A 72,089-nucleotide genomic window follows, 5' to 3' on the forward strand; every position below is an offset into this window, starting at 1 on the left:
CAACTTAGTAGGGCATTTACCTTATATTCAGTGAACCCAGGTTTGTCCCCTATACTCTATATCATTTGTTTTCAGCAACCCTGTAGTCCCTCAAGCATACAAGGAGTTATTTCTTTTTTTTATGTTTTTTAAATTTTTATTGTGACCAAAGTGAATTACAAATCTTTCACAGTAATATTTAAGGTACATGGTGACAATGAATGAGGGGTATTCCCACCACCAGGAGTGATTTCTGAATGCAAAGCCAAAAGTAAGCTCTGAATACTGCTGGGTGTGCCCCCTTAAAAAATAAAAGTGCTAAGTGCTTACTGGCTCCTTCCTCCCTTAGGCAGGCCTTGTTTTGTCTTAAACCAAATAAACAGAGGGGCATTCCTTCATTTGCTTCCTTACTTCTGGCTTCTACCTCATCATTCTTTTCCTGGCAGAGAAGAGCCTCACAAAATAATTGGCCCTCTCTGTCTCCATTCCTCATTTTCCAATCACTTCTAGAGCCATCACTCTGGCTCCAATCATGAGCATTGCATGGAAAGCACTCTCCCACATCCATCATCAGCATTCCTTTTGCCAACTCCAAGAAGCCCTTTCCATTACTTATTTTAGCACCCAGCTGGGCTGAGAATGTTGAGCACTCCCAGTGTTTTAGAATTTACTAACTCTGGTTTGCAGAGTGCAGGTCCCTCCTGACTTTCGAGCTTCTCTGGGTGTTAGTGATTGCTGAATGCTTGTCCTCCTGCACTCACCCTAATTGCTCAGATTGTCTAGAATAAAGTATATTTTCTCTTTGTTTTTACCCTTTTATCATAAATTCATTCACTCCCATGATTATGACTAACTCCTCTTTCTTATAGTTTTCAAATTCTTATTTCCAACTACTCTGCAGATATGTAAAACCCACAAAGGAGAAAAGTAAGTTATAAAACTGCATATGCTCTACCTGTACATTCACTTCTCTTAAACTCCCATCCATAAAACTATCCCCACTACTCTCAGTTTGCTTTTCCTCCTGTGATCCTTGATTTGATGGATTACCTCTACCAACCACATCATCCTCCAGGCCCAGAAGTGTGCATCATTCACAGCCCTTCATCCACCTATTCAGTGGTCTCCAAGCTTGCTGATTTTGCTTCAGAAATATCTCATTTGTCAGTCCTTTCCTTAATCCATACCCACTGTCACTGTTTTGGTTCAAGCAAATCTCTCACCTGGATATGTCAATAGTCTCCTAACTGGCCTTACTGTCTCTTTATTCCTCCAATTCATCTGCCTCACTGCCACAAATGTGATTGATCTGTATATCTAATCATATCTTTTCCTAGTATGGAAGTCCTTCATTGAATTCCCTTGCTGTAAGATAAATGCCAGTGGCCTGTACTGACATATTAGACATTTCATTATCTGGACCCTCTCCCCCGCCTTTTGCTCTGGCCCCTTCACAGTTCTGCTGAATGACTTTAAATTCTTCAAACACCAGGCAATTTTGTGTCCCCAAGAAGTCTTTTAGAACATTTTGTTCTTGACAGCTGGGAGGCTAGGTGAAGGCCTATTTCACTCTTTTTAACTCTTTTTAAATATATTTTTTAATTTAAAGAGTTGTGATTTACCAAGTTATTGATACTCTTAGGCATACAAGTTCTAAGACCAACCCCACCATCAGTGTCAATTTCTACTCACCTGTTCTCCTTCACACTCCTACCTTCTGCTTTCCATCTTGACAGGCACATTTCAAAGTTCTGTTATTGTAGTTTAATTCTCATTTTTTCAGTCTTTTTGAATTTTGCTTTTGATATTTAACTATACCACTCTCCCAAAACATTAGTATAGTAGATCCCCCTGACCCCTTTTTCCCATTACTTCCTTTTTCATCTTTTTCCTTCCACCATCAATGATTTCCTTTTCTGTCCCTCTCCTATCTATACTGTGGGACCATAGATAATCTAAGCATACCTCCTTTGCTACATTACATTTCTACAGTCTTTTCAAATTAATAGTGTTTTTTCATTAGTGTTCTTATCTAGCTCAAGTCCTTTCTTGACTCTACTCTCCTATTCTGACTCTACTCTCCACGTCTAATATTTGTTGACATCCTACTGAAACATTATTTTTCTGAAAGTGTCAAGTCATATTCAGAAGAGTCCAGAGGGTAGGGCATGTGCCTTGCACCCTGCCAACTTGGATTTTATCTTTTATTATATCCTATCTGATCCAACTGAGCACTATTAGAAAGATCCCTGAGTACCCCTAAGAGTGATCCCAGAGTTAAGAGCCAGGAGTGAGTCCTGAGTACCTTCTGTGTGGCCCAAACCAAAGCAAACATAACCAAAAACAAGTCATTCAGAAGAAATAAATTAAAAATTAGTGTATTGTAGACATTATATAAAAGTGTTCTTCTCACCAAGACTATTGTGTGATGCCTATCTTTATTGCTGTAGTGCTCACTGATTATTTAATTCGATAATTTTTTTTCTGTATTGTTGTGGTATTTCAATTACCTTTTTTCACATCCTCTCTTAAACTGAGGTTGGAAGCCTCTAGAGAGACTCAGCCCATTTGACTTTTGACTTTTTTTCCCCCTCTTATTTTGTACCCCATTCTATTGCATTTCTTGCCTTCAAACAAAACAACATACCTTGATTTTTCTAGCTCTGCCTCTTAAATAGAAGGGGAAACGAGGGTTCCAGGACCAAACAGATATGAGATCACTAGTAGTAAGCCAGACAAAGAGGGGTTCACCTACTCTAGCAGCCCGGGGGTGGTGGTGATGGTGGGTTATATGGGTTGTAGAAAGGAAACTGAAATGGGGGGAGGACATAGTTGGTTATGGGTATTCCCCTGATTCAATGTTAATATGTACCTAAAACACTACTGTGAAAGATATGTAAGCCATTATGGAAAAAAATATGTTTTTAATCAGAAACTTTCTTTGACTTACATGTATTATTATTATATCAATTATATTATATGTTATGTTATGTCACTATTCTATGTTATGTTAGCTTACCTCATTATGTTAATCAATTTTGTCTCTTGAATAAATTCTTATAATAAAAAAGTGTTGTTCTCTTCTTAAATTATATTTATTATGGAAACCTTACCCATAATGAATCCTACATTAGAAGCACCAACTTTTATCTTTTATTTTTATTATATAAACAATATAAACTTTTACTTTTATTGTAGAAACAACTTTTACTTTTATTGTATAAACAATATCAATAGCATAGTATATTTTCCACTTGTACTTTAATAGATGAGAGACAAAGACTATGTCCTGGAGACAGCTCCCAGAATTGGACACAGAGAAGAGTTTTGAATTTAAATACAAAGAGAAAATGTGTGCTTGGCAGTTAATAGGTAACTTTGAGCACACTGAGGCCTTTTTGTAAGTCCAAAGATTTAAAAAAAGCGCTCCCATATAGAATATAATTTTATATTCTTCTGTTTTTCTGTTTAAAAGGTAAATACTTAAAGTTATACAACAATTCATGTTTTCTAATAGAAGACAATAAACCTCTAAGTACTGTGTTAGCAGAAACTCATATATTTTTATATGTCATATATTGTTTTCATCTGTTCAATTGTTTTCTGTTTTCACCTGTGGATTCTTCTTTGACCCCAAAGTTATTATGAAGAAGATGGTAGGTGTGATGCTGGCATTTCATATGCCTGTAACTTTATTATTAGCAATTTAGTAGATCATAGTACCAACATAAAAATTGGAAAAAATCAAAAATTAATTTAAGAAAAACAGAAAATGGAAATTACTTTCTTTAATTTCAAAACATTTGCTCAGCAAACAACTCTTCACATTTTATTTGTACACTGAGAACTATCATAACAATGTGAATGAATGAGGGGAGTAGAAAGCCTGTCTAGAATACAGGCGGAGTTGGGGTGGGGAGGAGAAAGATTTGGGACATTGGTGATGGGAATGTTGCACTGGTTGAAAGGGTATTCTTTACATGACTAAAACCCAATTGCAATCATATATGCAATCAAGATGTTTAAATAAAGATATTAATAAAAAAATGAATTAGGAGTCATCTCTGAGCATGGGCTGGTGTGGTTCTTGAGCACAGAATTGAAGTCAGCCCTGAGCTTGACATGGTGGGGTTCCTGAGCACAGAACTAGGAGTCATCCCTGTGAAATAAAATTTTACTTTTAATTAAACTCTTCTGTAAAAAGTTATACTCTAAATGATTTCTATATTTTTATATTAGTTGATTCTTATTCTGTGGCCTTAGAATTTGGCTTTCTTAAAAAATGTTTCAGGAATCCTTGAATATAATGACTATTGTTGACTGTAGTATAATGTTTTCTATAAATATTACATCTGGGCAGGGGGAGGGGGTTGTGACCTGCTGTGCTTAGGGGTTACTCCTGGCTCTGCACTCACAAATCACTCCTGGCAGGCTTGGTGTACCATAAGGATGCCAGGGATCAAACCCAGGTCTGCCACATTCAAAGAAAGTGCCCTACCTATGCTATGCTATGGTACTGACCCTCATTAATTTATTAACAATTTTTTCAAGTATTTATATACTGGCTAATTTTTTCTAGCTGTTTTTATTTTTTCAAACATTTTTAGGTATGATATTGAAATCTACAATAATAATTAGAGATAACTGAATTAAATGATTTTGATTATTTTAAGTATATAAAATAATTATACAAATATTAATATATATAAATATATAAATATACTTATATTTATATGTTATATATAAATATATAAAATATATTTTATATAAATAAAAAATAAATACTTTTGGTAGGTTTATGTACCTTATATCTATTACCTTATAGTATTAAGAAATTTCCCTCTGGCTAATCATATTTAAAATGTCTTTTGGGTAATATTAATATAGTCATTCCACTCTCATATTTCTATTTTAATACTTTCTTTTCCATCATTTTACATTTAAACTTGTATTTTTAATTGGTACTATGTCTATAATCAATAGCTTAAATTTACATTTTAAATCCAATTGACAGTGTTCAGCTTTGCATATACTATTTTTAAAAATATATATATAGAGATCTTTTTCCCTTAAAATATATTTTGTATTTTTATTACTCTGGGGCAAATACTGAGTTCTGAAGGAAGATAGAGTGATATGTATTTCACAATAGTAAAAAAAACTGTGTGAAAGGGAAATAAAGAGACTGAGACAGAAAGAGAGGGAGAGAGAGAGAGAGAAGCAAAGTACCTGCCCCAGAGACAGGCAGGAGATAGATGCAAGGGAATACAGTGAGACTTGTGATAGGAAACAAGGGTCCTGATGAAGGGTAGTGTACACTCTATGACTAAAAGTTATGAACAATTTTGTAACCATGGTGCTTGAAGTAAGTATAAAAAATATTCAGTGCACATCACATTAAAATAAAAAATGTACAGATCTTTAATTCATTTATTTCTAATTTTCTATGTATTTTATGTATTTGCTTAAATTCCTGTTGATTGTAATGATATTCTTTTAATATTTTTATTAGTTCTTTTATAAATTAATATGCACTTCATTAATATAACTCACTACAGATTACTCTGACTTAATTATACTAAAAAAAGCTTTATTTACTCCACCACAGTGGTATTATTTTTATATGTTATATCTGTTTACAAATAAAACTATTACAAATATAACTTTGTGGGCTTCCTGATCCCTGTGGGAGTTTGCTGAAAAAGACCCCAGAAAACTTAATCCTATCAAGGTTCGCAGGCCAGGTAGGCGGTTCCAGGCCACAAGGCAGAACAGACTCCTGTGTGATGGCTTTAAAAAGCCTCTGCATTCCCTCATTCTTGCCTTTCAGATACCTGTGGGAGGCTGCTGAGGAAGACCCCAAAGAATTTAATCCCACCAAGGTTCCCCAGCCAGAAAACAGAGCATCAGGGAGGAGTGCAGCAGCTCCACTTCCCTTCGTGGCTGCATGCATCTCATCTCCTAGCCCATGAACCCCACCACCACACACAATTAATGCTATGCTACAAGTGTGTCAATGGGGAAACAACTCAAGACACAGCATGCGTAGAGAATGAAGATGGCAGCTCTGATGACCCAGAAAGTACCCATCACGTAGTTAGCCTCCCAGACAAAAAGTTTAGAGGATGCTCATAGAACTCAAAGAAAGAATAGATCAAACTGAACAGAACACAAAGATAGAAATCAGACAACTCCAACCGAAATAACAGGACTGAAAAACTGAGTAGATGAAATGAAAACCTCAATTGAAAGCCTCTCCAACAGAGTAATAGCAGCTGAGAACAGAATCAGCGAGCTGGAAGATGAGATGCAGAACAACTCCATACAGCAAAAGAGACTGGAAAAGAACCTTAAAACAAACGATCAAACAATGGAAAAAATAGTCCATAAATTTGAACAGATGAAAATAGAAGTCCTTAACAAGTTCATCAGGAACAACGTAAGAATGATTGGAGACCCAGAGACACAGGAAGAAAATCCCCAGGTAGAAATAACAGTCAAGAACATCATTACAAAGAAACTCCCAGAGCTAAAAATGGCATGCAACCAAACCCTGAATGGCCGAAGAGGACCATCTACAAGAGACCTGAAGAAAAGCATCCAAGACACATCCTAGTCGCAATGACAAATGCCACAAATAGGGATAGAATACTGAAAACAACAAAATTAAAGAGGGAAATTACATTCAAAAGAGCATCCTTAATATTTACCGTAGACCTTCACAAGAAGCACTCAAGGCCAGAAGACAATGGTGGAATATAGTGACAAAACTCAACTAAATGAATGCATTGCCTAGAATGCACCCAACCAGACTCACTTTAAGGTTTGAAGAAAGTATATATAGCTTTATGGATAAACAGCAGCTCAGAAATTTTACAGACACAATACCAGCCTTAAAAGAAAAACTGAAAGGTCTTTAAGACAAGACAGACCAACAGACACAACACAAACTACAAAGATGACATTCAATCACAAGACAATAATCTCTCTCAACATCAATAGACTAAATGCACCAGTTAAGAGACATAGAGTGGCAAAATGGGACAAAATGCTGAATATAACATTCTGCTGCCTACAAGAAACACATCTAATAGGCCAAACAAACAGAGACTCAAAGTAAAAGGCTGGAGAAAAATCATCCAAGCAACATCTTCTTTATAAAAGCTAGAGTGGCCATATTAATATCAGATGACACAAACTTTAGACTCAGAAAATTTATAAGGGACAAAGATGGTCATTTTGTACTAATCAAAGTATATGTACAGCCAGAAAAAAATCACTCTCCTAAACATATACAAACCCAATGAAAGACCAGCAAAATATTTAATACAATTGTTGACAAATCTGAAAGAAGATATCAATATTAATACAATAATAATAGGAGACCTCAACACTTCCCTGTTACTCCTTCATAGGTCAACCAGGCTGAAACCCTACAAGAATATACTAGTTCTGAAAAGCCACATGAAATAAAGTGGACTAGTAAATATATATATATATATATATATTTACATACATTATTATATATATTTACTGTATATTTACTACATTTACTATATATGTATATATATATATATATATATATATATGACACTCTATCCCCAAAAACCTGAATATACATTCTTATCCAATGGACATGGGTCATTATCCAGGATAGACCATATGCGGCCTATAATACATATTTCCATAAAGTCAAGAGGATAGAAATTGTACAGACTACCTTATCAGATCACAAGGCAATAAAATTAGAAGTGAACTACAAGGGTCACAGAAGAAAATCTTTAACACCTGAAAATTAAGCAGCACACTGCTGAACAACAAGTGGTTCAGAGATGAAATCAAAGAGGAAAACAAAACATTTCTTGAAGCTAATGGAAACTAATGAAAATGAAGACACAAAATATCAGAATTTATGGGACACAACAAAAGCAGTACTAAGAAAAATTCATAGCTTTACAAGCACACATCAGAAAGGAAGAAGAGGCCTACACAAATAACTTAATGACACAGCTTTTAAAGTTAGAAAATGACCAACGAAAGGAGCCAAAAATTGGTAGACAGTAGGAAATAATGATGCTTAGAGCAGAAACCAATGAAATGAAAATCAACAAAACAATTTGAAATATCAACAAAAGCAAAAGTTGGTTCTTTGAAAGAAATAAACAAGATTAATAAACCACTAGAAAAACTCACAAAGAAACAGAGAGACAGAAACTTAAAAAATCAGATTAGAATTGAAAAGGGTGAGATCACTACAGATACTGCAGAGATTCAAAAGGTAATCAGAGACTAATTTTAGAAACTATGTCATGAAACATGAGAACCCGGGAGAAATGGATAAATTCTTGGACTCCTACAACCTTTCATAGTTAAACCTGGATGATCTATCATATATAAATAGACCTGTCACTAATGAGAAAATTAAAAGAGTAATCAAAAGTCTCTGAAAAAACAAAAGCCCAGGCCCAGATGGATTCACTAATGAATTCTGTCAAATCTTCCTAGAATATTTACTACCAACCCATTTCAGGCTCTTTCGTAAAATTGAAAAATCAGGAACACACCCAAATAGTTTTTATGAAGCTAACGTCATCCTGTTGCCAAAACCAGACAGAGATGTTGCAATAAAAGAAAACTACAGACCAATATCCCTGATGAACACAGATGCAAAGATCCTCAACAAAATTCTGGCAAATAGAATCTAATGCCTCATCAAGAAGGTCATGCACCATGACCAAGTAAGAGTCATTCCAGGAATGCAAGGATGATTTATCATACATAAATAAACTAACATAATACATCTATCAACAAAAATAAATATAAAAGGTATATTTTTATATCAATATATTCATAAAAAGCATTTGATAAAGTGCAACAGCCATTCTTGGTAAAAAAAAAAAACTTTCATCAAGATGGGAATGGAAGAAACTTTTCTCATTATAGTCAAGACCATGTACCACAATTAATGGCAAATATTATTCTTTTTTATTCTTTTTTTGGTTTTTGGGCCACACCCGGCAGTGCTCAGGGGTTACTCCTGGCTGTCTGCTCAGAAATAGCTCCTGGCAGGCACGGGGACCAGATGGGACACCGGGATTCGAACCAACCACCTTTGGTCCTGGATTGGTTGCTTGCAAGGCAAACGCCGCTGTGCTATCTCTCTGGGCCCCAAATATTATTCTTAATGGAGATAAACTAAAAGCCTTTCCTCAAAAATCTGGTAGAAAACAAGGCTTCCCTTTCTCACCACTTCTATTCAACATACTGCTTGCTATAGCCATTAGACAAGAAAAAAGATATCAAGGGCATCCACATAGGAAAGGAAGAAGTCAAGATCTCACTGTTTTCAGATGACATGACAATATATCTAGAAAACCCTAAAGACTACCAAAAAGCTTCTAGAAACAAGAGATTCATATAGCAAAGTGGCAGGCTACAAAATTAATGCACAAAAATCAATTGCCATCTAATACACCTATAATGATAGAGAAGAAATGGTCATTTAAAAACAACCCATTCACATTAGTATCACAAAAACTCAAATATCTTGGAGTCAACTTTACTAAAGGCTTGAAGGATCTATACAAATAAAACTACAAAAAACTGCTTCAAGAAATAAAAGAGGACACAAGGAAATGGAGACACATACCATGCTCATGGATTGGTAGGATTAACATCATTAAAATGTCAATACTCCCTAAATATTTGTACAGATTTAATGCAATCTATTTATACCCATGGCATTCTTCAAAGAAGTGGATCAAATACTCCTGAAATTCATTTGGAACAATAAACACCCACGAATAGCTAGAGCAATTCTTGAGAAAAGGATTATGGGAGCCATCACCTTCTCCAACTTTAAATTGTATTACAAAGCCATAGCCATTAAAACAACATAGTATTGGAATAAAGACAGACCCTCATATCAGGGGAAGACTTGAGTATTCAGAAAATGTTCAACTCAGACCTCCATCTAACACCATTCATAAAGGTCAAATCCAAATGGTTAAGGACCTGGATCAGACCTGAAACCATAGAGTATACTGAACAACATGTAGGTAAAAAAAAAAAAAAAAAACAAAAAAAAAACAACTCCAGGACATCGACAATAAAGGCATCTTCAAGGCAGAAACAGCACTCTTCATACAAGTGGAAACAGAGATAAACAGATGGGACTATATTAAGCTGCAAAGCTTCTGCACCTCAAAGGAAGCCTAGGATGCAAAAGCCCACAGAATGAAGAAACTATTACCCAAAATCAGTCAGACAAGGGGCTAATATCTAAGATATACAAGTTACTGACATAACTTAACAAGAAAAATATCTAACTGCATCAAAAAATGGGGAGAAGAAATAAGACAATTTTCCAAAGAAGAAATACAAATGGACAAAAGGCACATGATTAAATGTTTCACATCACTAATTATCAGGGAGATGCAAATGAAAACAACAATGAGGTAACATGTCATGCCATAGAGACTGGAACACATCACAAATAACAAGAACAATAATTGCTGGCAGAGAGATGGGTAGAAAAGAACTCTCATTCACTGCTGGTGGGAATGCCATCTCGTTCAGCCCTGATGGAAAACAATATGGAGATTCCTCAGAACACTGGAATTTGAGCTTCATTATGATCCAGCTATATACCAATCCTAGGGATATCCCCTAGAAACACAAAAATCCAATACAAAAATCCCTTCCTCAAACCTATATTCATTGTAGCACTATTTACAATAGCCAGACTCTGGAAACTACCAAGATGCCCTTCAACAGAAGAATGGCTAAAAACACTGGTACATATACACAATGAAATATTATGCAGCCATAAGGAGAGAAGTCATAAAATTTTTCTACATATGAATGGACATGTAATCTATTAAGCTGAATGAAATAAGTCAAAGACAAAATAGTCTCACTTATCTATGGGTTTTAAGAAAAACTAAAGACATTATTATGAATTATATCATTCTGTGTTTATCCTTCCTCTGCTTACTTCATTTAACATGACTTCCAGTTTCATTTATATTGCAACAAATCACATAAGTTTACTATCCTTATTTCTTTGTAGTATTCTATTATATTATATGTCTCATTTTCATGATACACTGATCTATTTTAGTTATCTAGGTTGATTACAAATTTTAGCTATTGTACTGAGCACTGCAATGAATAGTAGTGTGCATATGTTTTTTTCCAAATCTATTTTTATGTAAAGCACTGTGTTTTACCGTTATTCATAGTTGAGTTTTTGACATAAAATATTTCAGTACCAATCTGTAGAGTATTCTTGGAATTATTCTATGTTCTTAGTTCTGTGCCTGTCATCGTACCTGGATCTTCCAGTTGAGGGTGATTGAGTGTGAAATAAAAGAGGTTGTGGGGGAGGCCAGAGAGGCTTTTGGCAGAGCTGATGGCTGGGTGGAATGGCTGATTGAACTGGCATCAGACTGTCAAAGAACTCTCTTTGCCAAACCTGTGGTCCCCTAACTTCATTGTCTGAAGTGAATTATTTGTGGCGGATAGTTGTTGCCCAGGAGGGGGATGGAAGAATGAGGTTTAATATTTCTCTCTGGGAGTTATTTTTGGACTTGCAGACCTCCAGCAAGGGGTTCAGCCTCCCCCCACACCAATCCTACCACCACAGTCAACCTTCCTCCACCAATGTTCCCTGAGTCCATGCGATGCCACCCATCACCATCCTGCCACAGCCTGACATCAAAAGACACCTTTTTGAGTTTTGTTGTTAAAGTTTGAGTCCCATGAATTCATTGTTGTTGACCCCATGGCTTTCATAGATAGTTCCATTCTTTCTTAACACCACCAGTGCATCTGAGTCCCCTTGACCCCTGCCCCTATGTTTCATATTTGTCTTTCTCCTCTTTCACTCACTTTTTTCCTTTTCTCACTATATTCTAGGAGCCAATAGTGTTCTAGACAACCCCACTTAAGTCATTGCATTCCTTCATGCAGTTATTCTAAATACCACATATAAGTGATATGTTGTATTTCTTCTTTTTGGCTTAATGCATTTAACATAATATAGTTTCATCCATATTACAGAAAGTTGCATTATTGTATCATTTTTAAGATGATATATATTTTATCATATATGTGATTATAGCTTTTTGATCCACTCATATGTTGTTTGACATCTGGGTTGATTCCCATTCCTATTTATTGTATTGTGTGCTACAATGAATAAATGTTTTTGTCCTGCGAATAGATAACCCAAAAATGTTATTGACAGGTCATATCATATTGCAGCTCAATTCCGAGTTTATTGAGAATCCTGCATACTTTTTTTCATAGGAGTTAAACTAGACGGCATTTCTATCCGTACTGAATGAGGGTTCCCCAACACAGATTTTTCCCAGAATTTTTGATATGTGTCATCATTATTGGTATAAGATCATATCTCATTGTCATCTTGCTTTGTATTTCTTTAAAGAACATAAGAAACACACCATATTTCTCATATGAAATGGTTCAAGTAAGAAAAGAATGACATGTTCTTTTTTAAATTAATATCTTTATTGAAACACCTTGATTACAAATATGATGGCAGGACAGTTATTTTGTCAATAGCTTCTTTGAAAAAAATAGTTTCTTTGAATGTCAGTGGACTAAACTCTGCTATCAAAAGGCACAGAGTTGAGGGTTTTATCAGGAAACAAAAGCCATCCATTTGCTATTTACAGGAAGCACATATAAAATCTCAGGATACACACAGGCTCAGTGTCAAAGGTTGGAAAATAATTATACAAGCCACTGAAATACAAACAAATAAAGCTGAGATAGAGATACTTTTATCAGACCAAATAAAATTCAATCATTCTTTCCCCATCCCCATCCTATCTCCACCCATCAGTTGTAGGCTTTACTGATCATGTCTTGGAATCTGCTTTAAGTGGGAATTATCTAAGCCCATTCTTAGTTTCTTTATACTCCACATATGAGTGAGATTATCAGGCATTTCAGTCTTTCATTTTTTGACTCACTTAACAGCATGATACACTCCACTAACCAACTGGATTCAGTTAACTGCTAGATTTCATCTTTCTCATGATTATTCAATTGAATACTATTCATTATGCACATATATCACAATTTCTTTGCTGTTCATCTATTCTTAGACACTGAATTGTTTTCAGATCTTAACTATTAGAAATACCACTTTAAGGAACAAAGGTACACATCTATTTTCAGATTAAAGATTTCATTTTATATACATTCCAATATGCAAATTATCCCTATGAAAATTCCAACAGCATTATTTAAAAACATAAAACAAAAAGTTATATAAGAACTTTATATGTGTGTATATATACATATATGTATATATATGGAACTATAAGACTCTCTGACTGGTATGAGGAAAAAAGATAATGGTAGATATTGGATTTCCCGACTTTAATATTTACTACAAGCCTATAATCAAACCATATGGTAATAGAACAAAGTTAGACTCTCAGCCAATGAGTTAGAGCTGAGAGCCCAGAGATAACTCTCAAATCTATAATTTACATAAAATGTTCTAAATGAAGAAATGTATGTATGACATGTATATATGAAAAGGAAAAAACAGGAGTCAGTGAGGTAGTGCTAGAGGTAAGTTGTCTGCCTTGCAAGCGCTTACCAAGGAAGGACTGCTGTTCAAACCCCGGCATCCCATGTGGTCCCCCCAAGAAGGGGCAATTTCTGAACGCTTAGCCAGGAGTAACCCCTGAACATCAAACAAGTGTGGCCTCAAAAACCAAAAAAAAAAAGAAAAGAAAAAAACAGATGACCAAAAGGTATAGAAAAATATGAACCAAATCATTAAACATCATCAAAATCAAAACAACAATGAGATATCTCACATCACAGAGACTGGCACACATCACAAATTTTAAAAAAAAAATCAGTGCTTGTGTGAATGTGAAGAGAAAGGGACTCTTATTCACTACTGGTTGGCATGTTGACTGCCTAACTTTTTAGTAAAACAATGGACAATTCTTTAAAACTATATATTGAGATTCTGTATGACTCAGCAATGCCACTAGGTATACACATTAGGAGACCAAAAACACAATACAGAAAAGTCTTCTGCACTCCTATGTTCATTGTTCAAAATTGCCAGAATCTGGAAATATTCCAAATGCCTGATAACCTATGAGTTAGATTAAAAAAAAACATAAAACATGATATTCAGGGTCAGAAAGATAGCACAGTGGTAGGGTGTTTGTCTTGCATGCGGCCAACCCAGAACATAATGGTGTTTAATTTCCGACATCCCATATGGTCCCCTGAGCAGGCCAGGAGCAATTTCTGAGTGGAGAGCCAGGAGAAACCCTGACTCCTGTTGGATGTGACCCAAAAATAAAAAATAAACTGTGATACAGTTACACAATGGATTTCAAAGGAAAAGAAATGAAGTCATGAAATTTGTTTGTACAGGGTGGATTTGGATCTGAAGAAAATTATGCTGAGCGAAATGAGCCAGAGGTAAAGGAATGGGTATAGAATAAATGCACTCATTTGTGGGATATTAAAAACAGATAGTATGGTAATAATATTCAGAGACAATAGAGATGAGAAGCAGGAAGATCAGTCCATGGTAGGAAGCTTGGCACAAATAGCAAGGGAGTGCAGTTAGAGTAGAGAAGGTACCACTAGGACAATGATAGTTGGAAATGATTACTCTGGAAAAGAACTGTGTGTGGAAAGGAGATATAATGTGCATGATCCCCCCTTCAGTAATAGTATTGCAAACCACAGTGTCTACATTGGAAAAAAGGAAAAGAAAAATCTCTGCTGCAAAAGCAGTCAGGGGAGAGGGCAGTGGAGAGAAAGTGGAGGACAAAAATGAAACGGGGGCATTGATGGCAGGATATGAACACTGGTGAAGGGAGTTTTACATTGTATGACTGAAATTCAATAATGACTGCCTTTGTAATTGTAAATACAAACTATATTGTGAACAACATTGTAAACCACTTTTTAAATAAAGTGTTTCTAAAAATATAAAAAGATACTTCAACAAATAGCCTCGAGAAAAATGTTTGATCACATACAAAAAATTAATTTACACACCTATCTCATGGCATATCAAAGGTCAGTTCAAAATGAATTAAAAACTACTTTTTGATGGAGCTGAAAGCATACCTTCATAAAATAAACAGACAAAAACATAGGTTGGACCTTCCAAGATTTTTACCATAAAGGTATATTTAATGATACGAGCTCACTGGCAAAGAAAACAAAAAGCATAAATAAGCAAATGTAATTACATCAAACTAAAAGTCTTCTCAACTGCAAAAAAAAAATGAGCTCTAAGATAAAAGGACACACAAATAACTGCAATAAAGTACTTTAATACATACATCAGACAAAAATCTAGAAAACATTCTCAAAACCAGCAACAATAACAGAATCTGCAATTTCATCAAAAATGGGGAAAGATGATGAATAGACACTTTCACAAAGAGGACATAAAGGCAACAGAGGGAGAAAAGGGAACTAAAGGGAAGGAAAAGAGAAAAGAAAAAAGATCAGTTTTCATATTTATTGTTATCACTCCAGAAACAACCCAAAGTTGTTAACATTTTTAATCTTGTAGTAAATATTTATTTTCCTAAGCTTAATCCTAATTTCAACTCTAACTCTGATCCTAGCCTTGATCCTGTACTTACAATACACAAGCCTAAGCATAAACTTGACGATTGCTCTGAAATTTACTTTTATTTTCAACTTTGAAACTAGCAAATTTGAAGATAATCCTCACACAACCCTAACCTTAATTTTAATACCAAATATGACCCTAGACTAACCTTACCTAACTAGGCCTAAACCTATTAGTTTGCCTAAATTGAATAATCACCTTATATTCTACTTTTACTTTCAACTTAAGCATACTCAAACATATACCCTCTCACTCAAACTATAACCCTAACTCAAAACCTTATCCAAAACCTAACCCTAATCCCAATATTAATTTTATAATAATTTTACCATATCCTAGGTCTTATTTTAAAAATAAGACACAATTTTATAATTGTTCTATAGTTGACTATTATTTTTAATTTTAATGGCCAAACCTGAACCATCCTCCTTACCCAAACCTAACTGTAACCCTAATGCTAATCCTAGCCTTTACTTTGAGGAAGTTGCATGCTTTCAGGGGTCTCAAACTCAATTTACCTGGGGGCCGGGCCACAGGAGGCAAAGTCGGGGTGATCCTTGAGTGCAAAGTCAGTAGTAAGCCTTGAACATTGGGGGGTGTGACCCAAACAACTAAAATAAAACAAAACAAAAAAAGATTCCTCTAGGCAGGGCCACTGGAGGAAAAAATGTTGTACGGGGATTGGGGGGGTGTTTGTGGCCCACGGGCCACGAGTTTGAGACCCCTGGTAGATGATTGTCTTCCAACCTTTAATTTTGAGTCTATATTTGTTCTGACTCTTTAGATGTGTTTCTTGTAGGCAGCAGAATGTTGGATTTAGCATTCTGATCCATTTTGTCACTCTGTGTCTCTTAACTGATGTATTTAGTCCATTGATGTTGAGAGATAATTGTGATGAGATTGAGTGCCATCTTTATGTAAAACTTTGGTGTGTGTCTTGGTCTGAATGTTATAGTAGACCTTTCAATTTTTCTTTTAAAGCTAATTTTGAGTTTGTAAAGTTTCTGAGCTATTATTTATCCGTGAAACTACATATAATTCCTTCAAACCTGAAAGTGAATCTATCTGGGTGTAGTGTTTTAGGCAAAGCATTCATTTTTTTGGGTTTTGTCACTATATTCCACCAGTGCCTTCAGGCCTTGAGGGTTTCTTGTGACAGATCTGCTGTAAATCTTAAGGATGCTCCTTTGACTGTAATTTGCATTTTTGATCTTGCTGCTGTGAGTATTCTATCCATATCAGTGGAATTCGTAATTGTGAATAGGGTATGTCTTGGGATGCCTTTTTTTTTTTTTAGCTCTCTGTAATCTGGTACTCTTTGGGCATGCAGGATTTGGTTGCATACTCTTTTTAGCTCTGGGAGATTCTCTGTAATTATGTCCTTGACTGTTGATTCTTTCTGGGGATTTTCTTCCTGGGTCATGGGACTCCAATGATTCTTATGTATTTCTCTTAAGTTTAAAAAGACCTCTATTTTCATCTGTTCACGTACTTTGAGAATTTTTTTTCCATATTCTAGTCATTTGCTTAAGGCTCTTTTCCAATTTCTTCTATTGTATGGAGTTGTTATGTATCTCATCTTCTAACTCACTGATTCAGTCTTCTGCTGCTGTTACTCTGTTGGAGAGGCTTTCCAGTGAGGTTTTAATTCCACCTACCAAGTTTTTCAGCTCTTGTCTTTTCAGTTTGGAGTTTTTTCATTTCTAATTTTATATCCTCTTCATTCTTATTTGTGGTTCAATTAGTTCTATCCATGGTTTCTTTGAGTTTTATGAGGATTCTTCATATTTCTTCTCTACACTCCTTATCTGAGAGGCTAAATTGGTGGTTGGCACTTCTCAGGTCAGCAGCCATCTTCATTCTCTATGCATGAAGTTGGCCTGCATTGTTTCCCATTGTCCCGCTTGTAGTGTGATGTTTTCTGAATGTTGTACTATGATTCATTAATTAGGAGATGTACCCGGCCTCCGAGTGAAGTTGAGTGACCAGGCTCCTCTAGTCCTGCCCTTCTTGGGCGGGGCCATATCGCCTACAATAACATATCTTATGCATTCTCTTCTGGGCAGTATTAGTTCCAAAACTTGAAGCCTTGGGTCTTAAGCCCTGCCATATTGAAAAGCATCTGGCAGCAATCAGGCTCCACACTTCTTGGGCAGGGTTAGCTCACTTGAGATCACATTTTAGCCCTAACTCTAAAATAACCTTGCCTGTGCTAGGCCTAAACCTATCAATTTGTTTAAATTGAACAGTTGTTCTACGACTAACTTTCACTCTCAGCTTTAAGTATACCAAAATGTATATCCTAACTCTCATATAAAACCTAATCCAAATCGTAACCTTAACTGCATCCTACAATTTTACAAGATGCTAAACTAGTTAAGTATAAAAGAGGTTGAAGAAGATAGGCCTAACGTGGAGATTGTGGATTGACACATGCATCCATATGAGTAATAAGTGGTAGGAAAAGAATGAGATGTAGCTAAAGCAGGTGGTCCAAGAGTTTAAGATTCACTGATGTTGAGCTGAGGAATGCAGGGAAATATTGCAAATGGCAAACTTTTCTGTTGCAGATAAGTGACATCACACAGGTAATATAAAGTTTGAAAATATGGAAAAACTGCCTTCAGAAAGTATAATTGGAGTTCACTGCTAAAAGGTATTGATGCTCTGTAACATAATAACAAAATAGAAAAGATCAATTAAGCAAGATTATCCAGGAAACTTTACATATTATAGAGTAGGTGTAGTCCTAACTGAGCAACGATTTCCAGCAATGCTTGAAACCTCCAATAAGGCTGTTTTTTTTTTTCATCAAGAACCTAGTGGATAAAATATAGAATCATAAAACATCTAGATAGTTAATTTTGTAATATTTATGAAATATAATCCTTCAGGTTTCCTTGACCTCTTGGTGTTTGGGGAGGGGTGAAGGGAATGGAGGTAGTGGGGGTTGAAAAATGTTTAGTGTGCCAAAGAGATAGCATGGAGGTAAGGCATTTGCCTTGCATGCAGAAGGATGGTGGTTCGAATCCCAGCATCCCATATGGTCCCCCAAAGAGCAATTTCTGAGTGTATAGCCAGGAGTAACCCCTGAGCACTGCCGGGTGTGACCCCCCAAAAAAAAAACAAATAAAAATAAAATAAAAATCTTTAGTAGGAAGAGTTAGAATTTTCACTAAACAAAACATAATCTAGAGTATTCTCTCCTACAAAACTTAAATATTAATTATATTATATGTTATGTTATGTTTTGTTATAGAATATATGTTATATGTTATATTTGTTATAGAGTATTATTATGTTATATTTTGTTATAGAATATTATATTGTAGAATATTTTCTCCTACAATACTTAGCTTTAAGCTTTTGGATGCATTGATATCCAAAATAATTTTTTACATAATAATCTATTACAGGCATGCTAAGAAAAAATAAGATAGGTAATAAATTATGTTATACATATATATAAATTATGTAATTATGTATTGAAATAATTACTTGGTAGTTACCAGCAGGAGTTAGGAGGTTGTACTAGAATTGTATTTTTAATTTTGGTTTTGTTGGTTTGAGGGCCAAATTCAGTTATTCGCAGGGCTTACTCCTGGCTCAGCACTCAGAGATAAATATTGGTAAACTTGGGGAATAATATGGGAACCAGGGATTGGAATTAAAATAGTGCATGCCAAATAAGTGCTTGCCCTGTTATGCTAATCTCTTCAGCATAAGTTTTTAAATGTTTCTAATTAAGAAGACACAATATAAAAGTCTGTAAGGGCATGGAGTAAAACCATAATAGCTAAAGTGCTTGTCATGCACAGGACCCACCTGGATTCAATCCCTGGCAATGCTGACCACTGCCAGAAATCTTCCCTGAACTTAGAACCAGGACTCATCCCTGAGCACCATAGGTATTTTGGTGCTACAGATATGATCATCCTTAGGGGAAAAAAAGTATATATAAGAAGGAATTCAAAACTTATGTGTCCTTCTTAAGAAATAGGATTTATCATCCTAACAAGGTCACCAAATATAAGGCAAATTTGTTGCTGGGTGGAGAGGAGTTTTTAAGGCCCAGTAAAAGAGTCAATACTGATCATGTAAGTGATGCTAGCATACCATAAAGGAAGACATAAAAGGGTTGAGGAATGTGAGAAGGCTAGGGAGGGTATATGTTATATAAATTCAAAGGACTGTAGACCTCAGAAGAACCAGTAGGGCAGTCAAGAGAACTATATTTATAACAATCCAGGAAGATAGCTAATAAGAACAAAAGATACAAATTGTCAACAAAGATAGCACTTAGCATCAATACCCACAAAAATTATGTCAATAGATAAGGAGGAAGCTATGACAATCATCTAAGAATTCACAATAATCACTTACCAAATTCCTGTATCTGACTGAATCTTCATATCCTGAACTCTCTGAGGAGGAAGTATTCTGAATTACAATAAGTAGTGTTGAAGTCTCCTACTATTATTGTGTACATTCTATGACTGAAACCCACGTATAAAATGTTTGAAACCATTATGTTTATATAAAAACATTAAATAAAAAATTAATAAATAAAAACAATAGTTTCTGTTAAGATTTCACTATTTTTTCTCAAATTGATCATGTTTTTTCAAACAAATGGTAATTAAAAACAAAATCTCTAAATAAATAGAAATGAAATTGTACCCTCATTTCATGCCATATTTAAAAGTAAATGAATAGTTGGCAAAATACTTAAATATTTTTGAAAACATAAAAAAATGGGATCCTCTATGACATTGGTCTTGACAGCAATTAAAAGTTATTTCATCAAAAGCACAGGCAGCAAAATAAATATTATACAAATGGAGCTACATCAAATTATAAAGCTTTGTATATAATACAAAATTATAAAATATAAACAAAATCTATGGGATAGTATTTCAAATGATATATGTGATTCGTTGTTAATTTCCAAAATATATAAATAATTAAAAATTAATAATCACCCTAATTTTTTAAATAATTGCATGAGGTCTTAGTTAATGTTTCTCAAAAGAAGACATACAAGTAGCATATAAGGGTGATCAACATTACTATAATCAGGAACATATAAATAAAAATCACAACACCATATCCTTATATCTAATAAATGCTTATTATTTATTAAAAAGAAAACTGCTGAGAAGGATATGAATAAATCTTAACTTTTATTTTCAGTTCATGCACTGCTAATAATAAATCTAAAAGGTACTGCTGCTATAGAAAACAAATTTAAGATCCCACAAATAAAAGCTACCTTATGATTCAGCAATTTCACTTTTAAATTCTTATTCAAAATAATTTAAATCGGGATCTTGAAGAAATATTAGCACTCAGTGTCATACTATTCCCATAGTAAAGATGTTAAAATGACATAAATGTCCATCAAAAAACATGTTAAAAATACATTTTTTCACACAATACAATACTATTCAGGCTTTAAAAATAAAAGAACACCTACAATGAAAGAACTCTTGCAAAAAAATGGATAAGCTTTGAGAACATACATCACCTATGTAAGATGAGCAGTAAAAGAAAAGAGTCAATACTGATAATGTAAGTGATGCTAGCATGCTATAAAGGAAGAAATAAAAGGTCTTTCTGCAGAAAGACAAATATTACATTTTAACATAGATATGATGTGTATACACAATTAAATTCAGAGAGTAATATATAAATTTATATTTCTAGAACAGAGGAGTTGCTTGTAAATGTTTATCACATTTTTATACAAGATGAATAAGTTTATCACATTTTTATACAAGATGAATAAGAATGAATAACTCTAGAATAAGTTTTAGAGTTTTGATGTAAAATGTTTTACCTACAGATAACAATTTTATATAGTTGACAAAAGAAGGTTTTCATGATACATTCACAGTCAATGGTAAAGACCAGTCCAATACTCAAAAACATAACAGTGCAAAAATTGTGGCCCATTTATCTAGCAACCATTCATAGAATTGTATGGCCAGTGTGACCTCTGCATACACTGGACAAATTTTGGATAAGGATTGTAAACTAATGTAACCATTGCACTATTAATCATAGCTGCTGTGATTGACATGGTATTTTATGAGTAGATTAATGAGTCTTTGGGTTCATGATATGTGGCCATTGATTTTGCAGATGTGTCCTTTTCACTCTGACAAGAACAAAAAAAAAGCAAAACAAAACAAAATAATTCTGTGTATTCAGGATATAAGCACTGCCCTGTACAATCATAGGGATAGAGCTGATCCAGTAAGCTTGTGATTGCAAATTATCAAAGCATTATAATAACTATAGGTGACATGTGACCCAAACCTCCAGCTAGCATCCAAGTCCATACAGAGAACCATAAATCTCAACATGGCAAGTACAAGCCACTGATCATTGCTCAGGACAGTTTATACTCAAATCTCTAGTCCTATTACTCACATATCACAAGACATAATGAAGAAATAAATAAGTTCAGTTGCTTTGATGAACAGAGAAAAAGAAACACAAGAATCTATTTAAACATAGTAGAAAATTCTAAACTCCCTGAGGAAGACTTTAAAGTAATGAGCTTATTTATTTTCAATTAAATGAATAAATCAGTGAAATAGATCATCAGTAAGCTTAGAGAAAGTATGAAAGAAATTATTAAAAACTACAAACAAACAAAATGGATACTAAGAGTAAATTGTTCAGATAATAAATATAACAGCATGACTCAGCATCAGAATGAAAGAAGCCAAAATTCAAAGCAGTGATCTATGGAAAGGTACAGGACATGATCAACACAGAGAAAAAAAATTAAATGAAGAAGACACCAAGAGATTTACAGAATTTTATTAAGATCAACAATATTTATCTACATGATAGGAATTCCAGAAGGAGAGGAAAAAATAATAGAAGACTAGCAGAGAAATTCTCTAATCTAAGGAGGGAGATAAAGACCTTGATCCAGGAAAGACAAACCTCCCCGCAAATGAATCCAAACAGAAGATCATCAATAACACTGCAATAAAAATAACACAGTAACAAGAGTCAGATTCCTATAAGTAGATAGGTAAAAGTGAATTCTAAACTGATATTCCTAAAATTAAATTTAACAGACCAAAGGGAATGTTATAATATATCCAGAGTCTTGAATGAAAAAACTTTCAGCTAGTATTTTGTCCTCCCATATTATAATTCAGACAGGAAGTGATAAAAAATATTTTAGATAAATAATAAAGGCATCCAACACTATGAAAATAGCCAAAATATTGAAAAAACCTGAGTGCCTGAGAATAGAGTAAAAATGGTAAGTGTACACATGGACTATTACTTGGCCAGAAGAAAGGATAAATTCATAAAATTTACTGCTATATGCAAGTAACTAGAGAGTGTCATGCTTCATGAAGATAATCAAAAAGAAAGAGACCAACAAAAATGATCTCACTATTGTGTGATATATAAACAAATATAATAGTGGTATAATAATTATTGATTATTGCCCAATGACAATGGAAACTAAAAAAAGATAGAAAATTAATAAATTGAAACATAAAATAAAAGGGAAATGATATTGAATATGCTACAGAAATTCAAAAGATAAATATAGATTACTTCAAGACACAAAACAAAGAGAACTTAAAAAAAGAAGTAATTATTGTACTCCTATAACCCCCCAGGGTGACCAAAGGCGATCTGGACTACATAAACTGACTATGACATCTAAGAAAATGGAAATACTAATCAAAAAGCTTTCTCAAAACAAAAGCCCACATCCAGGTGGTTTTACTACTAGGGAAGTCTTTCAAATCTTTAAAGAGGACTTACTGCCAATTCTTTTCAGATTCTTTCAGGGAAACTACCGTATTTTCCAGCGTATAAGATGACTCCCTAATTTTGCAGTTAAAACATAGGTTTAGGCCTAAATTCACTGTATCAAACAGAATGTTCCTGTGCTGCATGTGTTCCTATGCTCATGTACCACAGTGAGCCAATCACAACAAGCAAAGGTTCAAAGGTTATACTGTAATAGACTTCCTCTATGACTCTGGCCAATCTGAGCAGGCTTTTTACAGTGTAGATTTGGGTCCAGAACATTGTCTAATTTGCATGCATAAAAAGCCTGCTTGGATTGGCTGAGTTAGAGAGGCGGTCCGTGCAGCATTGCAGTGGTTGGTGCAGGATAGAGTTGAAAAAATTCATTTTGTGGCAATATTCAGACAATTTTCGTTTAGCAGAATATTGAAACATTTTTCAGGATATACTCGGCATATAAGACGACCCCAATTTTCGGTTGACTTTTTTTGTTTCAAAAGTCGTCTTATACACCGGAAAATACGGTAAACAAACAAAAATACTCATAAATACTTTCTATGAAGCTAAAATTACCTTGATAATAAAAGCAGACAAAGACCCCACAAAAAGAGAGAAAATTGAAAGCAAATACTTTCAATAAACAAAAGATTCTCAACAAAGTACTAGCAAATAAAACCCAACAACACATCAAGTAAGTTATGCACAATGACCTAGTAGGATTCATTCCAGATTTTAAGGATGGTCTAACATATGCAAGTCAATCATTAAGTACGTTATTTCTGTAAAAAATCAAAATCATATAATGATATCAATAGATTCAGATAAAATATATGACAAAGTCAAGCACCCATTCATAATAAAGAAAAAAACTATCAACAAAAAGGTAATGAAGAAACATTCCTCAATAGAATCAAAGCCATTTATCACAATCCCAGGGCAACCATTATACTCAATGGGAAAAAACTGAAAGCCTTTCCTCTACAGCTTGGCATAAAAAATAGATGGGCCCTCTTGCCAATTCTATTCAAAATAATGCTGAAAGTATTTGCCACAGCAATTAAGCAAGAAAAAAATATCAAGAACATCCAAGTATAAAAGAAAGGAGTCAAGCTCTCAATGTTTGGAGATGCATGATATTTAGAAAATCTTAACAACTTTACAAAAGAGCTTCTAGAAATAACAGATTTGTATAGTAAAGTATCAGGCTTCAAATTAATATAAAGCAAATCCATGTTTTTTTCATATAAAAATAATGAAAGAGAAGAAAGAGATATTATAAAAACTATCCCAGTTGAAATTTAACTAAATTTTTTTAAATATGGATCGCTTCATGACTTTGCATGTCATCCTTGTGCAGGGGCCATGCTAATCTTCTCTGTATCATTCCAATTTTAGTATATGTGCTGCCAAAGTGAGCACAAAATTTAACTAAATTTTAACCAACTTAACTAAAGAGATGAAAGACTATTATAGAAAACATTACTTCAAGAAATTAAAGATGATACAATAAAAATGAAGACATATAAACTGCTCATATACTTAAAGGACTAACATCATGAAAATAGCAATACATCCCAAGGCATTGTACAGATATAATGCAAAAACTATATCCAAAGAAGTGAAAAAAACCTATACAAAAAAAACTACAAAACCCTGCTTCAAGAAATAAAAAAGGACACAAGGAAATGGAAACACATACCCTGCTCATGAATTGGCACAATTAACATCATTAAAATGGCAATAATCCCCAAAGCATTGTACAGATTTAATGCATCCCTCTAAGAATACACATGACATTCTTCAAAGAAGTGGATCAAACACCCCTGAAATTCATTTAGCACAATAAACACACACAAATATTTAGAGAAACTTTTGGGAAAGAAATACGGGAGGCATCACATACCCCAACTTTAAATTGCATTACAAAGTTATAGTCATTAAAATAGTATGGTATTAGAATAAAGACCCTCAGATCAATGGAATAGACTTAAGTATTCTGAGACTGTTCCCCAAACATACAATCAATTAATATATGAAGAAAGAAAGGAATGCAAAATGGAGCAAGAAAAGCCTCTTCAACAAGTGGTGCTGGGACAACTGGTCAGCCACATACAAAAAAGCAAACTCAAACTTCCACCTAACACCATGCACAAAGGGCAAATCTAAATGGATTAAAGACCTTGATATCAGATCTGAAATCATAAGGTTTATAGAACAACACACAGATAAAATACTCCATGACATTGACACTAAAGGCATCTTCAAGGAGGTAATATCACACTCCAAACTAGTGGAAGGAGAGATAAACAGATGGGACTATATTAAGCTGAAAAGCTTCTGCACTTCAAAAGAAATACTGAGTAGGATACAAAAGCCACCCACAGAATGGGAGAAACTATTCACCCAATACCCATCAGATAAGAGGCTAATATCCAAAATACAAGACACTGAGAAAAATTAACAAGAAAAAAAATTATCTAACTCCATCAAAAAATGAGAAGAAATGAACAAACTCTTTCTCAAAGAAGAAATACTAATGGCCGAAAGGCACATAAAAATGCTCCATATCACTAATCTTCAGTGAGATGCAAATCAAAACAACAATCATGTACCATCTCAGTAATGGTAGGAAGCTTTCCAAAAAGAGCAATGAGTGCAGCTAGAGTAGAGAAGGATGAGAACTATGATAACGATTGTAGGAACTGATCTCTGCAACAAAAACTAGGTGCTAAAATAAAATAAAATAAAATAAAATGATTAAGAATGGTAACCCTCCATTAACAATAGTGTGAACCCCAATGCCTAAAACAAAATAACATGGAAGAAGGAGAGAGAAGAAAAATTTCTTCCCTTGAAGCAAGCTGGGGGAAAGTTGTGAGGGAAACTGGGGACATTAGTGACAGGAAATGTATTCTGGTGTATAGTGGTATACATTGTATGACTGAAACTCAATCATGAACAATTGTGTAATTAAATATTTAAATGAAGTAATAAAAATGTCAAGTTAAATGTATTAAAAACTTGATATCAGATCTGAAAGTATAAGGTACATAAAGAAAAATATAACAAGATCTCTCAACGGGGTTGAATCTAAAGGTATATTCAAAGATGAAACACTACTTACTCAGAAATTGGAAGCAAAGATAGACAAATTGAATTACATTAAACTAAGTTTCTGCACTTCCAAGGAAAGAATGACTATAATACAAAGATTATCCACACAGTGGGAGAAAGTATCTTCCTAATAGCCATCTGATAAGGAATTGATATCAAAGATGCATAAACCACTGATACTTTAATTAGAAAATAAAACATCCAAATCTATCAAAATGTGGGGAAAAGAGATGAGCTGAAACTTTCTCAATTAAGAAATACAGATGGCCAAAAAAGCGTATGCAGTTCACATAATAACATACATAGAAGACTTAAATTTTCCATCAAAAAATTTTAGTTAATAAAACAAAGCAACTACATATCAAATTATAAATGCAATGCATAAAATTAGTTTACATTTCTATAAGTAAACAATGAACTAAAGGGAAAACTTTGAATTCAATTGCAATAATGCATAAATACATCAAACACCCAAAATCGATTGATCAAGGAAGCTTAAATTGTGCGTTGAAAATTATAAATGATCAATAAAAGAATTTGAAGAATAAATCTTTTGTATAAAGATAGGAAGAATTGATTTTAAAAATGACCAAACAGGGGCCGGGCGGTGGCGCTGGAGGTAAGGTGCCTGCCTTACCTGCGCTAGCCTAGGAGACGGACCGCGGTTCGATCCCCCGGCGTCCCATATGGTCCCCCAAGCCAGGAGCGACTTCTGAGCGCATAGCCAGGAGTAACCCCTGAGCGTTACCGGGTGTGGCCCAAAAACCAAAAAAAAAAAAAAAAAAAAATGACCAAACAAATCAAAGAGCATGTCAATTCAAAGCAATCTAATCAGATTTCCAATGGCATTCTTTAAGTACATATAAGACATGCTAACCAAATTTTTGTGGAAGCATAAAACTCTTAAGTAACCAAAGAAATTCTGATAAAAAGAAGATAAAAGGCATTTCATTCTTTCAATTTTACTATAAAATTGTTTGATGCTGGCAGAAAATTATACTTTAAGGCCAATGGAATAGAATTGGAAGTCCAGAAATAAATCCTTTTTTATTACAAAATGATAGTTTGTAGTAAAAATGATTATATAGAGAAATGAAAATATATTCAACAAGTAGCATTATAAAAACTAAAGAAATACTGCAAAAATGAAGAAATAAAGAAACTGGATATTAACTTATACTATCCACCAAATTTAATTAAAATTGAGGTAAGGTTGATATTGCAGCAGGTACAGTGCTTGCCTTGCATACAGACAACCTCAGAATGATCTTTCACATTCCATACGAGTGGAAGCCCTAAGAATTGCTCAGTGTGATTTTGATACAAATCAAAACCTGTGAAGCAAATTTGAACAGATACATTCTTCAAAGACAACAAACATTTGACCATGGATGCATGAAAAACTGTTAATCATAGTTTATCAGATAAATAAAAAACAAAAGGATGAGCCATTACTTCATACCAAAAAGAATAATATACACAATCTAGAAACAATTATTGTTGGCAATGTGATAAAAAAGGAACTCTTCTACACTGTTAGCAGATAATGGAATGTCTTTATGTAAAAGTGGTATGTAAGCTGCTCCAAAAAATGTGTATATATATATATATATGTAAATTTTAAGTATATTTCTTAATAGATATAATTCTTATTGTGTGTTTCCTTATGTATATGTAGTTTTCCCATCTGTTTTTTGAATTTGTTTAGTAGGAAATTCTAGGAGATAGGTTTCTCTTGGGTTCTGAGTTCATATTGAACCAGGTTATAAAAATTGTTTAGTTTATTTTTACCTGAAAACACACCAGTGGTATCATGTGGAATTGCTCCTTTTTGCATAGACACATTAAAATAAAGAAATCTTACATAGAAAGAAGTTCCTATCTAATAAGAATAGTAACTCATGAACTTTATATTACAGCAGGGTCTTTCACCCTGTACATTTGTCATAGAGACTTGACTTAGGCTTCATTCAATCAGACATTGGCCATTCACCCATGAATATTGGATCCCATCTTTGGAACCAGCACTGTTTTCTGCATCAGCATCAAGAATTGAACTTCTTCCAGGGATGGATAGGGCTGCTCTAGCACTGATTTGATCCAGAGCAGGTTCATGTGAAACCTTGATGATTTGAAAACAGTAAAAACTTCCTTTCAGGGCAGTTTTCCCTGCATCGCCACTAAATGATGAGATAAAAATAGAAGATGCTCTGTGATACCCTGACTTCAAAATATGATCGAAATCTGTGCAAAAACCAAGATCAAGATCTCTAATTACAGAAACTTGATTGTGACAACCGTGATTGAGGACAACTTTTACTGGGGTCACAAAGAAAGAATTTGGGGTTAGAAAACTCAATATGCCCAGAGCCTCTGTAGTTGGTCTTATGGCACAATGCTTCATGGGTAGATTCTCCCTGTTTTTAGGTCAATGGTTTTTCCTTTCTATTTTCCCCAACCTTTGCTGCACTTAATCAAAAAAACAGCCACCTTTATTTTTCCTTTTTTATATTTTAAATAAGGACTACCACATTTTTTTCTAGAATCTTGGGACACAGATTACTTTTTTTAAAAAACCTCATATTTTTTTATTTTCCTATAAAATGAAAGAAAGAAAGAAAGAAAGAAAGAAAGAAAGAAAGAAAGAAAGAAAGAAAGAAAGAAAGAAAGAAAGAAAGAAAGAAAGAAAGAAAGAAAGAAAGAAAGAAGGAAGGAAGGAAGGAAGGAAGGAAGGAAGGAAGGAAGGAAGGAAGGAAGGAAGGAAGGAAGGAAGGAAGGAAGGAAGGAAGGAAGGAAGGAAGGAAGGAAGGAAGGAAGGAAGGAAGGAAGGAAGGAAGGAAGGAAGGAAGGAAGGAAGGAGAAAGGAGCTTACCTGAGTAGCTTAATGACACAGCTAATAGAACTAGAAAGTGCTCAACAAAAGGACCCAAAAATAGGAAGACAGAAGGAAATAACAAAGCTGAGAGCAGAAATCAATGAAGTGGAAACCCAAAAAACAATCCGAAAGATCAACGAAAGCAGAAGTTGGTTCTTTGAAAAAATAAACAAGATTGACAGACCACTGGCAAACCTAACAAAGAAAGAGAGAGAGAGAAACTTGATAACTCGTATTAGGAATGAAAAAGGAGAGATCACTACTGATATGACAGAGATTCAAAGGGTAATCAGAAACTACTTTGAGAAACTCTATGCCACTAAAAATGAGAACCTGGAAGAAATGGATAAATTCTTGGACTCTTATAATCTTCCACGGTTGAAGGAAGAGGACGTAGCATATCTAAACACCCCCATCACCATTGATGAAATTAAAACGGTAATCAAAAGTCTGCCCCAAAAGAAAAGCCTAGGCCCAGATGGATTCATTAATGAATTCTTTCAAACTTTCCAAGAGAACTACTACCAATCCTGGCAAGACTCTTTCATGAAATTGAACAAACGGAAACACTTCCAAATAGCTTTTATGAAGCCAACATCACCCTGATACCTAAACCAGACAGAGATGCTATGAAAAAAGAAAATTACAGACCAATATCGTTGATCAATGCAGATGCAAAGATCCTCAACAAAATCCTGGCAAATAGGATTCAATACCTCATTAAGAAGATCATCCAATATGATCAAGTAGGTTTCATCCCAGGAATGCAAGGATGGTTTAACATCCATAAATCTATCAACATAATACACAACATCAACAATAAGAAAAATAAAAACTACATGATCATATCAATAGATGCAGAGAAAGCATTTGATACGGTCCAACACCCATTCTTGATCAAAACTCTCAGCAAGAGGGGAATGGAAGGAACCTTTCTCAATATAGTTAAGGCCATCTACCACAAGCCAGTGGCAAATATAATCCTCAATGGAAAAAACTTAAAGCCTTCCCTCTAAATTCTGGCACATGACAAGGCTGTCCTCTCTCACAACTCCTATTCAACATAGCACTGGAAGTACTTGCTATAGCGATTAGGCAAGAAAAAGATATCAAGGGAATCCAGATAGGAAAGGAAGAAGTCAAGCTCTCACCATTTGCAGATGACATGATGCTCTACTTAGAAAACCCTAAAGACTCTACCAAAAAGCTTCTAGAAATAATAGACTCATATAGCAAGGTGGCAGGCTACAAAATTAACACACAAAAATCAATGGCCTTTCTATACACCAATAGTAATAAGGAAGAAATGGACATTAAGAAAACAACCCCATTCACAATAGTGCCACACAAACTCAAATCTCCTGGAATCAACTTGACTAAAAATGTGAAGGACCTATACAAAGAAAACTATAAAACTCTGCTCCAAGAAATAAGAGCGGACATGCAGAAATGGAAACACGTACCCAGCTCATGGATTGGCAGGATTAACATCATCAAAATGGCAATACTCCCCAAGGCATTATACAGATTTAATGCTATCCCTCTAAAGATACCCATGACATTCTTCAAAGTAGTGGATCAGGCACTTTTGAAATTTGTTTGGAACAATAAACACCCTAGAATAGCTAAAGCAATCAATGGGAAAAAGTATTTGGGAGGAATTATTTTCCCCATCTTTAAACTTTACTACAAAGCAATAGTTGTCAAAACAGCATGGTATTGGAGTAAGGACAGGCCCTCAGATCAGTGGAATAGGCTTGAATACTCAGAAAATGTTCCCCAGACAAACAATCACTTAATTTTTGATAAAGGAGCAGGAAATCCTAAATGGAGCAAGGAAATCCTCTTCAACAAATGGTGTTGGCACAACTGGCTAGCCACTTGCAAAAAATTGAACTTAGACCCCCAGCTAACATCATGTACGAAGGTAAAATCCAAATGGATTAAAGACCTCGATATCAGACCCAAAACCATGAGATATATTGAACGACACATAGGCAAAACACTCCAGGACATTGAGACTACAGGCATCTTCAAGGAGGAAACTGCACTCTCCAAGCAAGTGAAAGCAGAGATTAACAGATGGGAATATGTTAAGCTGAGAAGCTTCTGCACCTCAAAGGAAACAGTGCCCAGGTTACAAGAGCCACCCACTGAGTGGGAGAAACTATTCACCCAATAACCATCAGATAATGGGCTAATCTCCAAAATATACAAGGCACTGACAGAAATTTACAAGAAAAAAAATCTAATCCCATCAAAAAATGGGGAGAAGAAATGAACAGACACTTTGACAAAGAGGAAATACAAATGGCCAAAAGAAAAAATGCTCCACATCACTAATCATCAGGGAGATGCAAATCAAAACAACAATGAGATACCACCTCACACAATAGAGAATGGCACACATCACAAAGAATGAGAATAAACAGTGTTGGCGGGGATGTGGAGAGAAAGGAACTCTTATCCACTGCTGGTGGGAATGCAGTCTAGTTCAACCTTTATGGAAAGCAATATGGAGATTCCTCCAAAAACTGGAAATCGAGCTCCTATAGGATCCAGCTATACAACTCCTAGGAATATACCCTAGGAACATAAAAATACAATACAAAAACCCCTTCCTTACACCTATATTCATTGCAGCACTATTTGCTATAGCAAGACTCTGGAAACAATCCAGATGCCCTTCAACAGATGAATGCTAAAGAAATTGTGGTACATATACACAATGGAATATTATGCAGCTGTCAGGAGAGATGAAGTCATGAAATTTTCCTATACATGGATGTACACGGAATCTATTATGCTGAGTGAAATAAGTCAGAGAGAGAGAGAAAAATGCAGAATGGTCTCACTCATCTATGGGTTTTAAGAAAAATGAAAGACATTCTTGCAATAATAATTTTCAGACACAAAAGAGAAAAGAGCTGGAAGTTCCAGCTCACCTCAGGAAGCTCACCACAAAGAATGATGAGTTTAGTTAGAGAAATAACTACATTTTGAACTGTCCTAATATTGAGAATGTATGAGGGAATTGGAGAGCCTGTTTAGAGTACAGGCGGGGGTCGGTGGGGAGGAGGGAGATTTGGGACATTGGTGATGTTAATGTTGCACTGGTGATGGGTGGTGTTCCTTACATGACTGAAACCCAAACACAATCATGTATGTAATCAAGGTGTTCAAATAAAAAAATGTTAAAAAAAGAAGAAAGAAAGAAAGAAAGAAAGAAAGAAAGAAAGAAAGAAAGAAAGAAAGAAAGAAAGAAAGAAATAAAGAAAAAAGAAAGAGAAAGGAAGAAAGAAAGAAAGGAAGGAAGTAAGGAAGAAAGGAAGAAAAACAAAGAAAGAAAGAAGAAAGAAAGAGAGAAAGAAAGAAAGAAAGAAAGAAAGAAAAAAGAAAGAGGAAAGAAAGAAAGAAAGAAAGAAAGAAAGAAAGAAAGAAAGAAAGAAAGAAAGAAAGAAAGAAAGAAAGAAAGAAAGAAAGAAAGAAGAAAGAAAGAAAGAAAGAAAGAAAGAAAGAAAGAAAGAAAGAAAGAAAGAAAAGAGAAAGAAAAAGAAAGAAATGAAAGGATGGCGACCTCGAGCCAAATGGTATACTGGCAGGCCAGGGGGCAAAATGTGGTTGTATAGGATGCACTCTGAGACCATTTGGTGGAGCTATGTCGACATTGGTGGTGGGAATGGCCCTGATTCACTGTATATTTAAAATTCAGCTATAAAGGACTTAGTAGATCACAATGATTTCAGTAAAATGAAATAAAAATAGAACCTTATAGTCCTCAGCAATTGCATGCCTTGGCAGCTATTCTAAAACAAAAAAGCATTAATAAAAGAAAGATATATATGAAAACCCATATTTCTGACAGCACTATTTTTAATTATCTAGGTCTGATAGCAACCCAAATCCCAACTACAAATGAGCATATAAATAAATAGAAGTCTTGATTTGGATTTCCCTGATGACAAGTGATGATGATGAGCATTTTTTTTCATGTATCTGATAGTCATCTCTTGGTCTTTCTCAGAGAGGAGTTTGTTTATTGCTCTCCCCATTTATATGAGGTTTTAGATTTTGTGGGGTCAATCTTTGTGAATATTTTGTATATCCCAGACATAAACTCTTATCTGATACGTTGAGTATAAATAATTTCCCCCATACAGTTAACTGTATTGTAGATTTAGTCCGAGTTTCTTTTATCATTTAGAAGCTTTTTTGTTTGTAGTAGTCAATTTGGTCCTATTTATTCTGTAGCCTTTGCCATTGTCATCATATCATTGAAGATTCCTTTGAGGTCTAGGTTTAGAACATTCTACTTATGTTTTACTCAATGTTCTTTATAGATTCAGGTTTGATCTCAAGGTCTTTGATCTACTTTGAATCGACTTTTGTATAAAGTGTGAAATATCGATCCACCTTTAATTTCTCATATGTGTTTATCCAATTGTCCCAACACCACTTAGTGAAGAGGCTGTCTTTATTGTATTTCATATTCTGAGCTTTTTTGTCAAATTATTTTTGAGTATATATTTGACAGTTTGTCTTTGGATATTCTATCCTCACCCATTGGTCCAAAACTCTGTATTTGTTCCAATAGTATTCTATTTTTATAACTATATCTTTGTAGTACAGCTTAAAATTAAGTAAACAGATATCTCCCAGTTTCTTATTTTTCAGGACAGTTTTAGCTATGCAGGATATTTTCTGATGCCACACAAACTTTATAATTGGCTGTTAGAAGTCCTTAAGGTGGGGCCGGAGAGATAGCATGGAGGTAAGGCGTTTGCCTTTCATGCAGGAGGTCATCGGTTCGAATCCCGGCGTCCCATATGGTCCCCCGTGCCTGCCAGGAGCAATTTCTGAGCCTGGAGCCAGGAATAACCCCTGAGCACTGCCGGGTGTGACCCAAAAACCACAAAAAAAAAAAAAAAAAAAAAAAAAAAAAAAAGAAGTCCTTAAGGTATTTATCTGGATTTTATATGAATTGTATTGAATCTATATAATAGTTTAGGTAAGATGGTCATTGTGATAATCAGCTTACAGCAGTGAGGATGGTACATATTAAAATTTCAGTGCAGGGCCTGGAGAGAGAGCACAGTGACGTTTGCCTTGCAAGCAGCCGATCCAGGACCTAAGGTGGTTGGTTCGAATCCCGGTATCCCATATGGTCCATGCCTGCCAGGAGCTATTTCTGAGCAGACAGCCAGGAGTAAACCCTGAGCACTGCCGGGTGTGACCCAAAAACAAACAAACAAAAATTTCAGTGCAGTTAGAGAAACAACTACCATGACAATGTTAAGAGTGAGAGAAGTAGAGTGCTTGTCTCAAAGACAGGTAGGGGGTGGGAAAGGAGGGAGATCGGGGCATTGGTGGTGGGCATGTTGCACTGATGAATGGACGTTTTCTTTTCATGACTGAAATCCAACTACAATCTTGTCTGTACTCATGGTACTTAAATAAAAATATTATAAAAATAAATAAAAACAATAAATAAAATTTTGGGAACAAGCTGAGTTGGTGAAGATATGGTGAAAACTTCCTCTCTGACTCTGGCCAATCTGAGCAGGCTTTTTACAGTGTAGATTCGGGTTCAGAACATTGTCTAATTTGCATGCATAAAAAGCCTGCTTGGATTGGCTGAGTTAGAGAGGCGGTCTGAGCAGCCTTGCAGTGGTTGGTGCAGGATAGAGTTGAAAAATTCATTTTGTGGCAATATTCAGACAATTTTCATTTAGCGGCATATTGAAACATTTTTCTGGATATACTCGGTGTATAAGATGATCCCGATTTTCAGTTGACTTTTTTTTGTTTCAAAAGTCGTCTTATATGCCGGAAAATACGGTAAGTGGAGAAGGAGTAAGATGAAATAATGAGGGCAGGAGTCAAATGGACTCAGGTGCATTGGTGATGTTAAGGAAGTATAAAACCAAATATCTAAACCACAGAATCAACAACACTGAAGTAATATAACCCAAACTTCAACAACCAAACTTAAAAAGGTGACTGTTATGATGACAGGTGGGGCAGGGAGTGATATGGGAAGGACGTTGGGAACATTGGTGGGAAGTAGGTGGACACTGATGGTGAGAATGGTGCCAAAATATTGTACATTTAAAGCTTAACTATGAACAACTTTGTAAATCACAATTTTTAAATAAAATTTTAATAGGAAAGAAAGAGTGGTATATATATATGTATATATACTACTTCTCAAAAGTAGTATATAGTTATAGTCACTCAAATAATAAGATTACTTAACTCTAAGAAAAGATTAAATCTTTCCTTTTGCTCAAATTTGGCACCAGAAAATTATATATTAAAGAAAACTAAGTCAAAAGGAATAAAATTTTGGGTAATTTACTAGTATGTGGTATATAAAGAACCAAAATAGGGAATGCATATGGAAAAAGAAATAAAGTACATAGATCCTGACAACATAACTGAGCCTATCAAATATAAGGAAAGGGAAGAATTGAGGAGCAGAGACTAGAAAACATAAGGACAGTAGTGAAGCATCATTGGCATTTCAGTGTAGTAACATTGTCCTCCAAGAAAAAAATATTGAAACTATTAAAACTATGATTTCTTAATAATAAATTTAATGAATAGTGGAATAAAAATAAACTATATATACATATGTTTATAAGCACAAACCAAGGTCTGTTTAAAAATGAAAACAAGACTGCAGAAAGCCAGGAGAGCAAAGGACAACCCACACATGTCACTAAGATTGAAAGCAGCATCAATGAATAGTAAGGTGCATTAATTGCTGAGACTGAACAAATGTAAGAGACTTAATTAGCTTTGGAGCACAGAAGAAAACAAGTTGATCTACTAATGAGGTCTGAATAGGCTTCTCATTAGCCACATGACAGCTGGCATGAATAGCAGAGTTGGGAAAGCAAAAAAGGGGCATGCTTGATGGCCAGCGGGGATCCTCATACTAGAATCTCCACATGAGATTTGACCCAGAAAGACTAAAGAGACCACTTCAAACAAAATAGGGCCCACCAACAGAGAACAACATATTCCCTTTGTTCCCTCCATGCTTGTCTTTCTACTGAAAGACAACACCTTTTGTGTCTGGGACTCACAGCCAGACACTTCCCAGTACAATGTGCAGGTTTACGAGTCTGAGAACCAATCAGAAGTTTGCAGAACCATCCAGAATTACTGATTTGAAAGTATGGGTACAAGCTACTAAAACTTTCCACACAAAATCTCATTAGAAAATCCATGAATAAATATAGGTGTGAGGAAGGGGTTTTTGGATTGTATTCTTGTGTTCTTAGAGTATATCTTTAGGAGTGGAATAGCTGGGTCAAATGGGAGCTCAATTTCCAGATTTTGAAGGAATCTTCATATCACTTTCCATAGAGGTTGGACTAGACGGCACTCTTAGGGATATACCCTAAGAACACAAGAATACAATACAAAAATCCCTTCCTCACACCTATATTTATTGCAGCACTATTCACAATAGCCAGGCTCTGGAAACAACCAAGATGCCCTTCAACAGATGAATGGCTAAAGAAACTGTGGTACATATACACAATAAAATATTATGCAGCCGTCAGGAGAGATGAAGTCATAAAATTTTCCTATACATGGATGTACATGGAATCTATCATGCTGAGTGAAATAAGTCAGAGGGGAAAAAGAGACAGAGAGAGTGAGAGAGAGAGAGAGAGAGAGAGAGAGAGAGAGAGAGAGAGAGAGAGAGAGATGCAGAATAGTCTCACTCATCTATGGGTTTTAAGAAAAATAAAAGTCATTTTTGCAACAATCCTCAGAGACAATGAGAGGAGGGCTGGAACTTCCAGCTCACTTCATGAAGCTCACCACGAAGAGTGGTGAGTGCGGTTATAGAAATAACTACACAGAAAACTACCATAATCATGTGAATGAATGAGGGAACTGGAAAGCCTGTCTGGAGTACAGGTGGGGGTGGGGTGTTATGGAGGGAGATTTGGGACATTGGTGGTGGGAATGTTGCACTGGTGAAGGGGGAGTTCTTTACATGACTGAAACCTAATCACAATCATATATGTAATCAAGCTGTTTAAAGAGAAAAAAAGAAATGGGCAGGTCTTTCTTGAAATAAAAGAAAGAAAGAAAATCCATGTAAACCTCAACTTCACTTTCACATTTACTAAAACCAATATGGAAAGGGTATATTTAAACTCAAGGAAATATATCTCTAATGTGGGAATATCAGCAATCAATCTTTGTAACAGGGAAAAGCAGACATAAGATAACTGTTTTCCTTGAATACAGCTGTTCTAGCTAAGAATAGGACAATCAAGTACATTTTTTCCACCTAGAGCAAACTAGTTCACTTCATTTCTCCCAAATTTCTTTCTATTCCATTCTGTTAGACGTGTTTGATTGCAGACCTTTCTCCTTCATGGGGTCAAGTATTCTATTACTGTCCAAGAATAAAACTTGCTGATCTCTGTGTCCCCAGTATCCAGAACAATGCTGGAATACAGTAGCATATTATAAGCTCTGTGAATATCAGCAAACTTTACTATAGCACTTAATGAACTCAGCAGTTTGTTAGATAACATACACATTTTCTCATGAAATCCATACAAGCATACCACTCATAGACACAGAAATAAAGCTCTGAGAGGTTAAATCTCTTTCTTAAGGTCACACAGTTGACATAGGAGGAACTGGTTTCAGTGTCCATTCTTACCCTGTTTTTTTCTTTTGTTTTTTTTTTTCATTCAACAAGGAAGTCGCTGAGGAGAAATATTATGCTTCATGTTTTAATATAGTTTGCTAGTTTTTAAATTTTTGTTAGTCCCTTTTATAATTACCTTGTGCAACTCAAAATGATTTTGAAAAGAGGCAAAACATTAGAGGGAGTAAGGCATTTTGAAGGAGGAACTGGACTTTGATAAAGACTTCCATGAACCTGATTAAGGTTCTAACAATTACAGAGGCTTTACCTTTCTTATTCTGGAATTTACTTGAGTGGTGATTAAAGTTACACCAATGAGAACATACAATGCACTTAAAACATATCACTGAGACAGCAACAACAAATGATGTCTATTTATATTATTCAAAAATATAGGATCATTAGCCCTTAAGAATTGCAGGGACTTTAAGTATCATACAATATAATACATTTTTTCTGCTATTATAAAACATTTCAGCCACTCATCTGTGGTAGATAAGAAAAATAAAAGACATTATGGTAATAATATTCAGAGACAATAGAAATGAGGGCCGGAAAGACCAGCCTATAATATAAAGCTTACCACAAAGAGCTGTGAGCACAATCAGAACAATAACTGCACTGAAAACTACCATGACAATGACAGTGAGAAAGAGAAGTAGAATTCCTATTCCAGAGACAGGCAGGGGTGGGGGAAGAGAAAAATGGGGTACATTTGTGGTGATAAAGGGTAATATATATTCTATGACTGAAATCAAACTACATACATTTCTGTAACAATGGTGCTTAAATAAAGAAATTATTAAAGAAAATAAGATAATTTAAAAAACATTTTAGCCAAATGAACGAATAGATTCTGGTCATGCAATGTCAACAGCAGTACTGGACAACAGAAAATAGTATCATTTCTTAACTACTAAATACAGTTTTGTATTCGAGTCTAATGTTTTAACTATATACACTAAGGCTCTATAAAATGAACGGATTTATAATCTTACTCTTTTCATAGATTTCTATTAGCTTAACATAATTTAACCTTCCTTGTACATATGAACTTCAAATTTGTTTATTAAAAGAAATTTTTCACAGGGCCAGCACAGTGGCGCTAGAGGTAGGGTGTCTGCCTCGCCAGCGCTAGCCTAGGATGGACCATGGTTCGATCCCCCGGCATCCCATATGGTCCCCCAAGCCAGGAGCGACTTCTGAGTGCATAGCCAGGAGTAACCCCTGAGTGTCACCGGGTATGGCCCCAAAACCAAAAATAAATAAATAAATAAATAAATAAATAAATAAATAATATTTTTACAATGTAGAAGCCACTTGTGAACACTAAAAATGCATGTTTAGTATTAACAGTTTTATAATATATATAAAGAGTTGGAAAAGAGAGAGAAGAAAAATATAAGGCAAGTACACAAAGAATAAAACAAGTGTTAAGAAATTTACGAGAGGTCAGAGTGATAGTATAATGAATAGGACTCCTACCCTAAATGTAACCAATCCACACCTGGCACACCTGTGGCCCCACTGAACTTTGTAGGAATGTTCTCTAAACACAAATCTATGAATAATCCCAGAAAACTTCAAGGTGTGTCTTTCAACAAAAGAAATTTGCAGGGCTGGAGAGATAGCATGGAGGTAAGGCGTTTGCCTTGTATGCAGGACAGTGGTTCAATCCCCGGCATTCCATATCATCCCTCAAGCCTGCCAGGAGCGATTTCTGAGCATAGAGCCAGGAGTAACCCTGAGCGCTGCCAGGTGTGATCCAAAAACCAACAAAAAAAACAAAACAAACAAAAATAAAAAACAAGAAAAAGAAAAAAGAAAAAAAATGCTAGTTAAGTGTGGATGGGTGGAGAGTAATCAATAGAGATTTTATAGAAAAACTGTCACTTGGGGGTGAAATTTAAGGATCACTTTCAGTGCCAGAATGCAGAAAGAAGTGCATTCCACATGGAGAGAAATAGGAGAGGTGAGTTGTTTTGACTCATCCAGAATCTAGTTTGAACTAGGTAATCTGCTAATACCTTGAGTAGCAGCTGAAGGAGGCAGTAGCAATGATCTTCCCACCTCTCTTGCCCTAAGTTTCCATTCTCCACTCCCCTGCCTCTCTTTTCCTACCTCTTTTCTATTTTTCACTAGACCTAGGTGATGCCTCATGATTGATATTCTTTAATAAGAGGAGGTAAAATTTTCGTTCTATTACCAGCAAAAAGAAGCATTCTTCTTCCAAACAGAGCTGCAATGTATAAACTTTGAAAATTTCTCAAGAGGAAGATAATAGTATAGATATATTTTCCCCAAAGTTATGAGGCAAGAAATCTTTGATCTTTTCTTACAGCATCAACATTTTATGATTACCTTTGTTTACTAAAAAAAAGAAATATTAAGCTCTCAAAACAAAATATTTTAAGAGCTTAAATTTCACCTGTAATCAATCCCACCTGTAACTTTACTATAATTTTACCAAAGCATACACAATGGAGCGTGAAATTTCATTCTCTTTCAGTCTCTGTTTTTATATACTGCTCTCATAGAAGCAAACTAATTTTTTGTGTTTTTGTTGTTGCTTTTGTTGGCTAGTTGGTTATTGGGCCACACCACATCTGGTGGCACTCAAGGGTGACTTGTGTCTCTGTGCTCAGAAATTCCTGGCAGACTCGGGGGACCATATGGAATTCTGGAATATTAATCCAGGTCATTTCTGTGAAACACAAATAGCCTACCTTCTGTGCTATACTTTAGACTTGCAAACCAATTTCTTGAAGAGCCTCTAATTCCATTTTAAAAAAAAGTTCAAGGCATTATAAAGTAATACTTTATTTAAATTACCATGATTTACAAAGTTATACATAGACATACAATGTTTCATTACCAATCCACTTTCAATATTAGCATCCCTCCACCAATATTGCCAGAGTCTATCCCCCAAGCTTGCCATCATAACTTATGGGAATGCTTTTAAGTTTGGTTGTTAAAGTTTGGGTCTCAATATTTCAGTTTTATTGATTCCATGGTTTAGTTATTTAGTTCTATCCTTCTTTTTTGTTTGTTTGTTTGTTTTTTGTTTTTTGGGCCACACCCGTTTGACGCTCAGGGGTTACTCCTGGCTACATGCTCAGAAATTGCCCCTGGCTTGGGGGGACCATATGGGACACCGGGGGATCGAACCACGGTCCGTCCTACGATAGCGCTTGCAAGGCAGGCACCTTACCTCTAGCGCCACCTTCCCGGCCCTTCTATCCTTCTTTAACATCACCAGTTTACATGAATCCATTGGCTCCCATTATTTCACATTAGCCCCCCTACTCTCTTTCTTTCTCCTCACTATATTCTGGGGCCAAAAGCATTCTAGGCAATCTCCATTAAGTCATTGGATTCCTCATTATGCTATTTTAAATACCATATATAAGTGAAATCATCCTATTTGTATCTTTTTTCATCTGGCTTTCTTCATTTAGCATGGTATATTTAAGTCCCATTCATGTGGCAGAAAATTGCATGATTCCATCAGTCCTTACAGTTTATGTGGCATCCCAACATATATATGTACCACATCTTCATGATCCATTCATCTGCTGTTGAACATTTAGGTTAATTTCAACTCTCAGCTATTGTACTGAGAGCTGTGATGAATAGATGTGTGCATGTAATCTTTTGAATGAATGATTTTCTGTCCTAGAAATACTCATAGGAATCCGATACTCTAAAGTATGGGATGTGGCATATGGCAATTCAATTTTGAGTTTGCTGAAAATCCTCCATACTGTTTTCCATAGGGATGAAATATACAACATTCCCATTATCAGTGGATGAGAGAGATTTTTTTAATAAAGAATATGTTGGATGGAGCAGGAGAGATAGCATGGAGGTAAGGCATTTGCCTTTCATGCAGGAGGTCATCGGTTCAAATCCCGGCGTCCCATATGGTCCCCTGTGCCTGCCAGGAGCAATTTCTGAGCCTGGAGCCAGGAATAACCCCTGAGCTCTGCCAGGTGTGACCCAAAAACCAAAAAAAAAAAAAAAAAAAAAAAAAAAAAAAGAATATGTTGGAAGAACACAGCAAAGGGGGATAATTCCTGCCTGGCTTTGGGATACAGCGGACTCTTTTAAAAGCGACACCTTGGGCTACTTCCTAATCCTTGGTGACATCAAAAAAGAACATAGCAAAATCAGCTCTCCAGCACCTAACTACAGATAAGAGTGCCTTCGCCCACAATGACAGGGGATGATTCCTGCCTGGCTTTGGGCTACAGCAGACTCTTTTAAAAGCAATACTAGTGGCTACTTCCTAATCTCCAGTGACAATCAAAGAAGAACACAGTAAAATAAATAAATAAATAAATAAATAAATAAATAAATAAATAAATAAATAAATAAGAGTGCAGCCGCGAAGCAGAATGGCCACACACTTTTTATATAACACGAACCCCATCACAACACAGAGTAAGAATCACACTTCAAGTGTGGCAATCGGGAAACAATGCAGGACAACAGCAGGCATAGAGAATGAAGATGGCAGCTCTGCTGACCCCAAAATAGGCCATCCACATAAATAAACTCTCAGATAAGTTTAGAATAGAAATATGGAGGATGTTAATGGAACTTAAAGAAAGCATAGATCGATCTGAACAGACCACAAATATAGAAATCAGAAAACTCCAACCTGAAATTACGGGATAGAAAAATGCAGTAGAGGAAATGAAAAACTCTATGGAAAACCTCTCCAATAGAGTAACAGCATCTGAAGAGAGAATTAGTGAGCTGGAAGATGAAAAGCATAAAAACTCCACATAGCAGAAGAGATTGGAAAAGAACCTCAAAGCAAACGATCAGACAATGGAAAAAATACTCAAATATTTTGAACAGATGAATATAAAAATGTTCAATAAATTTAACAGAAACAACATAAGAATCACTGGAGTCCAAGAAACCCAGGAAAAAAATTCTCAGGAAGAATCAACAGTCAAGAACATCATTAGAGAAAAAATCCCAGAGACAAAGACTGCATGCAAGAAAATCCTGCACTCTAAAAGAGTACCAGCTAAAAGAAACCAAAAAAAAGCATCCAAGACACATCCTAGTCATAATGATAACTCCTGCAGATAGGAATAAAATTCTAAAAGCAGCAAGATCAAAAATGGAAATTACATTCAAAGGTGCATCCTTAAGATTTACAGCAGACATGTCACAAGAAATGCTCAAGGCCAGAAGACAGTGGTAGGATTTGTAGGATTTTGTGAGAAGAGTGAATGAAATGGATGCTTCACCTAGAATACTGTACCCAGCCTGACTCACATTCAGGTTTGAAAGAAGGACACATAGTTTCATGGATAATAAACAGCTCAGAAAATTTACAGATGCAAAACTAGCCTTAAAAGAAAAGCTTAAAGTCCTACTTTAAGACAAGACAGACCAACAGAAACACCAAACTTATACACAAGAATGACATTAAATTCCATGACAATTATCTCCCTCAAAGTCAATAGACTAAATGCATCAATTAAGATATACAGAGTGGCAAAATGGATCAAAAAGATAAATCCCACCTTCTGCTGCCTACAAGAAACACACCTGAATAGTCAGAACAAACATAGACTCAAAATCAAAGGTTGGAGGAAAGTTATCCAAGCAAACAACACCATTAAAAAAGCTGGAATGGCCATATTAATATCAGACGACACATACTGTAGTTTCAGAAAAGTGATAAGGGAGAAAGATGTACACTTTGAACTAATAAAGAGATATTTGCAACAGGAAGAAATCGCACTACTAAACATATAAGCACCCAATGAGAGACCAGCAAGATATCCAATAAAATTATTGACAAATTTGAAAGAGGACATCAAAAATAACACAATAGGGCCTGGAGAGATAGCACAGAGGTGTTTGCCTTGCAAGTAGCTGATCCAGGACCAAAGGTGGTTGGTTCGAATTCCGGTGTCCCATATGGCACCCCGTGCCTGCCAGGAGCTATTTCTGAGCAGACAGCCAGGAGTAACCCCTGAGCACTGCCGGGTGTGGCTCAAAAACCAAAAATAAATAAATAAATAAATAAATAAATAAATAAATAAATAAATAAATAAATAAATAACACAATAATTGTGGAAGACCTCAGGAAAGCCCTGTCAATACTTCATAGGTCAACCAAACTGAAACCTAACAAAAATATACTAGATCTGAAAAGAGAAATGGAAGAAAGAGGCCTAGTGTGTGTATATAAATATACATATATATGTATATGTGTGTGTATATATATATACATACATATGACTCTACATCCCCGGAAACCTAGATATACATTCTTCTCCAGTGTACATGGGACATTCTCCAAAATAGACCACATGTTTGCACATAGAACATACCTCCATAAAATCAAGAGGATAAAAATTTTGCAGGCTAAATTCACTGACCACAAAGCTCTGAAATTAGATATGAACTACAAAGGGACACAGAAGAAAAACTAACAACTGGAAATTAAACAGCCAACTACTAAACAACCAGTGGGTTTGAGATGAAATCAAAGAGGAAATCAAAACTTTCCTGGAAACAAATGAAAATGAAGACACAAACTATCAGAATCTAAGGGACAAAGCAAAGTACTGAGAAGAAAATTCATAGCTTTGAAAGCTCAAACCAGGAAGGAAGAAGAAGCAAACATAAATATCTTAATGATGCAGCTTATAAAATTAGAAAATGATCAACAAAAGGAACAAAAAATAGGGAGACAGTAGAAAATAAGAAAGAATAAAGCAGAAATTAATAAAGTGAAACCCAAATAACAATCCAAAAGCAGAAGGTGGTTCTTTAAAAAAAAAATAAGCAAGATTGATAGACCATTGGCAAAACTCACAAAGAAAGAGAGAGAAAAACTTGATAACCCATTAGAAATGAAAAAGAGGGAGATGACTACAGATATATCAGAGATTCAAAGGGTAAACAGAGACTATTTTGAGAAACACTATGCCACTAAACATGAGAACCTGGAAGAAATGGATAAATTCTTAAACCCTGATAATCATCCATGGTTGAATAAGGAGGATGTAGCATATCATCGCCATCACTATTGAAAAAATTAAAATGGTAATCAAATGTCTGTCCTCCAAAAAAGACCAGGCCGAGATAAATTCACTAATAAATTCTTTCAAAGCTTTCAAGAGGAATTACTAAAAATTCTTGCCAGGCTCTTTCATAAAATTGAATAAACTGGAAAACTTCCAAAGTTTTTAGAAGCCAGCATCACCTTGATACCAAAACCAGACAGAGATGCTGCCAAAAAAGAAAATTACAGTCCAATATAGCTGATGAACACAGATGCAAAGATCATCAAAAAAAATTCTGGCAAATAGGATCCAATGCCTCATCAAGAAAATTATTCACTACAATCAAGTAGGTTTCATCCCAGGAATGCAAGAATGCTTTACCATCCATAAATCTATCGACATAATTAATACAACACCAACTACAAGAAAAATAAAAATCACATGATCATATCAATAGATGCAGAAAAAGCATTTGATAAGATCCAACACCCATTCTTGGTAAAAACTCTCTGCAAGATGGGAATGAAAGGAACTTTTCTTAATATAGTTAAGGCCATCTACCACAAGCCAATGGCAAATATTATCCTCAATGGAGAAAATATAAAAGCCTTCCCTCTAAATTCTGGTATAAGAAAAGGCTGTCCTCTCTCACCACTCCTGTTCAGCATAGTACAGGAAGTACTTGCTATAGCGATTAGGCAAGTAAAAGGTATCAAGGAAATCCAGGTAAAAAAGGAAGAAGACAAGGACTCACTGTATGTATATAAACTAATACTCTAATTAGAAAACCCTAAAGACTCTAACAAAAGAAACAATAGATTCATATATCAATGAGGCAGGCTACAAAATTAAAACACAAAAATCAATGGCCTTTTTATACACCAATAAGAATAGAGAAGAAATGGACATTATGAAAACAACCTCATTCACATCAGTGTCACACAAGCTCATATATCTTGGAATCAACTTGACTAAAAACATGAAGGACTTATACAAAGAAAACTATAAAAACCCTGCTCCAAGAAATAAGAGAGGACATGAGAAAATGGAAACACATACCCTGCTCATGGATTGGCAGGATCAACATCATTAAAATGGCAATACTCCCCAAAGCATTGTACAGATTTAATGCAATTCCTCTAAAGATACCCATGACATTCTTCAAAGAAGTGTATCAAACACTCTTGAAATTCATTTGTAAAATAAACACACTAAAATAGATAAAGTACTCCTTGGAAAAAGGAATGTGGGAGGCATTACTTTATACAACTTTAAACTGTATTACAAAGCAATAGTTATCAAAACAGCATGGTATTGGAATGAAGACAGACCCTCAGATGAGTGGAATAGGCTTGAGTACTCAGAGAATGTTCCTCATATATACAATCACCCAATTTTTGAGAAAGAAACAAGAAATCCTATATGGAGCAAGGAAAGCCTCTTCAACAAGTGATGTTGGCCACTTGCAATAAAGCAAACTCAAACCCCCAGCTAACACCATGTACAAAGGTAAAATCAAAATAGATGAAAGACCTTGATATCAGACATAAAACCATAAATTACATAGAACAATACATAGGTAAAATACTCCATAACACTGAGACTAAAGTCACCTTTAAGGAAGAAACAGCACTCTCCAGACGCTGGAAGCACAGAGAAACACTTGGGAAAATATTAAGCTGAGAAGCTTCCTCGCCTCAAAGGAAATAGTACCCAGGATACAAGAGCCATCCACTGAGTGGGAGAAACTATTCACCCAATAACCATCAGATAAGGGGTTAATAGCCTATATATATAAAAGGCACTGACAGAACTTTACAAGAAAAAAACATCTAATCCCATCAAAAAATGGGGAGAAGAAATGAACAGATTCTTATACAAAAATCCCTTTCTCCCACCTATATTCATTGCAGCACTATTTATAATAGCCAGACTTTGGAAACAATCAAGATGCCTTTCAACAGATGAATGGCTAAAGAAACTGTGGTACATATACACAATGGAATATTATGCAGCCATCAGGAGAGATGAAGTCATGAAATTTTCCTATACATGGATGTACATGGAATATATTATGATGAGTAAAATAAGACAGAGGGAGAGAGACAGATGCACAATAGCCTCACTCATCTATGGGTTTTAAGAAAAATAAAAGACATTTTTGCAATAATGCTCAGAGACAAAAGAGAGGATGGGTGGAAGGTCTAATGCACTATATGAAGCTCACCACAAAGAGTGATGAGTACAGTTAGAAAAATAACTACACTGAGAACCCTCATAACAATGTGAATGAATGAATGAGTTTAGAAAGCCTGTCTAGAGTACAGGCAGGGGTGGAGTTTGGAGGAGGGTGATTTGGGACATTGGTTATGGGAATGCTGCACTGGTGAAGGGAGGTGTTCTTTACATGACTGAAACTCAACTACAATCATATTTGTAATCAAGGTGTTTAAATAAAGATAATATAAAAGAAAAAAGAACATGTCACACTGAGTGACAACGAAAATTCTTCTGAGACCATGAAACACCTACCTGGATGGGAAATTCACCTTGTCAAGCTCAAGAGCATGGGTTTTAAGGATCTGCTATAGATGGAGGATTTAAAGAGGAATTACATTGGACCCTAAACTTTATAAATAGATGTGGCTCTCATGAATGAGAGAAGTTAATGTAGGGTTGGAATTTAACTAATTCTAGGGTTGGTTATAGTGTTGGAAATTTAAGCAGTCTACAATAGCTATAATGAAATAAAAATCTTTTCTCTCTAAATTGGGAGTTGGAGAATCAGGCCTACAGGGAATAGTTGGACCAATCCCAACATATTTTTTATTTTGTTTTGGGGCCACATCCGGTGATGCTCAGGAGTTTCTCCTGGCTCTGCACTCAGAAATTGCTCCTGGCTTGGGGAACTATATAGGATGCTGGGGATCAAATTCAGTTTCTTCCTGGGCAGCCATATGCAAGATAAATGCCCTACCACTGTGCTGTAGCTTCAGCTTCAGCTATAGCACAGCCCCAACATTATGGATATTTTAATGTTGCTTCCAGAAGATCAGTATGTGTCCTAAAACTTTATGCTAATTATAATGATATTCCATATTATTCTTCCCCTTCATTCTTTTCTATTATTCTTTGAGTTTTTATCAGTGATGTGTAAAGGTTACCGGCTAGTCTTGGAGATATCAATGAATTTCTTAATGCTGTCAGTATAAATAATCACAAACTTGGTGTCTAAAAACTATAGAAATGCATCTTTTACAGTTCAGTAGCCAGAAGCCTGAAATCAAGGTTTTCATAGGTTTGTGCTCCTGCCGAATGTCCAGAGAGCCTGCTCACACCTGCATGATTGCCTGATGGCTGTTTCACCCCACAATCTGTCTCAATCTTCACAGGGACTCCTTTGCAGCAAAGTATTTCCTAAGATACTCAAAATATTGGAAATGATTTTTCCAAATAAGGTCAAATAAGATCAAGTTCACAGGTTCCATATTTGTTTTTTGATAAACACCATTAAACTTGCTAGAGTTGTGATAAGTAAAATAGAAGTAATAGGTGATGTGTGCCAGACTCTGTGGCATGATATGGTAACTAATTGTTGTTTTGATTTGCATCTCCCTGATGATTAGTATGTGGAACATTTTTTCATGTGCCTTTAGGCCATCTGTATTTCTTCTTTGAGGGAGTGTCTGTTCATTTCTTCTCTCCATTTTTTGATGAGATTAGATTTACTTTTCTTGTTGTCAGTATCTTGTAGTACATTAGCCCCTTATCTGATAAATAATGGGTAAATAGTATTTTTTTTATTTTTGTGGGTAGTCTTTGTTTCCTAATCACTATTTCCTTTAAGGTTCAGAAGCTTTTCAGTTTAATGTAGTCCAATTTGTTTATCTCTGCAGCCATTTGATTGGACAATGGTGTTTCCACCTTGACTTCATTTCCCTAAAATGTCATAGAGTGTTTGTCTTCATTTTCTTCTATATAGTTTATGGATCTAGTTATATAAGGGTATTTAATTTATTTGGATTCAATCTTTGTGGAGAGTGTTTGATGGAAGTCTGAGTTCACTTTTTTGCATATGACTGAACAGCAGTCCCAACACCACTTGGTGAAGAGGGTTTCCTTTCTCTATTTTACATTTCTTGCCCCTTTATCAAAGATTAATTGATTGTATGTCTGGGAAATATTTTCAAAGTGTCCTATTTATTGACCTGAGGGTTTGTCTTAATTGTAGTACCACAAAGTTTTAATGACAATTGCTTTGTAATACAGTTTAATTTTTCCAATCCATAGCAGGCTATCGGTTTCCATTTCCTTGTGTTCTCTTCTATTTCTTAAAGCAGTGTTTTTAGTTTTATTTGTAGAGACCCTTTACCTCTTTAACTTCAAGAACCTTTATTATTTCAACTTCAAGGTATTTGGGTTTCTGTGGCACTATTGTGAATGGGATTATTTTTAATATCCATTTCCTTTCTATTGTATCAATAATGCAGAGAAGGCATTTGATAATGTGTAGTGTTTAATTAATGATGGTGCTGGATGGAGATGGATTGATGCAGAGACCTTTTTCTGCCATTCCAGGTCACGTGTCTCTGCAACCCCCTTCATCGGTGGGTCCCAGGTTTAGGTGAACAGCAGAAAGAAGTCTCACTCACATGCAGGCATCAGGAAGCATCAACTTTATTCATGCCCTATCCACCACACGTGTGGTCAATCTCAACCATTTATGCATGCTATCCTTAGCTTGCCCTGCGTCTTAACTTGTCCGGCCATGTCTCTTCCTCATGCCTTTCCATGCTGGCAAAAGACCAAAAGGGCCTAATCCCCTGGGTCAAAGGCCTTATATAACCTTCCAAGACCACTCCCCAGAATGGGAGGGGTCTTGCAGGTAAGGTTACATGTAATATCCGGCTCCCAAGACCCCTCCCAGAAATGGGCGGGTCTCAGGTAGATACACCTAAATCCAGGTGGAGTCACATCTCCCCCTTCTCTGAAATAAAAATGAAGCTTTTGTAATCTTGACCCTGCCTTTAAACAAAGGCGGGTAATATTTCCAAAGCAACAACGTAATAAAGTGAAAATTAACATAGCAGCCCTTTTCAAAATATAACATTTCTTCAAAATATACTCTACACCTGTAACTTAAAATTCTCTTAATGCTTTTTACCAAGCACTAATCCGGAAATTTAATGTTCCTATACTTTTAAACTATTTTGGGGGAACTTTCTGTTCCTATACTTTTAAATTATTTTGGGGAACTTTTGTTCCTAAGAAACCTTTCCTAAACACAAGCACAAAAGCATAATCCCAGAACATACATTTTAAAAAACAGGCTAAGTACATTAAATACACACAGTAGGGCCCAGAGAGATAGCACAGCGGCGTTTGCCTTGCAAGCAGCTGATCCAGGACCAAAGGTGGTTGGTTCGAATCCCGGTGTCCCATATGGTCCCCCGTGCCTGCCAGGAGCTATTTATGAGCAGAAAGCCAGGAGTAACCCCTGAGCAATGCTGGGTGTTGCCCAAAAACAAAAACAAACAAAAAAATACACACAGTAAAACATTATACCAATGGAAACATTAACTATGGAAAACAATAAAGCATATTATATTATAAAGAAAATGACAATCAAGACATAGATGCAGGCGGTTAGAAATCAGATCTTTTAGTTGGGCTAAGCTGTATTACCTCTCTTTTTTTTAATTTTTAAACCACTAACTAAAACTTATCCCATAGCCAACTATGTGTTAACTACCCTTCACCTAAAACCATAAGTCCAGATGCTGGTTTATCCCTCGCTGCTATCACCATGTGGCTTCTTCCATGGGGTTTCAGCTCCTGCAGGCAGGTTCTTTTGCGCCATTTTACTTTTTTGATCGGGAGGGCGGATCCCAGGCTCCCAGCTGCTCCGGAATTGGGTTCGCTGTTACTGTTTCATGCGCTGCTGCCTCTGGTCCAAGCAGAAGCTTGTCTTTTGCAGCTAGGGCGCTCAGCTGTTTTTCTGCCCCACCCAGCCGCAGGCAACAGTGAAAGCAGCCTGAATTGCTGAAGAGTGATGCCGGCTACAGCTGCCGTCTCCACAAGCGAGCAGAATTTGGAAGTGTAGCTCTTTGCTGCATCGTTGATGCGTTGTTGGATGATTGCAGCTGCAGCATTTTGGAAGCAGGTTTCACTGTCGCTGCTCTCTGCCACTGCTTCACCAGGCACATTTGGGTGTTCAAATTTGAAGTTATTCAAGTTAAAAGTCCAGTCCAAACTTTTTAAAGTCGAAATTAAAATTCAAGCCAAAGGTCATTTTCAGTAGTCAGTCCATTAAGGGAAGCTTTTTCTTTCTGAACCTTTTCCAAGTAAGGCCCTCCATCAGTTTCTGAGGAGGCCTTTCTGAGGAGGCCGAGGTTTTTGGAAAAAGGATTTTCAGCAACAAAGTTTCAGTTCTGAGCCACGGATGGGAGTGATACTAGTTTTCAACTCCACTGGTTTTGTGATACTATTGGCCCCAGATGGGGTCGTGGCCACCTTTGAAAATCGTGGCATGTGGCCCAGGGTTTTGGGCTCAGCGCATTCGAAAAGAGCCAAAATGAAACTGAAAAGCAGAAATTTCACCATCATTGCTGTTTTCTTGGGTCCAGGGTTTACATCCAAGTTCCAGGCGCCAGTTGTAGAGCTAAATAATGAATGATGGTGCTGGATGGAGATGGATGGAGGCCTTTCTCTGCCATCCCAGGCCACGTGGCTCTGCAACCCCCTTCAGCCAGTGGGTCTGGAGGTTCATGAGAGTGGCGGGGAGAAATCTCACTAACAGTCAGGCTTCAGGAAGTGTCAGCTCTTTTAATACTCTGTGGCCTATATCATAACCAATTAAGCATTCAGCCATTCTTAGCTAGCCCCATGTCTTAACTCCTTTCAGCCATCTTCCTTTTGACCTCCATGCTGGCAAAAGACCAAAAGGGCCTAATCCCCTGGGTCAAAGGCCTTATATAACCTTCCAAGACTTCTCCCTGGAATGGGAGGGGTCTTGCAGGTAAGGTTACACGTAATATCCGGTTCCCAAGACCCCTCCCAGAAATGGGCGGGTCTCAGGTAGATACACCTAAATCCAGGTGGAGTCACATCTCCCCTTCTCTGAAATAAAAATGAAGCTTTTGTAATCCTGACCCTGCCTTTAGACAAAGGCGGGTAATATTTCCAAAGCAATAATGTAATAAAGTGAAAATTAACATACCAGCCCTTTTCAAAAACATAACATTTCTGCAAATATACTATACAACTGTAACTTAAAATTCTCTTAATGCTTTTTTACCAAGCACTATTCTGGAACTTTCATGTTCCTATACTTTTAAACTATATTGGGGGAACTTTCTGTTCCTATTAACCTTCCTACACACAAGCATAAAGGCGTAAACACAGAATATACCTTTTAAAAAACAGGCTTAATACATTAAAATACACCATAAAACCTTTTGCAATTGAAAATATTAACTATGGAAAACAATAAAGCATATTTAATTGCCAAGAACATGAGTTAGATTACAGTTAGATGCAGGCAGTTATTTTTTAAGATCTTTAAATGGGGTACGCTGTATTACTTCCCTTTTTTAAAAAATTTTTTAAACCACTAACTAACTAAAACTTATACCATCACCAACTATGTGTAAAATATATGACTACCCTTCACCTAAAACCAAATATCTAGACGCTGAATCTGTCCCACACTGCTATCACTACGTGGCTTCTTCCATGGGTTTCAGCCCCTGTAGGCAGGGGCTACCGTTTCTTTTGCACTGTTTTACCTTTTTGAACTGGAGGGCAGATCCCAGGCTCCCAGCTGCTCTGAAAGTGGGTTTTCTGTTACCTTTTCACACGCTGCTGCCTCTGGTGCAAGCAGAAGCTTGTTTTCCGCAGCTAGGGTGCTCAGCTGCTTCTCTGCCCTACCTGGCCACCTGCCGCAGTGAAAGCAGCCTAAATCGCTTAAGAGTGATGCTGGCTACAACTGCCATCTTCACTTTCTTGCATGTGGCTGAACAGCAGTCCCAACACCACTTGGTGAAGAGGGTTTCCTTTCTCCATTTTACATTTCTTGCCCTTTTATTAAAGATTAATTGATTGTATATCTGGGGAATATTTTCAAAGTGTCCTATTTATTGACCTGAGGGTTTGTCTTAATTGCAATACCACAAAGTTTTAATGACAATTGCTTTGTAATACAGTTTAATTTTTCCAATCCATAAACAGGCTATTGGTTTCCATTTCCTTGTGTTCTCTTCTATTTCTTAAAGCAGTGTTTTTAGTTTTATTTGTAAAGGCCCTTTACCTCTTTAACTTCAAGAACCTTTACTATTTTAACTTCAAGGTATTTGGATTTCTGTGGCACTATTGTGAATGGTATTATTTTTAATATCAATTTCCTTTATATTATATCAATAATGCAGAGAAAGCATTTAATAATGTCCAACCCCCTTTCATGTTAAAAACTCTCAACAAGATAGAAATGGAAGGAACTTTTCTCAATATAGCCAAGAGAATTTACAGAAAGCCTATGTCAAATATTATACTCAATGAAGGAAAAAAAGCCTTTTCTCTCACCACTCCTATTTAACATAGCCCTGGAAGTACTGGTGACAGCAATTAGGTGATTAAAAGCTATGAAAGTCATCAAGATAAGAAAGAAATTAAGCTCTCACTGTGGGTGGCATGATACTATATTTAGAAAACCCTAAAGACTCTACCAAAAATCTTCTAAAAACAATTTATTCATGTAAGATAATAGCAGGCTACAAAATTAACACACAAATAAATGGCCTTCTTATACACAAATAATGAAAAGAAAGGTAATGGGGGCAATATTGGATGCCCACGCTAGCCTAGGATGGGCCATGGTTTGATTCCCCGGGCATCCCATATGGCCCCCCAAGTCAGAAGCGATTTCTTAGTGCAAAGCCAAGAGTAACCCCTGAGCATCAACTGGTGTGACCCAAAAACAAAATAACAGCAAAAAATAAACAACTTTTGCTTTCATTGATCTTTCAGATAGTTTTTTTGAATATAGACTTTATTAATTTCCACTTTAAGCTTTGTTATTTACTTCTACCTACCTATTTTAGGTTCATTTTGTTGGTCACTTTATAATTTTATAAGCTATGTCATCAAGTTTTTTATGAAGGCCCCTTCTTCCTTCCTGATGTGTGCTTGCAAACTTATAAATTTTCCCATAGTACTGCTTTTTCAGTGTCCCACAAATTCTGATAATTTGTGTCTTCGTTCACATTTGTATTCAGGAGCCTTTTGATTTCCTCTGTCATTTTTTCTATGACCCATAGGTTGTTCAGTAGTGAGCTGTTCAATTATCAGGTGTTAAGGTTTTTGCTTTATTCTGTTTGTAGTTCACTTCTAATTTCAGTGCATTATGATATGTGAAAGTCGTTCATACAATTTCTATCATCTTGATTTTATGAAGGTATATTTTATGGGCCATCATATGGTCTATCCTGGAGATAATGGCCCATAAGCATTGGAAAATAATATTTATCCAGTTGTCTGGGCATGGAGAGCTCTATATATCTACTAGGCCAGTTTCTTCAATTTCTCCTTCAGAGCTAGTATATTCTTGTTTGGTTTCAGCCTGATTATCCTATAAAGAGGTAATAGGGTTGTGTTGAGGTCTTCCCCTATTATTGTGTTGCTATTGATGTCTTTGTCAACAATTGTTTGAAATATTTTGCTGGTCTTTTATTGGGTATGTATATGTTTAGTAGTGTGATTTCTTCCTGTTGTACATATCCCTTGATTTTACTAAATGTCCAATTTTGACCCGTATGACTTTTTTTAAGTCTAAAGTTTATGTCTTCTGATACTAATATGGCTACTCCAGATTTTTTAAGTGAGTCATTTGCTGGGATGTTTGTTCTCTAACCTTTGTTTTTGAGTCTATGTTTGTTCTGACTATTCAGAACAATGTGATTCTTGTAGGAAAAAAATGTTAGATTCAGCTTTTTGATTAATTTTGTCTCTGTGTGTGTGTGTGTGTGTCTAAATTGGTGCATTTAGTTCACTGATGTTGAGAGAGATAATTGTCATGGAATTTAGTGACATCTTTATGTAGAAGTTTGCTGTTTCTGTTAGTCTGTGTTCTTTTCTTAAAGTACACTTTTCAGTTTGTATTTTAAGGCTGGTTTTGAGTCTGTAAAGTTTCTGAACTTTTATTTATCTGTGAAGCTATGTATACTTCCTTTAAATCTGAAAATGAGTCTGACTGGGTGTAGTAGTCTCAGTAAAGCATTCATTTCAATGAGATTTGTCACTATCCTACCACTGCCTTCTGGCCTTGAGAGTTTCCTGTGACAGGCCTGCTGTATATCTTAAGGATGGTCCTTTGAAAGTAATTTCCCTTTTTGATTCTTGATGCTTTCAGTAGTCTATCTATATATGTAGTATTCGTCATTGTGACTAGGATGTGTCTTGGGGTGCTTTTCTTTGGATCTCTTTTAGCTGGTACTCTTAGAGCTTGTAGGTTTTGGTTGCATATATGGGAGTTTCTCTGCAATGATGTCCTTGACTATTGATTCTTCCTGGGTATTTTCTTCATGAGTCTCTGAGACTTCAATAATTCTTATGCTGTTTCTGTTGAGTTATCAGTTTATTATAGACTTCTATTTTATCTGTTCACATGCTTTGAGTACTTTTCCATTGTATTATTATTTGTTTTAAGGATCTTTTCCAATTTATTCTGTTGTATGGAGTTATTATGCATATTATTTTTAAAGCTCACTGATTCAATCCTCAGCTGCTTTTACTTTGTTGGAGAGAGAGGCTTTCCAGTAATGCTTTCATTTGGCCTGCCAAAATTTTCAGTCCTATTATTTTAGTTTGGAGTTTTCTTATTTTATATTCTTTTGATTCTTAATGTTTGGTTTTCTCAGCTCAATGTTTTGGTTTTTGTTGTTATTGTTTTTTGAGTCATATGATGATCCTTCATATAACTTCTTTAAAGTCCTTATCTAAGAGGCTAAATATGTGGTCGATACTTTTTAGGTCATCAGAGCTGCCATATTCATTCTCTATGCATGGTGGAGGCCTGCATTGTTTCCCTTTGTGGCTTATAGTGTGGTGTTTTCTACATCTTGGGCTGGGGTTCATTGACCAGGAGATGTGAGTGGCTGCATAGCAGAGTGGCTGGACTCCTCTTGCTCACCCTTTGATGGCAGGGTCAGCTCACTTCCATTGCTGTGTCTCTTATGAGCTCTTTCTATTCTCTTGAATTTATGAAGGTATATTTTGTGGCCTAGAATATTGCCTATCTTGGAGAATACCCTATGTACATTGAAGAATAATGTGCATTCAGTATTCTGGGTATTAAAATTCACATATATACACACATATGTATATATTTATATATTTGTATACTAATTCTTTCTTTAAAGCTAGTATGCCATTTTTCAATTTTAGCCTGGTTGATCTATCAAGAGGTGACAAATGGTGTTGAAGTCTCCAACTACTTCTGGAACTATGCTGAAAGACAACACCCTAGGATCTGCCCTAGGATTTGAAAAAAAAAAAAAAAGCCAAGACCACTAATTACAGAAGACTGATTGCAACAGCAGTGATGGAACAGAACTCTTAGAACCATAAATAAAATCTCTCTCCTAGCCTTCACCCTATGACCTACGAAGTAACAAGATGTCAAGCCACAGAGGCGGATATCATCACCTACATTTGAGTGGAAAGTTTTTTGGCACCTTAAAAAGACCTTGGGTTGTAAAAACAAGTGAGTATGGAGCCTGTAGTTGTTCCCATGGCAATATGCTTCAAGGATGGAGAAATCTTGTATCATTTAGGCCAAGGGAATTCCTGTTGTAAGTTCCCCAATATTTACTGAACCTATGCAGAAGAAGGAAGAAGAAGAAGAAGAAGAAGAAGAAGAAGAAGAAGAAGAAGAAGAAGAAGAAGAAGAAGAAGAAGAAGAAGAGGAGGAGGAGGAGGAGGAGGAGGAGGAGGAGGAGGAGGAAGAAGAAGAAGAAGAAGAAGAACAACAACAACAACAACAACAGCAACAACAACAACAACAACAACCACCCTGATTTTAAGAAGTTGCTGGTCTGATTTTCATTTTTTGTTTGTTTTTGTTTGTTTGTTTGTTTGTTGTCCATAGCTAATGGTTTTGGTTTTTGGTTTTTCTTTGTTTGCTCTTTTTGCAATTTTGTTGTTGCTCCCTTATTGTTTTTTGGTTTTGTTTTGCTACCTTTTTCTTCTTTTTTTTCTTCCTTTTTTTAAATGGATATTTATTTATTTTTTTTTTTTTGGTTTTTGGGCCACACCCGTTTGACGCTCAGGGGTTACTCCTGGCTATGTGCTCAGAAATCGCCCCTGGCTTGGGGGAACCATATGGGACGCCGGGGGATCGAACCGCTGTCCGTTCCTTGGCTAGCGCTTGTAAGGCAGGCACCTTACCTCCAGCGCCACCGCCCGGCCCCTTAAATGGATATTTATAATACCTAGATGGACTCCTCCTAGTTTTACCCTTTTATGTTTGCCTTTTTCTTTCTTTCTTTCTCCTCCAATAGTACCAAGACTAGACAGTCAAATGTTCTTTTGGTGGAAATAAAAACTGACCAAACATGAATACCAAATCCAAGTCAAAGGCAACAGAATCAATATTTAATCTACAACATGCTATACAAGGGGGAACAGTTGCACTAACATTATGGGGATAAAGGAGGGAGATGTGGAATGTATGCTGGGAACAGGGGTGGAGGGAGGACAACACTGGTGGTGGGAATGCTCCTCTTTATTGTCACTATGTGCCTCAAATTTTACTGTAAAAGAATTGTAATTCACTTTGACCACAACAAAAGTTAAAAAAATTTTTAAAAAATACTGGTATGCAGATTAAAGACAAACCACAGAAAGAGGTATGATTTATAAAGGGAAACATATTAGAAACTAGGTCTATAATTTTTGGAAATGGAAAAGGATAAACATATAAAAAAGATTACAATTCTTTAAATATAATAAGATAAAAAGATAATGAATTACCACATAAAGTACACTATGTAGTAACTTATTTTATGCATAATGATTTATAATATTGTTAATTGTAGAGTTTCATAAATAGCATAATGCCTCAACACACTGTCCCTTAGAGTGTCCACTTTTCTTGATCTTTGAGTGTAGTACAGGTAGTAAACCTGACCATCACCGGTTGTAACTCCAAACTAAAAACAAACATGCAAAAAATGGTGTTTGATGTGATACCTGATAATCCTTTGAGTCTCTGTGTTATCTGTTGTGACATCTCTTATTTTATTTTGATTCAGTTTACAGGGTTATTCTGCCTTTTTTTTTAACCTATATGTTTTGCTACTGGTTTGTCAATCTTATCTATTTTTGCAAAGAACTAGCTCAGCTCTTTTTTTTTTTTTTTTTTTTTTTTGGTTTTTTGGGCCACACCTGTTTGATGCTCAGGGGTTACTCCTGGATAAGCGCTCAGAAATTGCCCCTGGCTTGGGGGGACCATATGGGATGCTGGGGGATCAAACCGTGGTCCTTCCTTGGCTAATGCTTGCAAGGCAGACACCTTACCTCTAGCGCCACCTTGCTGGTCCCATCAGCTCTTGGTTTAATTAATCGGGTGTTACTTTTAATCTCTATTACATTTATTTATGCTATAAGTTTTATTATTTTCTTCCTTCTTAATTTTGTTCTCTTTGCTGATATTGTTCTGGCTGAATCTGTGTAGTTAGGCTAGGAATGTGTATTCTTTCTTCTATCCTAATAAGCACTTGCCTTTAATGAACTTCCCTCATCACATAGCTTTTGCTGTGTTCCATATATTCTGGTAACGTATGTCTTCATTCTTGTTTATGAATCTTTTAATTTTCTGATTTTTTGTCTTTGACCCACTGGATGGTCATTAGTGAGTTGTTAAATTTCAAGGGGTTTGAATTTATTTCTCAATTCTGTTTGTGATTAATTTCTGTTCCTGCTGTCTAAGAACATAATTTATAAAAAATCTTAATAAAAATTTTTATTTAAATACTGGTTTACAAACATGCTCGTAGTACAGTTGTTTTAGACATTCAATATTCCACCACTGATTCCACCACAAGTGTGACCTTCCCTCCACCATTATTCCCAGTTTCCTATTCACTTCTAAGTCTACCGTGGACAGGAAGGAAATAATTTATCTTATGTATGCTGCTACAAAAATTATAAGTAGAATTACCAAAAGGGAGTTTAGTAAGAAAAATTTTGTGAAAATTGTTTTATCTCATAATGGGCTTTTTTTAAGTTATTGAGGCTTGTTGCTAGTTGAGTATTCTTTGTTATTTGTTTCTGCTATTGAACTTAGTTAGCTTTTATGCTGCTTTCCATCTAATTTTCTTGTGCTCTTCTGGGTTGTCAATATTGTAAAATTTTGAGTTTTATGGCTGCATACTCCAGGAGCTCCAGGATCTGTAGAACTGGATGATTCCCAGCTTGTTCCACTTCTGAAGGAGCTCCAAAGTTTGAAACTTGAATATAACTGTACCCATGAGTTTTATCTGGGTATTTTTTTTTTTTCATCTCTTCTGCGATGTCAGAAAGCTGGATCATTTACATACTGACAACTGTGGAGTGTGGGTGCTACTGCTGGTATTTTCACTGGTATGGTGAGTTAGGGAAAAGCTGCTTGTTTCCACTCTGAGAACACAGAGTTTTCAGCCCTACAGTTGGTATACCTGGAAGTTTAATCAGCTTGGCATGTCTGCAGAGATTAGTCATAAAGCAGAGAAGTTGGGCCACTTGTTTGACAGTGGCTATGAGATGTGGTTGCAGCAATCATGGCTGTGGAGGGGTAGGGAATAAGCTCACTCCCCTCCTGAGGTAGTCCCACAGTTTTCAGCAGAAGATCCATGAGCCCTAAGTTTCTCTGTTTGATTTAGTGTTGGGTAACTGATCCTCCCTAATAAATATTTGTACTCCACCCTAGGGTGTGATCTGGTGATGGTATATTGGATTATTCCCTACTAGGTGGGTCCTAGGGTAGTACCTGATTCTTTTCAATAAAAACAGGTGTCTGAGGAAGGCAGAGACTCATTTTTCTGTCTTCTTCCACTGAGCTGCGTTCCATCTTAGGACAAAAAAACGTGGGTGGTTGAATTCCTTGCTTGAGCACTGGATTTCCTGAACCCATTCTTGTACCTCTTCACTGTGTGGATTATTTTCTGGGTCGACGATTTCTTCCAGGCCTGCGTCTCATCAGACCCTCATTTTGGAGCCTTAGGCTCAACTATCAGATGCTCCACTAACAGTTTAGCATTTCTTTAAAGATTAGTTGTGAAGCTCTGAAGCTGAGAAGTTTACATGGCAGAGGCTTGGGGGTATGGGTCATAGCTGATATAATTTCTATCCTATTTATTTTTGACTATACGCTTTGTGATTCATCATATGTACTGTATTTGGGAATATCCTGTGCAAACTGTAGAAGAATTAATTTTATTTGATGGGGGAAATATAGAATTTTATGTATGTCTGCTAAGCCCATATCTTCCTTTAAAGTCAGAGTTTCCTTGCTCAGTTTTAATCCAATTGATCTATGTAGAAGCAATCTGAAGTCTCCAAAGATTGCATTGTTTTCAATACATTTCTTAATCTGTTAGTAGTTGTTTTAAGTATTTTATGGCCTCTCATTAGATGCATAAAAATTTAAGGGTGTGAGTTCCTCCTAAATATATATGTAATATATATATTATATGTAATATATCATATATATATTGCTTGATCACTAAGGCATCTCTTGATCTTTTAACTTTATAAAACCAAAAGTCAATGTTGCCTGATATAAGTATTTTGAATAAGATATAAAACCCTGACATTTTTTAAACTTGTCATCTGGAAAAGGTTATTTTAGCCTTTGATTTTGTACCTGTGTTTTCTCCAACTACTCACTCAAATGTGCCTCTAGCTGGCAGCAGGAAGTCAGGTTCCGTTTTCTGATCCATTCTGCTAATTTTTGTTTCTGAATGGTGCACTTAGGCTATTAACAATCAGTGAGATTATTGACTTGAGATTATTATCTTTCACCAGAGGTTAGGAGTGTGTTTGAACATTTATCTAAAAGTAGGCCCCAATGTTTCTTGCAAGGTTGGAATCAAGTCTTATAAAGTTCTTGAGCTGTCAGTTAAGCTATCAGTGATGGTTTGTATACTTCATTGAACTCTGAAAGATAGTCTAGGTATATAGAATAGTTTTGGTCAGGTTAACATTTAAGTACACTTTTAACTAAATGCCATGACTTTCTTCTGGCCAATAGTGTCTCACTTGATACACATTCTGTGAATCTTACAGAAGCTTCTTTGTATGTAATTTTCTTCTTCAATCTTGATACTTTAAATATTCTATCTATATTTTTTAATTTAATCATTCTTATTAGGCTATGTGTTAAAGGTACTTTTTTGGCTGGGACCCTTCAGAGCTCTTTTTTGGCCAGGACCCTTCAGAGCTCTTTAGTATGTGTGTATGTACTCCTTTGTGTATGTACTCTGAAAACTTCTTATTTATGACTTTATTCACTAATTATTCTGAATCTGAATTGATTCTTCATTTCCTCAGGTATTCTGATGATTCTTATGTTGTTCCTCTTGAATTCTTCCCACAGTTCTCTTGTGTGATATTTAAAGAATTTTTTATTTTAGGTTGTTTTCTTATATCCTGGATATTATTGACTTTTTTGTCAACTGCTGTTACTCTTCCACTTCCAAGGCTTTCCGTTGTGTATTTTAGTTCAGCTACCAAACTCTTTCTGTCACTTTTAATCAGAGTTTTCTCATTACTAACACCATACCTTTTTGTTTTGCACTATTTCTTCTTTAGCTCATTAAATATCCTTAACATGTTATCTCTTAAATCCTAATAGGAGATATTATAGAAATGGTTTGAGGGGACTGGAGAGATAACATGGAGGTAAGGCATTTACCTTGCATGCAGAAGGACAGTGGTTTGATTCCCAGCATCCCATATGGTCCCCCGAGCCTGAGGAGCAATTTCTGAGCATAGAGCCAGAACTAACCCCTGATCACTGCTGGTTGTGACCCAAAAACTAAATAAATATATAAATAAATAATAAATGGTTTGAACTGATTGAATTTTCTGGGTGCTATTTTTATTTGCTAAGCATGATGGCAGTCTACATTGCTTCTCCATTATATCTGTTTCACTCTGAAGTTGAGTCTTTCTAATCTAACACATGTGCTTTCCTGCAAGGGAATTATTGCTCTCTTCTTTTCCTATTAGAGTTATCCTAACTACCACTATTGTTACTGACTAGTTTTTCAGTTTAGAGTTTCATGAAAGAAGTTTAGAGTTTCATACCAAGTGTCTAGGTAGTTTTCAGTGTCTTTGGCTCTGCCACTATTTTTGTTGTATTTCAGGGTTCCTGATTCCTTATGCCTTTTTTTGGTTTGATCATAAAATGTGATTTGTGTTAACATAAAGCTAGTGTTAACACAGTGTGGTTGTGGGCAGCCAAACCACTCACAATTGCATTCATTGTAAGCTTCTGACTCATCCCCCTGAAGGTACTGAGGTAACTCTTTACTGTGGACAGTATGAAGTATTGATTTCTGGCAGGCATATGGCCTTTGTGTTGTGCTTCACTCACCTTGACAGCACTGGAAGTTGGGAGGAGAAACTGGCCTGAGAGCCAAATCGAAGGCTCCTACTTAGGTCATGCTATTCTGAATTAGGGCATTATGAGGGCTACATAGTACTTAAAATAGACATTTAACTAAAGTTAAATTATAAAAACGCAACTATGAAAAGAGAAGATCATTAAAAGAAATAAGACTATGCTTGATATCAGAGTTTTTAAACAAAAATACATGAAAATAACAAAATACTAATTTAAAGTATTAAATTAAAGTGCATTGAATTTAAATACTGTACTTATAACAAATCACCTTTCTCATATAAGGTCATGGGAAATATACTTTAAAAGTCTCAGCTTAATTTATTAAAATACCTAAATAAATGAGATAAAATCAGGAGATATTCTAAGAGATTTATAAAGGTCGTCAAAACAAGCAGAAACATTAGCCAATTGGAATAAGACATTACAAATCAAAATAATTAAGTTTAATATATTTTAGATCATTTTTAGACAAAAACTGTCTGGTAGAATTATTTTATTTGATATATTTTATATTCATATATTTATCATTTTATTTTATATTTATGTTAAAACCATTGGGATTTACAAAGTCCTTCATATTTGGATTTCAGACATACAATAAGTTAGGGTCAATCCCACCACCAGTGTCTATCAATATTCTGAAGGACATTCTTTACAACTAATTTTTGTCCCCTGGCCTACCAGTATATCAGGCCCATTTTAATTGTTATATACATTTATAAATGTTAATTGTTATATTTTTATAATTATTTTGGATTTTACAAATTTCAATTGTTATAGATTTATAATTGTTATAGTTAGGGTGACTTAATTCTATTGTAGTTAACTATAGTCTTGGATATTTAGCTCTGTTCCTTTTTATATTCACCAATGCACCTGAGACCACATGACCCCTGTCCCTCATCCTTTTTTTTCTCCCTTATTAATTTTATAGAACAATTCATAAATATGAAGTAAATAAAAGTAATCCATGTCCCAAGGTTCTATGAAAAAGGCAGAAGCCCCTATCTAAAAGATAAATAAGGGTGGCAATTTATTTATTGGCACATCAAAAGTTGGGGAAAATAGAAAGAAAAAAACCTTTGTCCTAAAAACACTGTGTTCTTACCCATGAAGCATCCTGCCATAAAACCAACTACAGGCTTCAGGCATACTATGTTGCTATATTGTCTAACCCCAAAGTTTTTCTTCATGGTCCTAGGAAAAGATTTCCTCAATTACTGTTGTATATCTTGCTTTTTTCATAGATTCTATGTCGAAGCCAAGGTGTCATGAAGTGTCTCTGGTTTTATCTTACCCTTAGGTGATGAAGTAGGAAAACCTGCCCTAAAAGCAAGCTGCTGTTTTCAAGTAGGAACCGAGACTGACACCCTGCCCAACAAGCCACCATCAGTTCCAAAAGCAAAAGGACATCATCCTCTCAGTCCCACATCTCTCCCTAGCAAGAGCTGCAACCACCACTCCTGCTGATTCATTCTAAATGGCCCTTTTCTCACACACATGCCCCCAACAAGGACTGGAGCATTTTACCGGATTCAGCTCCAGAAGGACTCCGAGCTCAAAGACACTACTCAAACCTGTACTGCTGTAAACCAATTCTCAGTCTCAATAAGATCACAACGTGGGACAAAAATATACATATATATACACTTTCTATGTACATATGTAATCTATATACATATATATAGACTTTCTATATATGTTTGATGCAAAGGTAGCCTCCTCATCCATTTTTTTAATTATTTATTTATTTGTTTTTTATTTATTTTTATTTGCTTATTCTTGTTCTACTTAGTATGAAATTCTAGAAGAAAAATCTTGCTTAGGATAAAATATCTCAGGCTAAAACCAGGGCACAGAGACTGTATAGGCTACCATTATTAGCCCCTAATGTGTCAACAATAAAATATGGAATTGTTTGTTTTTGCATAGACACACTAAGCTGGGAAAATTTTATGTATAGAAACAAGCTTTTATCTACTAGTGATAAGAACTCATAAATTTTATAATAAAGGTGCATCTCCCTCCCTGAACACTTTCATGGAGGCTCAAATTAGACCTCATGTAATAGGACATTGACAGTCCAACACCAAATTCTGGATCTTAGAACTGACACAATTCGCTGTACCAGCACCAGGATTCAAACTCCCTCTGGGGAAGTCCTTAATACCATTCTTACACTTTTAGACAAGAGAGATGAGGGCTGGTAGGTGCAGCTCATGACATGAAGCCTACCACATAGAGTGATGAGTGCAGTTAGAGAAATAACTACACTGAGAACTATCATAACAATGTGAATGAATGAGGGAAGTAGAATGCCTGTCTCGAGTACAGATGTGGGTGGGGTGGGGAGGAGGGAGTTCTGGGAAATTGGTGGTGGGAATCTTGCACTGGTGAAGGGGGGTGTTCTCTACATGACTCTAATCATACAACTGCAATCATGTTTGTAATCACGGTGTTTAAATAAAGATAATTTAACAATAAAAATACCATTATGACACAACTTATGCCAGGCTAGGTGCATACAACATCCTGACAATGAAGAAACAGTAACAACTTGATCTACGGGCAGGTTCCCCAATCTCATCACCTAATGGTGAGATAAAATCAGAAGATACTTCATTCTCTGATCTGTGAAAAAAACAAGATCACTAATTATAGAAGGCTAACTGCAACAACAGTTACTGAGCAGAACTTCTGGATCTATAAAGAAAGACTCTATCCTAGACTTCATCCTAGAACCTGTGAAAAAATCAAGATCTCTAATTGCAGAAGATTGACTTTGACATCACAACTGAGCAGAATATTTCCTGGTACCATATAAAAACCTCGGGTTTTGACAATGAACATGACCGGAGCCTGTAGTTGATCCCACGACAGTATGCTTCAAGGTGGAAAAACCCTGTATCTCTTAGGCCAAGGGAACTTTCTTTATAATTTCCCCAATAATTACTGTGCCTGTGCAAAAAATAATAATAATAATAATAACAGAGAGGTAGGACATTTGCCTTGCATGCAGCTGATCCAAAACCAACCTTGGTTCAATCCCCGGTGTTTTATGGTCTCCCAAGCCAGGAATGATTTCTGAGTGCATAATCAGGAGTAACCCCTGAGAGTCATATGGTCTGGCCCAAAAGAGCAAAAAATAAAAGAAAAAAAACTAAAAAGAACTTGCCACACAAACCACCCTCCAATTATTTTTATTTTGTTTTGTTTTGTTCTTTTCTTTTTTTTTTTTTTTTGTTTCTTTCTTCTTTTAAATTTAAATTCATAGCTTCTACACAGGGAATCCTCCAGCTTTTTTTTTTTTTTCTAGCAGAACCATAGAACATGAATCAGCTTGTTCTGCTTCATAAATTGAGGGAGGAAAAGTGGATGGTATCAGGGGCAAGCAATCTCACAAATACTAAGTGGAAATAAAAAGTGATCAGCCCTAAATACTCAAACCAAAGTCAACAACAAGGGAATCAAGAGACCTAACTACAATAAGCTATACACAAAAGAGGCTGTTACACTAGCAGTCCAGGGGTCTAACTGTGGAGACAGAGAAAGCATGCTGGGAACAGGAGCAGAGGGAGGTCAACACTCCTGGTTAGAATTGCCCTAGTTTGGGGCCGGAGATATAGCATGGAGGTAAGGCGTTTGCCTTTCATGCAGAAGGTCATCGGTTCGAATCCCGGCGTCCCATATGGTCCCCTATGCCTGCCAGGAGCAATTTCTGAGCATGGAGCCAGGAGTAACCCCTGAGCACTGCCGGGTGTGACCCAAAAACCACAAAAAAAAAAAATTGCCCTAATTCACTGTTTCTATGTACCTTAAATATAACTGTGAAAGACTTGTAATTCACATTGGTCTCAGTAAAAATTATTTTTAAAAAAGAAAATTAGGAAATCCTAAATCACTGAATTATTTCTTCATCACAATAAACAAGTAAACAAATAATAAACTAAAAAAAGAAAAATAATAATGAAAAATATCAGCATAAATTAGCAAAATTAAAAAAATTTATACGGTATACAACAAATACTAAGTTGATTAATAGGGCCTGAGAGATAGCACAGTGGTAGAGCATTTGCTTTGCATGCTGCCGATCCAGGACTGATGGTGATTTGAATCCCTGCATGCCATATGGTCCTTTGAGCCTCCCAGGAGCGATTTCTGAATGCATAGCCAGGAGTATCCCCTGAGCTCTGCCAGATGTGACCCAAAAAACAACAACAAAGTTGTTTATTGTGCAAAACAGAAAATATGAGAACCTCTTAATATTTACAGTTAGAGAAAATATGAATAAAAATATTGTGAATCAATAAGACTATAAGTCACTATGGATAAAATTATTTTATGTATATCATCAATTAAGTACCAATAATTTAAAATTTCATATAAAATGAATAGAGTCTTAAACATAATCTTTCAAAAGCCATAGCAATAGTACAGCAGATATGACACTTGCTTTGCATATGGCCAAGCCTGGTTCAATCCTCAGCACAACATATGGTTTCCCAGGATCCATCAGAAATGATCCCTAAATGCAGAGGCAGGTATAAAACCTAGGCATCAGCGGATATGGCCCAATAACAAACAAAAATCTACAAGAATAATATATAAAATCTTCCTGTAAAATAAATTGAAACTGCAATTTAATATCTTCTTAAGAGTAAATCAAATCTTAAATCTTTGGGTAAATCAAAATATTTTTAAACTTTAAGTAAATTATTTCAATTGTATGGAAATACTTTCTGAAAATAAAAAGTGATATGTCTTTAGGCCTTAATACTAAAACTTCAGTCCAGCACTAAACTATAATACTAATTGGTACAAACTAACTTCATACACAGATGTTATAGGAAAGAAAAATATAATGCTATCTCATTTTGGATATCCATTATTATATTGGCAAATTTAGCATCAAAGCATATTGAAAAGATAATTCTTTGACTGAATTGATGTTATTATAGGTATGTAGAAATGATTCAATGTTTTAAAAATCAAGAAATACTATTTATTATGTTATAAAATAAGTAAAAAAAATCAGGTAGTTTTTACTGAAACAAAAAAAAGAATTTAATAAATTGTGAAAAGCACCCTTAATTCTTTTTTGGGGTGGGGGGGTTTGGGCCACACCCGGCATTGCTCAGGGGTTACTCTGGCTGTCTGCTCAGAAATAGCTCCTGGCAGGTACAGGGGACCATATGGGACACTGGGATTCGAACCAACCACCTTTGGTCCTGGATCGGCTGCTTGCAAGGCAAACGCCGCTGTGCTATTTAATGTAATAAAATAAATAATTTTAATTGGCTAAAGTAGAGTTAAAATAAAAGAAAAAGGCTATTTTTCTCAACTTCAAAAATGTAAAAAATGTAAAAAAGTTTATAAACGAACTTTTTTACATTTTTAAAGTTGAGAAATAAAAATAGCCTTTTTCTTTTATTTTTACTCTACGTTAGCCAATTAAAATTATTTATTTTATTACATTAAATATGTGTTTCTCCTTTTCTTATTTAAAAATCTCTTGATAATATTTGAAAGATTTTTGTTGAGTAATGCATGTTTGTTGTATACATTCTATGGTACCGTAGTAAATGATGTTTTTAATATTTTTTGTTTCCCAGTTCTTTATAGATTGACTCTTTTTTCCAGTTCTTTTTGCTCAATTCTAATATGTAGTTATTTTAGACATATATTTGAAAGATTATATAATCTACAAATTTATATTAGTATAATTTCTTTTTCTTGGCTTATTTCACTGTCTGACTTCCATTACAGTCTAGAATACAAGAGGCAATTGTAATTATCCAACAGTTACTATAATGATAGTGAGTCATATACTTTTCTATTTTATAAAGTAAATTGAGAGAAGGTATTTTTATTACTCAGCTTCAAAAAAGTAATTAGCATAAACCATTACAAAAAATTAAGTCGTGAAATTTGCATATTCATGGGTGGATATGCTGAGTAAAATAAATCAAAAGGAAAGAGACATAGAATAATCAGACTCATTTTTGAGTTTTATAATATTAAAACATTGTATGGTAGTGATACCCAGAGACAATAAATAAAGAAAACCAGGAGTCTGAGCCATGGAAGGAATATTGCCATATAGAGAGGAAAAGTACAGTTAGGGTAAAGAGGGAACTACTATGAAAATGATAGTTATAAATTATCACTCTGCATCAAAACTGGGTTCTGAAATAAAGCAGGTAAGGTGATATACCTTTAGTAATATTATTACAAACCACAGAGGGAAGAACAATGTCTGCATAGAAGCAGGCTGGTGGAGAGGCTGTGGATATTGGTAGCAGAAATTGTGCACTGGTGAAGGAATGGATGAAGGAAACTTATATGACTAAAACTCAATCATGAACAGCTTTATGTCAGTAGGAAAAAAAAAACAACTGTATTATGAACAACCTTGTTACCACAGTGTTTAAATAAAGTATTTTTAAAAAATAAATGAAAAAATCTTTAAATGGAAATGACAGAACTGAGGCCTTAGAGTTAGTACAGCGGTAAGGCATTTGCCTTGCAAGCTGCTAACCCAGGACTGACAATGGTTCGAATCCTGGCATTCCATATAATCCCCATGCCTGCCAGGAGTGATTTCTGAGCAAAGAGCCAGGAGTCACCTCTGAGCGCTGCAAGGTGTGGCTCAAAAAGTAAAAAAGAAAAATGACAGAACTGAAAATCTTGGTGGAAAAATTGAAAAATTCATTGGAAAACATCCCCAGAAGAGTAATACTCTCTGAGAACACAATCAGCGGTCTCAAAAATGAGCTGCAAAATACCTCCAGACAATAGCAGAAGATGGAAAAGCATCAAAATAAATGAATTTAAGATGAAAAAATTCTCAAAAATAAAAAAGACTATAGAACTTTGAGTTGAATTCAACAAATACAATATAAGAAACATTAGGGTCAAATAGAGCAGAAAGAAACTCCTATGAAGAAGCAACTGATAAGTTCCTAGAGCTGAAAAATGCATGCAACCACATCCTAGATTCTGAAAGAGTATCAGCTAAGAGAGACACAAACAAAAAACACCTTAAACCATATCATAAGCCACATCATAGTATCACATAGAGTACTGAGGACAGTGAGATCCAAAAGGGAAATAACATACAGAGGAACATCCTTAATATTTACAGCATATTTATTGCAAGCAACCCTTCAGGCCTGATGCAGTGGTGGGATAATGAAAAATATTCGACAAGATAAAGACCTCAACAAGAATACTTTACCCAGCAAGACAGTCGTTTGGATTTAAAGTAACGATACAGAGATTCACAAATAAAATAGAGCTCAGTAACTTTACAGACTCAACAACAAATTTAAAAGAAAAAATTAAGGATTAGAAGTGATGGCACAGAGGTACGGTGTTTGCGTTGCACGTGGCTGATCCAGGACAAACCGTGGTTCGATCCCCAGCATCCCATATGGTACTTCGAGCCAGGAGTGATTTCTGAGCACATAGCCAGGAGTAATCCCTGAGCATCACAGGCTGTGGCTCAAAAAGCACACAAAAAAGAAAAATTTAAGGGAGTACATAAGGCAAGACAAAACACACATTAAACTGTTGTTGTTTTTTTATTGTGGCAAAAGTGAACTACAAATTTTTCACAGTAATATTAAAGGTACATAGTGACAATGAATCAGTGGCATTCTCACCAACAGTGATGTCCTCCCTCCACCCCTATTCCCAGCATGTATCCCATATCAACCTCCTTTACCCACCAGAATACTAGCATTACTGATTTCCACTAATACAGCTTGCTGAGGATTAGATATAGATTCTGTTGTCATTAACTTTGGGTTCGATGTTAAGGTCTAATCATTTTTATTTCCACTAAATGTTTTATGTAAGTGGCTGGACATGGTACCATTCATTTCTCCCCTCAATTTATGAAGCTAAACAAGATGATTCAAGCAATGTAGTTCTGTTAAAGATATAAAAAAAGGGAAAGAAGAAAGAAAACAAAGAAACAAAAACAAAACACTAGGAGGAGTACTTCTAGGTGTTATAAATATCAATTTAGAAGAGGGAAGGGAAAAATGAAGAGAAAGGTAACAAAAACAAAAACAAAAAACAAAAAAAGCAATAATGAGAAAAATACAATAAAAAGAACCAAAACACACACACAAAAAAACAAAAACCAACAAACAAAAACCAAAGCCAGCAACTACGAAGAAGACAAAGGAAAAAACAAAAAAGAAAACAAAACAAAACAAAAAACAAACCAACAATTATGACAAAGAAAAAGAGAAAGAAAGGGTCAACAAACCCCAACCAGAGGCGACCTTTGAGATCTCATGTTTTCTTCTCTTCTGTCTTCTGAAGATCTCCTGAGAGGACCAAAAAAGGGCCCAGCAAAAACTGTCTCTTGGAGGTGCTCAGGCCAAAAAAAAAAAAAATGAGTGAAAACCAGGTACTAGGACACCAGTCAGAGAGCTGTCTCCTTTGTCTGTGAATTTGTGTCTGTCCCTGCTGTGAGATTGGCGACTGGGAGAGACTGAAGGGAGTTTTCAGTCTTGTGTGTTTCTCTTCTCTTCTCTTCTGTCTCCTGAAGCTCTCCTGAGAGGGCCAGGAAGGGCCTAGCAAAAACTGTCTCCTTGAGGCTCCAGAAGAGCATAGCTGCTCTGCTTTGCTTCATGGCTGCGCACTCTTTCTAACTAATGAACCCCACCATAACACACAGAAAAAGAAATCACACCGAAAGCAGGACAATAAGGAAATCTCTCAGGCAAACATTATGCTAGGAGAATGAAGATAATAGCTCTAATGATCCAAAAAATACTAACCATCTGGATAATCTCTCAGACAAAGAGTTTAGAATAGAAATATGGAAGATCCTCATAGAAATCAGAGAAAACAGTTCTAGTTGAACAGAACACAAAAACAGAAACCAGAAAATTCCAAACTGAAATAACAGACCTGAAAAACATGGTAGCTAAACTGAAAATCTCAATGGAAAGCCTCTCCAACAGGGTAACAGCAGCTGAAGACAGAATCAGTGAACTGGAAGATGAAATGCAGAAAAACTCCAAACAGCAGAAGATATTAAAAATAACCTTAAGGAAAATGATCAAACAATGAAAAAAGTATGCAAGGAATGTGAACAGATGAAAATAGAAGTCTTCAATAAGATCAACAGAAATGTTATAAGAAACATTTGAGTCCCAGAGGCCCAAGAAGGAGATCCCCAGGAAGAATAGTCAAAGATATCACCATAGAGAAATTCCCAGAGATAAAGACTGCATGCAATCAAATCCTTCATG

The 72,089-nt window shown here is 35.6% G+C and overlaps 1 non-coding gene across 1 annotated transcript; it reads right to left on the minus strand.

Moving 5' to 3' along the window:
- Window positions 1–24,749: 24,749 nt before the first annotated feature.
- On the minus strand, window positions 24,750–24,856 carry LOC126005665 (U6 spliceosomal RNA). Its single transcript, XR_007494707.1, has one exon. It is a non-coding gene; the product is annotated as a U6 spliceosomal RNA (small nuclear RNA).
- Between the last annotated feature and the right edge of the window lie 47,233 nt (window positions 24,857–72,089).

This window comes from Suncus etruscus, chromosome 3 (genome assembly GCF_024139225.1).
Source record: "Suncus etruscus isolate mSunEtr1 chromosome 3, mSunEtr1.pri.cur, whole genome shotgun sequence".
In the NCBI taxonomy this organism is placed as follows: Eukaryota; Metazoa; Chordata; class Mammalia; order Eulipotyphla; family Soricidae; genus Suncus; species Suncus etruscus.